Raw genomic sequence first — 63,769 nt, 5'->3', positions numbered from 1 at the left:
CCCGGCATGTGCCCCTGACCTGGAATGGAACCTGGGACCTTTCAGTTTGCAGGCCAACGCTCTGTCCACGGAGTCAAACCGGCTAAGATCTCTTAGTCTTGAGTTACGGGTTAAATGTGCACACCTTGCCTCCTCTTCTCCCGCCCTGAGCTGAAGTATACAATGTATGGCTCTCACCCTGGCTGGTCTGGCTCAGTGGCTAGAGCATCGGCCTGCAGACTGCATGGTCCTGGGTTGATTCTGGTAAAGGGCATGTGCCCAGTTGGACGGCATCCCCAGTAGGGGACGTGCAGGAGGCAGCCCACCCATGATTCTCATCATGGATGTTTCTCTCCCTCTCCCTTCCTCTCTGAAATCAATACAAATATATTTTTTAAAAAATAAAATAGCCCTAGCTGGTGTGGCTCAGTGGATAGAGCGTCGACGAGCGGACTCAAGGGTCCAGGGTTCAATTCCAGTCAAGGGCACATGCCCGGGTTGCAATCTCGATCCCCAGTGTGGGGCGTGCAGGAGGCAGCCGATCCATGATTCTCTTTCATCATTGATGTTTCTATCTCCCTCTCCCTTCCTCTCTGAAATCAATAAAAATATATTTTAAAAATAAAGAATAAATAAAATAAAACGTATGGCTCTCCCTTTTCAACATTGGCAACATCTCTGGGTGAGGTTGGGGTACTGGTAAGATGCACCCCTTTGCCCTGGCTCGCCTGGGCCCTCAGCCAGGCTGCACCCCCTCTCAGGCGCCCCTTCAGCCCGTTCCAGCAGCAGGGTGGATGGCCGCTGAGCTTCCTCTCAGCCTGTGGCCTTGCCCAGGGTAAGACCTGCCTCCTCCCCGCTGCGTGAGGCCCCGGGAGGGCTTGGCGGCGTTGGCAGCGGGAGTCTTTCTGGGGAGGAACATCTCGAAAGTTGCCCAACTGTGTCCCAGCTCTTGTCCAGGCCGTCCTTAGGACCGCCTGGGAATGGCCTCTGGGACCCCAGGGCTCCTGTCCCCCGGCCGCGGCTTCTTTAGAAACCATTGTTTCTCCATCGGAGGGGTTGGGAGGGGGCCTGGGAAGTTATCCAAGGATTGGGGGGGAGGGGGTGCAGAGGCGAAGGGCAGGGGCCGAGCACAGCTCCCACCTGCCGGGTCATCTGCAGGGTCCGAGGGAGCCCAGCCGGCCTGACCGCGGGTCAAGGAGGAGATGAGGAGGCTCAGGCGAAGGGTCCTGGAGGAGGAGGAAGTGGACTGGGAATCCCTAACACCCCGCCCTCCCCGCTGGGCCCCACGGCAAACAGTGCACCCCATGAAGTCGCCTCCCAAGGGTAAGGCGGCCCGGTCTCTCCAACGCCCCTCCCTGTCATCGGAGTGACTGCGCCGTGCTGCTCGGCTAGTCCCTGGCTCCCTGGCTCTCGGCGGCTCCTCTGCGGACTCCGTGCCCTCCCAATCCTGGGCGAGGCGCGCCCTGCAGGGAGGCTTTGCCTCAGCCCCCGCCCCGCCGGGCGCGCCCGTGCCCGCCGCAGAAGCTGCCTGGAGGTCCTCGCCCCGCTCCTGCAGCCCCAGCTCTCGGTTCCTTAAAGTCCTGCACCTGCCAGAGACCCGAAGGCCAGCCACGCCCGGCACGTGTGACCAGACGGGACACCGCCCGCCTCTGCTCGCGTCGGGCCCCCGCCCCAGCCCTGCTCAAACCCAGCCCTGCCCCCTTCGAGGGCAACCCAGGCGCCTGCCAGGGTGTGAGGGGAGGTGTTGCACAGACGGGGCCCTTGGGTGTCCCTCTGTGCATCCTGTGGAGCCCCACTGTCAACCCAGGCATCGGTGAACTCCGGCCCAGGACGCTCCGCTCCGGCCCGAGCTGCTCCCAGGTCCTTACACACGTGTGCGGGGCCCGGGAGACGCCGACCACCTCAGAAAGGCCGGCGTGGCGGTCGCTGCTGGGACTCTGGCCCCCACACTCCTTTGCTGTCCACGCGAGAATCCAGCCCCCCACCCTCAGAGGAAGGGTCCTGGGGGTCTCCCACTGAGAGCCCCGTGAGCCCTGCCTGCCTGCTAGGCTCCCCTGGCCACCCCAGTGCCCCTTTCAGCGCCCCCCCCCCCCCCCCCCCCCCGTCCCTGCCTCAGCTCACTGGTAGGCGCTGCCGGGTCATTCTGTGAGGACTATTTGCACTTCAGTCCTTGTCTCAGCCCTGCCTGGAGGGAGGGACCCACCCACAACGATGGGGCAGCAATGCCAGGCTTCTTCTCGTGCCCTGCAGGACAGACTCCCACTCCTCGGGTGGCGACCCTGTGCAGCGGGCGCTGTTGTTATCCCTCCCATTTCACACTAAAGAAACGGAGGCACAGAGAGGCCGGGACACTTGTAAAGGTCACACAGCAAACAGGTGGTAGAGTTAGGATCCACACCTAGGCTCCTGCCTGCAGAGCCACGACTTTTTTTCTTTTTAATCGATTTCAGAGAGAAGGGAGATGGAGAAGGAAAGGGAGAGAGAAGCATCAATGATGAGAGAGAATCATTGACCGGCTGCCTCCTGCACGCCCCACACTGGGGATGGAGCCCACAACCCGGCCATGTGCCCCGACCGGGAATTGAACCGCGACCTCCTGGTTCATAAGTCGACGCTCAACCACTGAGCCACACCGGGCGGGCTCTACTCCATGATTGGTTTCGTATCCGTGTGGCCCGACCCCGAGCCAATGGGAACCCTCGGCCTGGTCCCAGCCCCGCCCCCGGGGCCCTGAGCTGTGCGTTTTTCTGGAATCGCGTGTTGTCGCCTGCCCCCTGCGTGTTGTCTTGGCCTCTTTGGAGTCCCAGCTCTCTCCGTCCACATGAGCACCACCCCTGGGCGTGTGTGAGCAGCCCCTTCCGGGGCCTAGCAGCAGGCAGGCCCTGCGAGAACCTGCGGGTCACCGCCCAGTCTTATCGCGTGCACTGATCTGGAAGGTTCACCTTTCCTTCCTGCTCCCAGCGCTCAGGGGTCTCAGGTCCCACAGAGAGGGGCGCAGACCTCAGCACGGGCCTGGGTGAGCGTGAAGGTCCCCGCTGTCCAGGGCGTGGCCAGGGAGCAGGGAAGCTGGCGGTGGAGGGAGGCCTCGCTGGCAGCTGCGCACCTGCTGAGCCTCTCTCCTGACCCTCAGGGCAGCTGCAGGCTTTGCTGACACAGGAGGGGGCCAGGCCAGCTCCCCCCGCTCCCCTCCCCTGACAAGATCTCCCCCGTCCTGGGGCCTCCGAGGTCTCTGCTGCGTGTCCCCTGCTCAGACAGGCCAGGGAAGGGGTGGGGTGGGCCGAGGAGTGAATGTTCTTCATATATATATTTTTTTATTTCAGAGAGGAAGGGAGAGGGGGGAGAGAGAAATATCAATGATGAGAGAGAATCATGGATCGGCTGCCTCCTGCACGCCCGACCCTGGGAATCAAGCCCGCTACCCCAACATGTGCCCTGACTGGGAATTGAACCATGACCTCCAGTTCACAGGCCGATGCTCAACCACTGAGCCACGCGGCCGGGCAATAACCGTGTTTCCCAAACTTTGTTAAGCATCAGTCATTCGGAGAGCCTACTGAAACAGACTCCTGGGCCCCGCCCCAGTGCGGGCTCAGTGGGTGTGGCCTGGGGGTCCAGATGCTGCAGTGATGACCAGCACCAGCCCCTGGGGGATGCTGGCCCTCGGCCCACACCTGCAGGTGCCCACGCCGGGCAGCGGCCCAGCTCGCTCTCGATCATTTATCCACCAAATGTTTATCAGCTGTTTATCGGCTGAGAGGCCCTGGGAGCACAGCAGGGAACTGGGCGGTACTGGCCCCGCCTCGATGGCTCTGACGTTGTCTTGAAACAGTTACATGTCAAACTGTCCCTGGAGGACGGCTGAGCCGAGCGGGAATCACGTCCCGTTCTGCAGGCGGGCGGAGAGCACAGAGGCTGCCTGGCTTGCTGAGGGTCTTCTCCTGGGGCCTCAGGACCCGCCGGCTCCCCAGCTGCGGCCCACAAACGCCAAGGAGCACACGTGAACTCAGGACATTCCACCTTGAACTCTGCCGCCAGCCCCTGCCTGTGAGCAGCTCGGCTCCGGGGCGTGGGTTTAGATGGCAGAGCTAGGGCCCTGGACACAGGTCCGCGGTGACAGCTGGGGCTTCATCCTGGGGCCTGGAAGCAGCTCTTGACAGACAGGTCAGCAGGCACCGCCCCTCCGCCCACGTCCACACACAGCTTTCAGTTCCTAAGGTGGCAGTTGTGCGGCGAGTCACGCCCTCTCCCTTCCTCTCCGGCCGCTCCGCCCCGCCCTGCCCTGCCCCTGGCACCTGGCCCTTCACAGCCGGGGCCCCTCCAGGGGCAGGGTGGGCACCATCCTTCCTCTCCATGGCAGCCCCTGGAGACCTGCCTCTGTGAGCCGGAGCCGTGAGGAGGCCGCGGGTCCGGGGTAGCCTCTGCTGCCCTGGGGCAGGGCCCCTGTTCCCTCCGCCTCCATCGGGGGCTGGCCCCACCTCCCACTGAGCGCTGAGATGAGGTTGCCTCTGATTCAACGCGTTCTTTCTCGGTTCTCCGCGTGGGGCCTCGGGACCCTCAGCTCCCCAGCTGCAGGCCGAGCAGCCGCCGTCCCCACACCGGCCCGGCAGGGCCCTTCCTGCCGAGCTCACGCCCACGGCTGCTCCGGCGAAGGGGCTGGGGGCGCAGGCAGGCCGTTTCCCCTAGAGCAGCGGTCGGCAAACTCATTGGTCCACGGAGCCAAACATCAACAGGACAATGATTGACATTTCTCTTTAGAGCCAGATTTTTTAAACTTAAACTTCTTCTAACGCCACTTCTTCAACATAGACTCGCCCAGGCCGTGGTATTTTGTGGAAGAGCCACACTCAAGGGGCCAAAGAGCCGCATGTGGCTTGCGAGCCGCGGTGTGCCGACCACGGCCCTAAAGGGACCTGCGTGTGCGTCGAGTCCACAGGCAAGTGGCCCCGGTTCCCTGGAAGCTGAGATGCGGAGCTTCTGCCTGAGCGGCTGGCAGCACGGAGGGCGTCTGCGGGAGTCCTTTCACGATCACGCAGCCCGTGAGGAAGGGGGTCCTGCCCCCCCGTTTTTTAGGGACGAAGGAGCTTGTCAGGCGGAGAGGGGACCCTGAGCCCAGGACTCGGCCTCCACGGGAGCTCCTGCCCACCCTCCCGGCTCCGTGGGGCGCTCGGCCCACGTCAGGGTGAAGCCGCCCGACTGAACGGGAGGCACCAGGCGGGCGTTTCGGCCATCGGAGCGCCTCGTGCAGAGGGGCTGACCCAGCAACGGCTCCGTCTGCTGTCTGTGTTCTCAGCGAAACGCTGCACACGCTCCGATGGCAGCCCTCGCCCACGGCCCAGCCCCGAGGAGTGACGGGCAGACGGGCTGCCCGGGTTTGGGGAGCAGAGGCAGGTGTGGGGGCTGCATTCCGGAATGCACCCTCTCCTGTCCCTGTGCCTACAGCTCCCCACCCCCAGCCGGGTGGCCCGGCCTCGGCTGTAGCTGGAGGCGGAGGCGGTGGCTGAGGAACTCCCCCAGGAAATGCACGTTTGGCTGCGACCCTGACCCTCGGGGTGGATCCCGCAGGGAGAACTGCACAGGGAGGCGGGTTCCGGTCCCAGAGCCCCGGGGGCGGCCGGCCTCCCGTGACCCTCGTGCTGCCCTTTGCTGTCGGGGAAGGACGTGCCCCCGGGGGCAGCCGTGTCCTCCCAGTGTGGCCGCGGGTCAGGGCAGCAGGGCCTGGGGGCTCTGCAGAGCGTGTGGACCGAATCCCAGAAGCACCACCGGGACTCGCAGGCCCCGGGCCGTCCCCGCCCGGACCGCGGAGGGACACGTCGCCCGGGCACCCAAGTGCAGGCTGTGCGTGGGCCTGGGCGAGTCTCTAACAGTTCCCGGGTGGTGCCAGGCCCTGGTCCCGGGAGGGACCCTCTGGACTCGGAGAGGAAGGAGCTGAGGGGAGGGAGCCGCCTGCAGAGCCGCTGGGAGGGGCGGTCTGGTCGGCCCCAGGCCTGGGCCTCTGAGCGGGACGGGGCTCCGTGGCGGAGGCTGCATTTCTGGAGACGCTCTCCTCCTTCCTCCCTCTGAACCTGCTGGGCGGGCGTTTCTCCTTCCCTCCCGCCCCCCCAGGCGCTGGGCCCCCTCCCCCGCCCCACCTGCGCCCGCCCTCGGGCCTCCCCTCCTGCCTGGTGAGCACGGGGGTGAAGGAGGCCTTCCCCTCCCGCTCAGAACGGCTCTGCACCCCATTTGCAGACTTAACCTCTCCCCCAAGGGCCTAGGGCGGGAGCAGGTCCCCAAGTCTCTGTAGAGCACCCCCCCCCCGGGCCACCCCGGGTGAGGTCGCCAGGGGTCTCACACGCACTCCGCTGGGCCTCCTGCTCAGACCGCCGGCCCCTCCCGCCCTCGGCCCCGCGGCCCCGCTGACTCTGCGGCAGGAAGGGGGTCTCCTCCGGGCTGGGAGCCCCTGCACTGACGCCGACGCCCACCTCCGACCAAGTCAGCGGACATCCTGAGCCTCCGTTTCCTCCTCGCAAACGTGGCGGCTCTGCCCATGCCGAGGGCCGGCAGGGGGGCCGGGGTGGCTCAGGGGCAGGAGTCCGGGGCCCAGGCCCCGCGAGGAAGCCTGCGGCTGCAGCACCGCGAGGCGGGAGGCAGAGAGGACCAGGCGAGGCACGGAGGTGGGGCGTCCACTCCGCTTTATTTCCATCCGTTCACACCGTCCCGTGCTCAGCCTCCCGCTCACACCGTCCCGTGCTCAGCCTCCCGCTCACACCGTCCCGTGCTCAGCCTCCCGCTCACACCGTCCCGTGCTCAGCCTCCCGTTCACACTGCCCCGTGCTCAGCCTCCCGTTCACACCGTCCCGTGCTCAGCCTCCCGTTCACACCGCCCCGTGCTCAGCCTCCCGTTCACACTGTCCGTGCTCAGCCTCCCGTTCACACCGTCCCGTGCTCAGCCTCCCGTTCACACCGCCCCGTGCTCAGCCTCCCGTTCACACCGTCCCGTGCTCAGCCTCCCGTTCACACTGTCCGTGCTCAGCCTCCCGTTCACACTGTCCCGTGCTCAGCCTCCCGTTCACACTGTCCCGTGCTCAGCCTCCTGTTCACACTGTCCCGTGCTCAGCCTCTCATGGGATACAAAGTGCCCCTCACGTGATATCACAGGAGAAAAACTTGACGCCAGGACACGCCGAAGGCATGTTATCGGCCCACAAACAGGCATGGCGAAGGCCGCCCTGGGAGGTGGGGGGGGGGGCGGGAGAAAGGCGTCCCTCCCCCGCCTGCTCCTCAGCACCCGCAGCTGTGCAGTGGGGGGTGCGGAGGCTGCCGTCTCCCAGCGACCCAGCGGCCAGGACGCCACAGCATCCCTGCCCGGCTCCTGGCCTCAGAGCTGGGGGGGGCGGGGGGGGGTCTGCGCTCACGTCACCCGCCTGCCCCGCACGGAGGCCCAGGGAGGCAGAGGGACGCGTGGACGGTGGAGGGGAGAATCGGTCGTGGTTTCTGTGTTGCCCGGCACCCAGGGACGCAGAGCCGGACTCGCACAGGTTGAGTCCAGCCTCCCGTTCTGCCAGGCACCGTCTCTGGCTCCTCCGCAGCCCACGCGGGCCAGCCCCGCGCACCCGGCGATGGGGAAGGCGTCAGGGCGGGTGGGCGGTGCGGCGTGGGCCCCGGGGGCTGCAGGGCGGCTGGGGAGGGCCTGGCTGTGCCCTGACCAACCAGAGGCTGGGGTGCTGGAGGGGTTGGGGGCCCTTCTGTGCCCGAGGGGACGGGGCCACCAACCACCTTGGCCACCAGGACAGGCACCCAGTTCTCCAAACAGCACCGCTGGCCCCTGGCGGGGCGCCCTGGGGGAGGGACCCGGTGGATCTGCCGCTGCTGGGGGGGCCCAGGCCTCTTCACTGCCGCTCCGGCCCCTCCCGGGGGCCTCCTCCAGTCACGTCCTCATAGGATGGGGGCGGCTCCCGGAGCGCCATCGCCGCGGCCGGCACCAGGGGCCAGTCGTCGCTCTGCACAAGGAAGCCGCTGTCAGCACGCGCACGCGGGCGAGTGGCCCTGACCGAGCCCCTTCCCGCTGTTGGCAGTTCCCCGGGAAGAAGGGGAAGCGGAGGCCGGCGAGATAGAGGGACTTCCGTGGAGGTGGCGCATGGCTCTCTCTTCCCCCGTTCTTGAGAAGGGAGCGGGGAGAGGCCCCCGGGGGTCAGCCGACGGGGCCCTCGTCCTGGCCGGCTACCCGCGTGCAGGCCACTCCACGCAAGTCACACCCTGTCTGTCTGCTTCCCCAGCGGGCCGGGCCGGCGGACACCCCAAGGTCCCTCCCCGCGGCCATTCTGGGAGCATGTCTAACGCTAAGAGCGTCAGAAGGAAGGCCACCCTGCTTCTAGCCCCGGGAGACCCCTTCAAACTGCTGACGCCAGGCGTGTCGGGAAGCAGCTGTCCCTGGGTGCTGCGGGCTCCTGGCCGGGCCGGTACCGCAGCCGCCGGAGCCGGTGCGTGTCCGTGTGTCCGCGTGTCCGCAGCGCTCAGCACGGCGCCGGGCGCGGCGAGTGCCTTAAGTAGGACCGGTCCCCCTTAATCCCTGCGGCCACCCCGAAAAGCGGGCGGCCCGTGCTGCAGATGCCTGCCCGCCGATGCCCTGAGGAGCAGGCTCCCGCCAGGCACGGCAGTGACGGGGACACGCGTTTGCTTGGTGTCCACAGAGCCCGGCCACCTCCTGTCTGCGTTAGGAGAAAACCCAGGGGACGGTGGCACGGACAGGACACAGCCGGGGTTCCGTCTGCAGGACCACTGGGATCTAGGACACGCGTTTACCATGTTCTGAGCTCGGCTGATAACAGGGCGTTTTTTTCTCTCATAAAATGAGCCCAGGATGTCCTTCCGCTCAGGGCCGCGGGGGCGAGGGTAGGTCCCACCTCCCAGCCGGCCGCTCTGCCCTTCACACGTGTGCAAGGGGCTCGGCTGCGGGCTGCACACGCCTGGGGCTGAGGCCTGGATTTCCTCCCCAGCAGCTTGACCTTGGGGAGCCACCTGACCTCTAAGCCTCAGCTTACTCATCTGTAGGACGGGGGAGCAAGGACCCGCCTCAAAGGGTGGCTGAGGAATTCGGCTGAAGTTACGTTTATGTAAAGTGCTCCAGCCCATGTGCCCGTCCCACAGCCAAGCCCCCCACCCACTCCAGCTCTCCCAGCCCTCCCCCCTCCCCCACTGTGGCCAGGCCCTCGCACACGCTGTTCCACGCTGTTCCAGCTGCAGGTCCCTCTGGCATCGTGGCCGTCCTGCCCCCAGGCCTCCCCATGCGGCCTCCCGGCCGCCTGAGCGGCCTCCCGAGCGGGGAGCCCCTGGCTTTCCCTCCGGGTGGCCCCGCACTTTCACCTCCAGGTGGCATCCTCCGCCCCGTGCCTCCTTCTCCCTCCGGACTGTGGGTGCCTCTGCGGCCCCGCTGAGCGAATGCTCTCATGCCCCTCACCCCGGAAGGGCCTGATGCCCCCTCCTGAGCCCTCGGTCCCCATCTCGTGAGGCCCTCACCTCCGCAGACAGGGGGTCGTCCCTGCAGGGCCAGCTCCAGCCGCTGGATGTGCACCTGAGGGCGGGCGGGGGGGGGGGGGGGCAGGCCTCACTGGGTGCCTGCTCCAGCACGTGCAGGGCAAGGGTCACCAGCCAGCAGGGGGCAGGCCGGCGCCAGCAGGGTGCCCTGGGGAGGGGGTGCTGTGTGGCGGGCCGGCTGCGGGTCGGTGCCTGCTCTGCGCCCAATGCCTGGCTGCCTGGGGTCCCGGGTGGGATTTGCCTAACGTGTGTGAGCGGGAGAACCTCCTGGGCCTCCCCGGAGGACTGCGGGGGGCCTTGGGCATGACCTCATTGCACCCCACTTAGATGGGGAGCTCAGGCTGAGAGGAGCGTGTAGCTCACAGGGCCCCCGTCTGAATGGGGGGTGGCCGAGGTCCCGCACCTGCGCCCCGGCTCCCAGCGGCCAGAAACGTGCTCGCAGCCGCGCCCCAGGCAGCGCCTTCCTGGGAGTCTGAGGCCCCGGGCCGGGCACTCACCGTGCTGTTGGGGTACGGTCTCCAGATCGGGGTCTCAAACGGACTCTCCAGGAAGAGGTCCTTGGCCATGACGAAGAGGCCGGCCAGCACGCAGAGGAGGCTGAGGAGGTTGGCAGCCAGGCACAGCGCCTTCTACGGCGGAAGCACAGGACAGCGTGGCGAGGGGCCGGGCCGGGTGCGGGCGCTGTGGCCGCAGGAAAGACGCGCCGTCTCTGGGCTACAGACTCCCAGCCACCGCGGCTCCTCAGCCAGCCGCCCCCGCAGGCCCTGGCTCCCAGCTTCTCGGGGCCGGGCCTGGGCCGGGGCTGCCTGCAGGCCCAAAGGCTTAGGGGTAAAGGAGGTTCCGCTGGGTCTCCCTCGCACAGCCCAGCCCCCCAGCCCCCCAGCCTGGCCTCAGCTCTGCTCACTGATCAGGGACTCAACAGCCAGCGAGCGGCCTCACCCAGCCTCCTCCCCACAGGGAAGGGCTGGAGGGTCCTCATCCCCCCCCTCCCACCCCCACCCCGGCCCACATGGTCCCTGAGACCCGCCGATCATCACCGTCTTGGGCTAAGCATGTTCCCAGAGCCTCTAAGTGAGAGCAAACGCCTGTCACCAGGAAGCGAATGAACACGGGGACCCCAACCTCCTGTGCGGAATGGAGGCCTCCGGGCTCGGGGCGCCCTGGCTCAGGTATAGGAAGGGGCGGCGTTTGGTCCTGAGGTTCCCAGCCCAGGAGGAAGGGGCGGGGCTTGGGTCAGGTAAACTGCACCCCACCCTCTGCTCCCCGCACCCCGGGGGATGGGGCAGCCACAGGCCGGGCTGAGGGCTCACAGAGGACCAGCGGGCTGTGCGGGCTTGGGGTGGACTGCGGCCGTGGAGTAGGCGTGGGAGGGCCGGTCCTGCCGTCCTCCGCGTCCCTCGGCCAGGCCTGTGCTGGTGTCAGCTCTGTGCCTGTACTCCCCCCCCCCCCCGCCCCCCCTGCCCCGGGCTAGAAAGATGCTCAGGCACCTCAGTGGGGGGAGGCGGTGCGGGAGGCTTGTGCCTGCTCCTGGCAGATCCTGGCTGCCGCCCGGGGGCCCCTCACTCACAGGGCCCTGCCCAGGTGCCCAGGCTGGGGATGGAGGGAACGGCTCAGTGCCCCACTCACCAGAGAGGCTTTCGAAACCACCGCCACTGCCATCGCCAAGATCCCTGAAATGAGGAACTGCAGGCCAGATTTGAAACAGTCATAAGAGAAGCTGGGGTTCCTTGAAACCCACAAATTCCTTCCCTCCTCACTATTCTCCAGGAAACGCACTGGTGGCGGCCAGCGGTAGAGAGAGCACCATTTCTCCAACTAAGGCTCACCCTGCCGGCCACACGGCCCGGCCCAGGCCCGTCCAGCCAGCGGCTCCGCCCTCCGCACAGACCTCCACACGCCTCCCGCCTCTCCGCTCCCCAAACCTTCCCTGTGGGGGCAGCTACCCCACCCCCTCCCCACGGACCCTCTCCCCTTCCTGGGTCGTGCGGTGGGAGGAGTGCGCTCTCCCTTCACGGTCTCTGGTGTGTTTCTGCAATTATACTTCAAACGTTCGCTGAGCACCTACTGCATGCCCCCCGGGGCCCAGGGGTGAACGGGCACTGCGTGGGGACAGTCCCATCTCTGAAGCTCGGGGCCGAGCGGCACAGTGGCCCCAAGTGGCAGTGGGGGCTGGGACACCGCGCAGGACTCCACCCTGGACGGGGACGCCCTGGAGCCGGGGACGGTGTGCGCTGCTCTCCTCTCTCTCCGTCCTGCCCCAGGCCCTTGGGAGGGCAGGAGCCAGCTTACACCCTCGGGCTCCTGCAGGCCCACCCGACAGGGACTTGGGCTCCAGGGCCGCCGCCTGGGAGCCTGCGGGAGGTGGCGGGGCGCCCGGGGCATGCTCACCCCCTTCTCCGCTGGAGGCGCGACTTAACGGAGGGCAGAGGGCAGAGGGCAGAGGGCAGAGAGCCTCCCGGGAAGGGCTACTTCAGGAGTGACGAGGACAGAGCAGAGAGAGGGACCCCGAAGGCCCGGTGGATGCTTCCTCTCTGAGCTCTCAGCCCCACCCGCATCCCGTCCCAAATGCCAGAGCCGCCATGCTTGGGTCCTACTCACGGAGGCAGCCCCCCAGAACGGGTACCAAGACTTCAGCGCCACCAGGTGGAGGTTCTTGACTGCAAAGGCCAGGTAACCCCCGAGGACCGCGTGCAGCACCCCGATGGCAGCGTGGGAGGCCTGGGCCGGGACGGGAGCCACCGTTAGGGGCCGGGCCCTGGAGAGGCCATCGGTGCCTGGGCCAGCCGGCTCCCCTCCGTCTGAGGGCTCCTGGGTCTGCGAGGAAGGCCCACTCCTTGGGGAGGCGGGTGGGTGTGGGGAGCGGCTACAGCGTTTGGACAGGTTCAAGCCTCGGACTAATGAGAGGGCACAGTCCTCTCGTGGCCACGTGCAAGTCCCAGCTTGGAGGGCAGAGCCTCCCAGCACAATGATAGCCTACAGCTGTAGCTGTCAGCTTGACCTGATGGTCCGAACCTGTAGCCCTCGTGGGCTTGATAGAGATCAGGTGGATGTAATTGAGTAGATTCAAAACCCACGAGAATGCTGTAAACATCTTTCCCACGCCCTTCCTTTGCCTCGTGGCATCTGGCTATAAAATAAAGACACGGCTGGCAGGCCGTGGCGCTGTCGCTCGCTCTCCATCAGAGAGGACAGCGTCCCACCCAGACCCAGCGTTCTTCTCTTGTCTGTCTTTTCTCCATCCTTCACCGCCCCTCTCTCAGGCTCACCGAACCTGGCTGAGCTGGCGCGGCACATATGGCGCCCAGCGTGGGGCTGAGTATGCCATGGCCGTGCCAGCTCGGCACAGGTGGGGATCAAGTAGCTGTCCTCCCACCTGTGGCCACGCCGGTGCCCTCCCGCCTGGGCTCGGTGGGGGGTGGGGAGAGAAGGGAAGAGAGGAAACCTCCTGCTGGGGGCTTCCTGAGAGCCCCGAGCCAGGGCCGGTGGGTGTGACAGCCTCTCGCCACCCCGCGGCGTCTCCAATTGTAGGATGTCTGTTACGCCGCCACCGCCGGCCGGGAAGGGCCTTCCTCCACCCTCGGGGCTCCCCAGCTCCCTCCCCGTGTACCCCCCCTCCTCCGCCCCACCCCCAGGGCCCAGGAAACGGACACTCACGCCCAGCGCCTTGAGAAGGATGCTCCTCTCCCGGGGCCTCTCCTGGTGCCAGTCTGGAGGCAGGAGGCCGGGCTGGGTCGCCTTCGGGGGTGGGCTTGTCTGGCCGGGCTGGGCTGGGCCGAGGGCCGGCCACGGCTCCAAACCCCCAGCTCCAGATCTGGAAACAGCTGCGGCCGCTCGGCGGGCTTCTGCTGCCATGACTCCGGCGAGGATCCGGCTGCCGGCCAGGGAGACAGGCCGAGTCAGGGCCCGTCTGTGCCTGTCACCTCTGCCCTCCAGAACGGTGGCTGCCCCGCCCAGCAGCCCCTGGACTTGCTTTGGCCTGGAATAACCTGGCCCCTGGGGGCGGGGTTTGCAGGGACACAGCTACTTCTGGGGCAGACAGACCCCCCTCCACCCAAAGACAGGCCTCACCCGTCTGCCCGAGTGCCGTTTGGCAAGAGCCGCGGCAGGCGTGGGGGACTCTGTAAATCGTCCCTACCTGCTGGGCCCGATCAGGCGAAGGAGGGCGGTGGGGGTCGAATCCTTGTGCCTCCTGGATTGGGGAAGAGCCCGGACAGAAGGACCTGCTGTGAGCCGACACTGAGCTGGGGAGTCAATGTTTAACCCAGACAATAAGCCAACGTTTAAAAATGTGCCTTCTCTGCTGCCGGCAGTGTGATCAGCGTTTTACATTCATTATCGGATGTTGTCCTGGTCCCTGCTCCCCTTTTGCAGATGATGCTCAGAGAGGTTAAGCCACTTGCCTGAGGTCACACAGCGAGTAAACGACTAGGCTGGGACTTAAAGCCTGGCAGACCAGCTCCAGAGCTTGTGGGCTTAAATCCTTCATGTACTGTTGCCGCGATGAGTGAACATGGATGTTCTGGGCATTTCAGCGGCACGAGAAAGGGTGGGGGACTCCGCAGGAGGCTCGAAGCCACACTTGCTGGGGGGCCTGGTCATTACGTGGTATGTTTTTTGTTTGTTTATTTTTTGTTAATCCTCACCCGAGGATATTTTTCCATTGATTTTTAGAGAGAGTGGGAGAGAGAGGGAAAGACAGAGAGAGACACCGATGTGAGAGAAACACATCGATTGGTTGCCTCCTGCATGAGCCCCGACCAGGGCCCTGGCCGGGGAGGAGCCTGCAACCGAGGTACTTGCCCTTGACCGGAATCGAACCCGGGACCCTTCGGTCCGAAGGCCGACGCTCTATCCACTGAGCCACACTGGCCAGGGCTGTGTTGTATGTTGATGACAGGTGTGCATCAGAACGTGGGGCTGCCTGGTGACTGGGTAAGAAGCTGGACTCTCCCCGGAGAGTGGAGTGGGTGAGGGCGGGTGTGCATCAGAACGTGGGGGTGCCCGGTGACTGGGTAAGAAGCTGGACTCTCCCCGGAGAGTGGAGTGGGTGAGGGCGGGTGCGCATCAGAACATGAGGGTGCCCGGTGACTGGGTAAGAAGCTGGACTCTCCCGGGAGAGTGGAGTGGGTGAGGGCGGGTGCGCATCAGAACGTGGGGTGCCCGGTGACTGGGTAAGAAGCTGGACTCTCCCCGGAGAGTGGAGTGGGTGAGGGCGGGTGCGCATCAGAACGTGGGGCTGCCCGGTGAGCGGGTAAGAAGCTGGACTCTCCCCGGAGAGTGGAGTGGGTGAGGCGGGGGAAGGAGCGGGCTGGCTGTGGGGCTCCGGGCGGAGCTGATTCTCACGGGGCGGACTGAGGAGGAGACGCTGAAGGGAGCGGCTGCCTTATCTCGCCGATAAAGGGAAAGGAGCGGCACATTCCCCGGGGTTCCAGTCCCCACCGTGGGCGGCGGTCCTGTGTGAACAGCCAGCTTGGCCGCGCTCCTGCCGTGGAGGTGCCCGTGGGCGGGAAGGATGGCCGCCTGGAGGACCAAACCCTGAACAGGCTGGGAAGGAGGGGACCGCGGCCGAGAGCCAAAGCCGGGGGCCTGAGGGCCGGCGAGCACCGGCTCTCCGCTGGGCCCGGTGCCTGACCGCGGTGCTTGGCAATGTGTCCCCTCTCAAGCCCCGGCTCTCTGGGCCCTCGGACACGGCTGGGACCCAGGGAGGGAGCTGGTGGCGGAGACCTGCATCCGTTACCACGGCTACACCCAGACGTCAGGGCCCTGCGGGGGACAGAGCCGGCCCTCGCCTGGATGCGACCGGGGCGTAGAGAGGAGGAAGACTTCTGGGCAGAGGGGTCTCGGTGGCACAGAGTGTGCCCGGGCACTGGGGTGTGCCTCCACCTGCCATTGGCGTCCCGGCGTTGTGGCAGCAGGAATGGTTCAAATATCCACCAGGGAGTTAGAGCCAAGAAGCCCCAGTAACCTTTCTCAAAGTATGTTCCACGGAACACTGGCCCTGACAGATCAGCTGCCAAAGGGTTCCATGGTCAAATAAGTTTGGGAAACCCTGGCTATCCTCTTCCCCCTCGTTAGCATATTAAAGGCCCTGAGAGTCCCGCAGCGGAGCCCTGTGTCAATGGGGGGATTGTCCAGACTCCCGTAGCCACGGGCCCGTTTCCTCACTGTCCAGTGACTCTCCGCTCGGTGATCTGTGGAGATCCCTTGGGGCCGGAACTTACAGACGTCTGGTTGTGGGTTTTCATTGGGGCCGGAGTTGGAGCCCTTTTCGTTTTCTCTGTGCCTGTCACGGAGCGGGCAGGGACTGGACTGTGACCTCTAGGGTCACTTCCAAGTCTGCGTGATTCCCTCAGGGAGAGCGAGCTGCTCCAGGGAGCTGGTGCACCCGGGAGCAGGGGGGGGGGGGGGGGGGCGCGTGACAAGGGCAGGACCTAGATAAGCAGAGGGGAAAGTCTGCTGGCTGTGGAGGAGCCGCGAACTCCGAGTCCCGAGAAGGCTGATGCCTGCGGTGGGGCCCTGGGGCTCCGTGGGGGAAACCTTTAGCCTCGACCCTCGCCGGTCCCTTCAGCCAGCTCAGGACCCACAGGCCCAGCCCACCGGGCACCACCGGGAGCCACCGAGGAAGCCAGCCAGGGCCCACGGAGTGGACTCGGTCGTGAGCACTGGGCTGGGCAGGCCGGGCCAGACCCTGGCTCTGCCCCGTGGAGCCTGGCTCCTGGGCGATGACATCTCAGCATCGCAGTCTCCTCACTGTCCCCTGGGGAGCGCTGGTGCGGCGCTGGGTGGGGGCAGCGGCTGTGAGGACTGACTGGGATCGTGTCTGCCGCCTGGCAGGGCCGGGCACAGCGCCGATGCTCAGTAACCCTTAGCCAGTGCCGCCACCGCCTGCCTCAGGCCTGGAGTCCTGCCAGCCAGGCGCCACGGTCTTTGTCGGGTTGTCATCCTCCGGAGGGGTGACCACGGGGGAGGGGCATGGGGGCACCCCGAGAAAGCCTGGCAGAGGAGCCGTGACCTAGCCAGAGGCCGCGGAGGCCTGGAGGACAGGGAGACGGTGCCCACGCCTGCGTGAGAATGCCCGTGTGTGCACGCGTGTGCGTGCAGGTCAAGCAGAGAGAGGCAGGAGTTGAGAGGCACCAAGTCACACCGTGTGACAGAGGGACCCCCTCAGGGGGTTGGGGTTCAGGAGATGCTGGTTAGAGACTAGCTGTGAGTGCGCCAAAGCCAGCCTCCCCGGAGCTTCAGGACGGGGTGCTGGGTAAAGAGGGGTTCACCTGCAGACGCGGGGCCCTGCGGGAAACAAGGCCTCCCCTCGGGCGCGAGAGGCCCGGATGATCCGAATGCTGGGCAAGTCCCGGCCCCTCTCTGGGGCTCTGCTCCCTCAAACCTGTCTGTGTGTGGAGTGTGGGACTGGAATGGAATGGCTGAGGCCCTCCCCTCCCCACCCCACCCCCACCAGCTGCAAGGACTGGCTGCCAGCGGGGCAGGGCTCTGGGGCGGGAATCCGCGTGGGTACGTGCTGTCCCTGCCCCTCCGGTCCCGCCCCCCACCCCGGCTTCCCGGTCCTCTTCTGGGGTGGACACCCATTCCCGCTGCTGTGACTGCTGGTGCTAAGGGCTCACAGCTGCCCCCTCTGGGGAGTGTCAGTCATACCCTCCCAAGCCCTGCACCTTGGCCCACGGAACCCCGCCTCCTGGCTTCACGGTGGGCGGTGGGCGCGAGTCTGTGCTTCGGAGCAGCCCCCACCTCGAGGGGAGGGACCCGCCTGGAGCGCGGGGCGCTGGGACCACACCTGGCCCGGCTCATGTCACCGCCCGGCCTGTTTCTCTCGAGAGCGCTCCCTCTCACCCAGGCACAAAGTCCTTGTCGCAGGCTCGGCTTCTAGAAAGCTGGCCAAGGCCCCCCCCTTCCCGCTGCGGGGCCACTCACCGCCCGGGACGCCACTCACCCCCTGGGACACCCCTCACCGCCCGGGACGCCCCTCACCCCCCAGGACGCCACTCACCCCCCGGGACACCCCTCACCGCCCGGGACGCCCCTCACCCCCCGGCTGCCACTCACCCCCCGGGACGCCACTCACCCCCCGGCTGCCACTCACCCCCCGGGACGCCCCTCACCCCCCAGGACGCCCCTCACCCCCCGGGACACCCCTCACCGCCCGGGACGCCACTCACCGCCCGGCTGCCACTCCGCGCTCCCTGCCGCTCTGCGTGGGGCTCCACCTGGGCCCACGGAGCCGCGGAGGCTCGGCGTCTCTTTATAACCTTAGACTTTGGCTCTTTGCCCTCCGGCCGCACCTCCTGCTTCGAACCCAGCGGTGGGAGCTGCCCACGTTTCTGCTCCCCAAACGCAGGCGGGTGAAAATCCTAGCCCAGTGGTCGGCAAACTCATTAGTCAACAGAGCCAAATATCAACAGCACAGCGATTGAAATTTCTTTTGAGAGCCACATTTTTTAATTTCTTTATTGATTAAGGTATCACATATTTGTCCTCATCCCCCCATTCCCATCCCACACCCCTCCCCACAGATGCCCCCACCCCCCTGTTGTCCTTAACCACTGGTTAGATGAGAGCCACATTTTTTAAACTTAAACTTCTTCTAACGCCACTTCTTCAAAATAGACTCGCCCAGGCCGTGGTATTTTGTGGAAGAGCCACACTCAAGGGGCCAAAGAGCCGCATGTGGCTCGCGAGCCGCCGTTTGCTGATCACTGTCCTAGCAGGTTGCCTTTGGCAAGTCCAATGCTGGCAATTCAACCCGTTCACAGAGCGGCAGGCGGCGAAGGGCGGGTGAGATCCCGGAGCAGGGGAAGGGCCTTGGAAAAGACCTCTTTGGACAATTTCAAACACGCACCCAAGTGGGCCCAGCTCGGCGGTGCTCAGCTCTGGCCGATGGTGAAAATGGGGGTGGGGGTGGGGGTGGGAGTGATGGGCAGGTCACTCGGCAGGTGATTTTCCGAAAGGCAACCCCACGGCGACAGGCCGCGCGGGGTGGGGGTGGGGGACGGGGACGCCACAGGCCCCGCTTGGGTCTCGGTGCGAGAGCTAAGGCAGTTGTGCCACGTTCCCTTCCCAAAACCAGGCTCCCCGTTGCCGTCTCTCGGGAAGAAACGGGGAGCCCGGCAGGTCCTCTCGCTTCCTTTTCTTAGCCACCCGCTCAAACCCAGGTGCAGGATGCAAAGCTGGGCCCTCTGACTCCCACGCCGTTCGCCCCGGGGCGCGCCGGCCCGCTGACACCACCAGCCACCAGGGGGCAGCAGGGCTCCTGAGACCAGTCCTGGCCGCTCCCGCGCATCTGGCTGGGGGCTGGGGGCTGGGGGCTGGGGGCTGGGGGCTGTGACGGCCTCCCCCATATCCTAGGCCTCCCCAGGCCGGCGGGGCCACAGAGGAAGGTGTGTCTCCCCTGGGGCCCCTCCTTCCTGCCGGGAAGGCCTCAGGGTGGCCTGCTCCTCACCCAGGTCCCCTCAGGCCCCCTCCCACCCCCGGACACTGGTGCCCGCTCAGGCCCGCTGGGGCCTGTCCGGGGCCCCACACCCAGAGCCGCCCCTGCTGCCACGCCTGCCGCAGGGAGACCGCCGGCCTGAGGCCCAGGCTCGGCGAGTGGAGGGGACTCCCACCCCAAAGAAAGACCCGGATCCCACCCAAGCCCCCCACAGCCAGAGGCCCAGCACCCGGCCCCCGGCCCGCCTCACTGACCAGGCTCCCCTCGCCCCCTCGCCCATCCCCTCGCCCCAAACCGTTTGCCAACCAGCCCTGGCACAGCACCCAGTCCGTGCTGCTCAGGACCCGCTGAGGGGGGAGGACACTCCCTTTCTCACTGGCCGGGCCCTGATGGGCAGGTCGGCCCGCCCCGCCGGTGCCCCGCCCGGAGACATAAAGCCTGCCAGGCCACTCCGGAGGCACCTGTGCCGTCGCCATGAAGGGGAGCAGCACCCTCCTGCTGGCGGCCGCCACCCTGCTCTGCGCCTGCGGTGAGTCCGCTGCCGGGGCCTCGGCACGTTCCGGGGGGGGGGGGGGGGGGGGCTAGGAAGCTAGAAACCCAGGCGCTGGGCCCTCACCGTGGACGGCGCCCACCTTCCCAGGACCCCAACCCTCCTCCATCACAGAACAGACGTGGGCAACCACCCGGGCCCCTGCCAACTCCATACCCACCCCAGCCCAGCCTGGCCCTCCCCTCCCAGCCCCAGGCCGGCCAAGCTCGCACGGAGGGGGGTTCCCGTGTCTGGGGCTCAATCCCCCTCCTCCCCCCGGACCCAGAAGCCTGGAGTGAGGAAAGCTGAGGTTAGGGTGATGGGCGGTGTCCGCAGGCGGGTGGATCGGGGATGTTGTGGAGGAAGACCGGGGGGCAGGTGAGGCAGCGTCATTGTGGGGGACGCCTGGGGCAGGCGGGCGGGAGCCCGGAGGTGAGGGCCGGCACTGTCCCCCCCCCCCCCCCCCCCCCCGTGCAGGGCTGGCCGCAGGGGAGGATGACAACGAGTTCTTCATGGACTTCCTGCAAACGCTGCTGGTGGGGGACCCGGAGGAGCTCTACTCGGGGCCCCTGAGCAAGTACGAGGTCAACGCGGACTGCAGGGAGGCGCTGGCCGAGCTCAAGTCCTGCATAGACGGCCTGCAGCCCGCGCACAAGGCGGAGCTGATCAAGCTGCTGGTACTGGGCCGGGCGCCCTCCTCCCCAGGCCTGCAGCCCACCCCCCACCTGCCTCAGCATCAGGGCGACGCCCAGGCTCACTGCCCGGGGGCAGCCCCCAGCCCCCCCCACACACACACCCCCCACACCCCCCACACACACCCCACTTCCCCAGCGGGCAGCAGGGCCCCAGCTGCAGTGTGCCCGAGCCCACCGCCCCCACAGGGTGGCCTCGCCCGTTTTCCCAGCGGCTCTCCCGTGATTGGTCACCGGAGGGCACCCACCCGTGTCTGCCTTGCAGGTGGTTGTGCTGGGCTGAGGACGGCGCCTCGGGACCCGACGTGGCCACGAGCAGCCACAGGACCAGCTACACGAGCCGCCGTGGCCACGCCACCCACGGCCACTTCCCCAGAGTGATTTTATCCGCCCCGTTCAATCAATAAACCTCCTGCAGCCCAGGCTCGGCTCCTGTCTCTGCCCACACTCAGGTTCACACGCACACACGCGCACACACACACACGCGCGCACACACGTACACACACACATGCGCGCGCGCGCATACACGCAGGTGCCCATACATGGGTTGCACGCATGAAGCATGCACCTGTAAGTGCCCCACACAGACGGCGGACGCCCAAACTGGGGGAATCTAGTCTGAGGCCCGTGGAGGCCGAGAACCGAGCAAGATAGAAGGCAGGGAGGCCACGGGCAGGAGAAGGCGTGCAGCCGCGGTGGGCGGGAACAGGGGCTCGGAGCCGGGCCGGCGGGTGGCAAGGGGAGGTGGCCGGGCTGGGGGGCCGGCGGGCGGCGGGGGGTGGTGGCCGGGCTGGGGGGCCGGCGGGCGGCGGGGGGAGGTGGCCGGGCTGGGGGGCCGGCGGGGGGGGGGGAGGGGGCCGGGATGGGGGGCCAGTGGGCGGCAGGGGGGAGGTGGCCGGGCTGGGGGGCCGGCGGGCGGCAGGGGGGAGGTGGCCGGGCTCAGGGGCCGGCGGGCGGCGGTGGCCGGGCTGGGGGGCCGGCGGGGGGGGAGGGGGCCAGGCTGGGGGGCCGGCGGGCGGTGGGGGGAGGGGGCCGGGCTGGGGGGCCAGCTGGGGTCGCTCGTTCTGAGCCGATAAGCACACGGTGAGCGCAGGCCCGGGTCCCGGGGCTGAGAGCAATCAGTCCCCGAAGTCGCCCAGGGAGGGGCCTGGAAGACACCCCGCCGCAGCCCCAGGAGGAAGCTGAGGGTGAAGGCAGGCCCCGGGGGTGAGGACCCCGAGGGGCCGCTGGCCAGCAGGGCGCCGGCACAGAGCTCCCCCCAGCCCTTGTGCACCCGATGAGCACAGCCACCCTCACCGGGGACCCCGCCCCTCCTGCCTGCGCCCCGCTCAGTGGCTCCGCTGGGGCGCTCAGCAGGGGTGCTCCTGGCCGGGCGGGGTTCTTCTAACAGAAGCCATTGTCTGCATCACAGAGCCGGCCATCAGAACGCACCATCCCACAGAGCCACATTCTAGAGCTCGGGGGCCGGGCCCCCCGACTCTCAAAGCCCCCGGTGGGAGGTGGCAGCCTTCCTCTCCATGTCCCTCTGTCGGGACCTCCCTGACGCGGAGCGCGATGCAGCGGGACCGCCTCTGAGGAGGCGCGGCCCGTAGGTTCTCGGAGCGCCGCACCTGGACCAGGTCAGGGCCTCCCAGGGGCCCCGCGCTCCCCACAGCCCAGCCTCAGCGAGGAGCCCCCACCTCCACCCCGGCCGCACGCCCCGCACCCCTGAGCGGGAGGAGGCTGGCCAGACCCCCTGGAGCAGGGCGGGCGGCCGGGGGCCCAGAAGGGACAGCCAGCCTGGGCGTGTCCCGAGCTGCCGCTGCCGCCCTGGGCCTGGGGGGGCACAGCAAACCCCAGGAGCGTCCACTGCCCGAGGAGGCATGGGCCCAGCTCCCCCCTGCTGAGGAGTGGGGGGCCGGCAGCCCGCCCACCGTGGGGGCACAGGCAGGCACAGGGCGGGGCCCCCCAACCTGTGCTCACCCTCCTCCTGACAGAGCCGGCCATGACGGAAGAAGTATGGGTGGGAACCTGGCGGCCCCATCGGCCCCGGGGGCCCATCATGGCCCTCTACAGCAGCCCCGGCCCCAAGTACCTGATTCCACCCACCACAGGCAGGTGCCGGGGCCTGGAAGGGGTGGGAGGGCCAGCCAGGTGTGGGTGGGCCTGGGGAGGGATGGGGAAGGGCCTGGGGCTCCCCCCCCCCCCCCGACACCCAGCATCAACCCCTCTGGGTCGGTAGGGTGGGGAAGGGGCCGGCTCCGGGCACTCAGCGTCCCCGCCCACAGGCTTCGTGAAGCACACGCCCACCAAGCTGCGTGCACCCGCCTACAGCTTCCGCGGGGCCCCCCTGCTCCTGACCGAGAACTGCTCCCCGGGGCCTCGCTACAGCGTGAACCCCAAGGTACTGAGGACTGGCAAGGACCTCGGCCCCGCCTTCTCCATCCTAGGGCGCTACCACACCAAGACCACGATGACCCCTGGCCCCGGTGAGTGACAGTGGCCCAGCCCGGCCCTGCAGCAGCCACTGCCCCGGAGCCGGAGCGGAGCGGGGGCGGGAGGGAGCACCCCGTCCTGGCAGCCTGGGCGCCTTCTCCTCGGAGCTGCTGACCCCGGGGAGCCCTGACCGCCTGGCCCAGCGCTGACGGCCTCCTGGGCCCCTGCCCCACCCCAAGCTCCCTTTGCACTTGGGTCACCTCAGTCACCATCCGTGTGGGGGCCCGAGGGCCCGGCGCCTACAATGTCGGGGGTCATCCTGGCCCTCCCAGCACCCCCTGCTCCTGTCCTCCCGCAGGTGACTACTTTCCAGAGAAATCTACCAAGTATGTGTTCGACTCGGCGCCCAGCCACTCCATTTCTGCCCGGACCAAGACCTTCCGCGTGGACAGCACCCCAGGTCCGCGGCCGAGCGGGTGGGGACCCGGGTGGGGAGGGCGGTGGGCAGTCCAGGGCGGAGCCAGCGGAGACTCAGCACTGTGCCCCCCCCCCCCCCCCGCCCAGGCCCTGCCGCCTACATGCTGCCCATGGTGATGGGGCCCCACACGGTCGGCAAGGCCTCCCAGCCCTCCTACTCCATCAAGGGCCGCAGCAAGCTGGGCGGCTTCAGCGACGACCTGCATAAGGCAAGGGGCGCCCGGGGGCCGTCTGACCCCCCCGACCCCCCCTCCTGAGGCGCCTCATCTCCACCCCCTGGGTGTCAGCCACATGCCTGGGCCACCTTCGAGGGCAGAGGAGGGCTGAGCAGTGAGGGGTCCCCGGGGCCCTGTGGGGCGGGCGGCTGGCAGGAGGCGGGGAGGACACTGAGCGGTGAGGCACTGGGGGCGGGTTCTGGAGGGGCTTATGGGGAGCCGCTCCGAGGACCCTGCTTCCAGCCCGCCGCCAGGCCCAGGCCCCAGGACGGGTCCCAGCGGGAAGCGGCCTCAGGCGCTCACTCAGGGATGAGCTGGGGCTGCCACACACTGGGGTCACTGCCACCATGAGGCTGAAATCAGGGGGGGGGTGCGGGGGGACCCACAGCACTGGGGTTTCACCGCCACGGGAACGCTGTGGAGACAGGAGGGCCCTGACCCACGTGCACAGTGACTCGGGGCCGGAAGCCCCCCCCCCCCCCGGCCCTGGCCCTGGCCCCCCGGGTCGCTGCCCTGGCAGCCACGCCTGTCTGAGCCTCTCGCCTCCCAGACCCCAGGTCCTGCGGCCTACCACCAGACCGACGTGCAGGTGACCAAGCTCAAGGCTCCGCAGTACACCATTGCGGCCCGAGTGGAGCCCCCGGGGGACAAGACGCTCAAGCCAGGACCAGGAGCCCACAGCCCCGAGAAGGTCTGGGAGGCCGAGGGGTGCAGGGAAGAGGGTGGGGCCCGGGAGACCCGGCCCAGACTGGCCGGGGCGGGAGATGGGCCTGTGGGGTGGGGGCAGGGGTGCCGGCCCCTCACAGCTTCTCCTCCGCCAGGTGACAGTGACCAAGCCCTGCGCCCCCATCGTCACCTTCGGCATCAAACATTCCGACTACATGACCCCCCTGATCCTGCAGGTGGACTAGCCCGGGAGGGGCAGGGACCTGGGAGAACCCACCCACCCCGCCTGGCTGCGGGCCGAAGCACGCTTGTTTGGACAATTATGACATTTTTCTATGCATCCCCATTTGCTAATTGTGTGCCCACATATACAATAAATCATGGTTCCATTTGCCATGGACTTGTCTTGGGGTAGGGCAGGCTTTGCCAGCCTGGGGTCTGGGCAGACAGGAGGGCTGGGGGCGCGGCTGCCCTGACCCCATGGGCACACCTCGCCTCTCCCACGTGCTCTCCCTTCCCCATGGGCTCTCCCCACCTGGGGAGGGGCCTGTTCCGCCCCTCAAATCTGCAGTGACCGCCCCGAACTGCTGCTAGGTGACTTCTGGGCCAGGCCACACGGCACACGCCTGCCTGGACACCCCACCCCACCTGGCTCCCCTCAGCAACAGCACCACGTTGTCGGGGCACAGCCCCTGCAGCCGCTGGGCAGCTGGCCCATCCGACCCTCGGCTCGCCCAGCGCTGCCCTGAGCTGTGGGAGCACCCTCCGGTGACGCAGTCGGCCTGTGTCCAAGTGAGGCCCCGGCATCCTGGAGCAGACGGCCTGTCCTGTCCCAGCCACTGACTGGGGCAGAGGTCACTTGTGATTTTAAAAAATTATATTCTTATCGACTTCAGAGAGGGAGAGGAAGAGAGAGATATCAATGATGAGAATCACTGACCAGCGCCTTCTGCACGCCCCACTGGGGATCGAGCCCACAGCCCGGGCACGTGGCCGGACCAGGAATCCAACAACCTCCTGGCTCACAGGCTGACGCTCAGCCCCTGAGCCGTACAGCTGGGCTCAGTGCAATGAGTGACTGCGTTTCCGGGTTTTCCGTCCTCACAGGAGGATGCTATTAACTTCAGAGCGGGAGAAACATCAGCCAGCTGCCTTCTGGATGCATGCTGACCGGGAACCGAACCCGTGACCTCCTGGTGTATAGGATTACACTCCAGGCCACCGAGCAATCGGGCCACGGCTGAGTGACTTGGTAGGGCGCCATGACACCTCCCAGCCAGGCGGGAAGCACAGGACAGGGCAGGGGTCAGCCCACTGGCTCCTATGAGGCGAGGCAGCCACGTCCAGGCTGAGTTCCAGAACCCTGGGCAGAGCACGCGTCTGAGGGAACGAGGAGGCCAGGGACCTGGGAACCCCGAGGGGAAGCAGGCGGGTCCGGCCCCTAAGAGCCCACAGCGTCCAGGGACCGGGGTCAGTGCCACAGAGCCCCCTCAAGCCCAAGGAAACGAGGCCGTTTGCTCCACATTTTTATTGTCTTGTCCTGGAGTTGTGGGGGAGCCTGGCAGTCCGTCCTCACGGGACACCGGCAGCTCTCAGGGCTCAGTGTCGGCAGCCCCCCCCCCCGCCCCCAGCACAGCGTTAGGTGCTGTGTGCACAGCACACCCGTCTGAGCGGGGTGAGCAGGAGGGTGTCGGCCCGCACGCCCCCTTCGTGGAGCCCACCCTCACCCTCACCCCCACCCGAGAACAAGAGGCAGGAAGCCCAGGCCCCACGAGGGCTGAAGCTGCAGGGGCCCCGGAGAGGAGAGGTGGGCGCGCACAGCACGGAGTCAGACGGACGCACCCTGGAAGCCAGCCAAGCGCACAGCCGGCCGCCTCCTCTGCGTGGCGAGGGCACAGCCCTGGGGGAGGTCACCTGGCGCCCCGGCCGAGCTGCGTTCTCAGGGCGGGAGGTTAGCACCGCAGGCCCGCAGGCAGCGGCAGCAGCGTGGTGCCGTGCACAAGCCCCCACGAGGGTTCACTGGAGAGCAGCAGAGGCTGAGCCAGAGCCGAGGCGCCCGGGGTCACAGGCAGGACCATCACGGAGGGGAAGCAGCCCGAGACAGAGGGGGTTCGAGAGCTCGGCGACAAATGAGCATGCGCTGGAGGGTACGGCAGGCAGAGCAGAGCCTTGGGACCCCCTCCCTGGAGGCTGAGAGGCCCAGCCAGGTGCACTGGAGGAAAGGACACTACGGTGACCGGGAGGACAGGCGAGGCCTGCTGGGGGGAGGGGAGGAGCAGCGGAAGGCAGGTGTAAAGGGCCGGAGACCGGAGCAGGGCAGGAGCCAACAGGCCCGTGGGGTGACCGTGCAGGTAGGTGGACAGTGGGCCAACAGTCTGCCGGCAGTAATGGGAGGGACCGGGAAGGCAGAGGATGGGGGCAAAGGCGGGGGAGGACAGAGCCAATAACTGGTTGTGTGTGGAGACAGGGCGCTGGGATCTCCCTGGGTGAGAAGCCGCGGGCCGGGCCAGGTGGGGTCTGGTTTGTGTGGGCACAGGGCCGGCCAGGTGGGCAGTTAGGGCCCAGGGACAGGCCAGGCTGCAGAAGCTGGGGACGAGGCTGGCTCAGAGCTCCCTCACAGCATGGGGATGCCGTGGGAGGAAGGGCTGGCGTGGTGGCGAGGTAATTACCCAGGGACCCTCAAGAAGTGACCACGGGTCCTATGAACAGGGTTCTTGCAGGGAAGCCCGCCTTCAAGACCCATAGAAGCTCTCGCTCAGGTGTACACACACGTGTACGCACATGCACACGCTGCCCGACCCTGAATTGCCAAAGGGACCTGCTGCTAGAGCCCTGATCTCCAGGACACACATCTTGGGTGGATCCTCAATCCTGAGAAAATGGGGGTTTCTGCTCTTGGATACGTGGCCAAGGGATCCAGAAGGCTGGGGCCTGGGGCGCAGGGCCCCCAGCCAGGACTGCATTCCACTCCTTCATCCGCACCAACTGCTCTTCCCGGAGGTCTGGCTTCAGCCGCGGGACTGGAGGGCAGGCCGAGGTCGAGGTCCAGGCCGAGCGGGGGCCCTCGGCACCGCCCCCCGCCCGTGCTCGGCAGCCCTGGGCAGAAGGAAATGCCACCCTGGGCTGGAACCCGCGTGGGGAAGATGGTGCTGATCTGGGGTTCGCAGCCTCACCTGTTTCCCACGTCAGGTCCAGGCACCTGAGAGCAGACGCGGCCTCTCCCAGGCAAGGACGGGGCAGAGGAGCCTCGAGGTGTCGGAGCCGAGGGCTGGGGAGGGGCTGCGGGCCACAGGCGGCCACGTCCAGGGTTCCCGGCTGCTCTGCTCCGATGAGGCTGCCGGTGCCGCGAGCACCCAGGGCCCCTGCCCCAGCCACAGCTCAGATCGGAGGCAGCCGTCTCCCGGCCACACGGAGGAGACCGAAGCCACGGTCACCGTTTCAAAGCAGTATTTGGTAGCAGGTCCTCTGCAGCCACACGCCGGGCAGGAGACCCTGGCTGCCCGGGGCGCCCGCACAGCCAGCCCCACTGGCTCACGTCCTTGCTCTGGACAGGAGGTAGGAGAGGATGAAGAAAACCACGATCAGGCCCCCGGCCACGCCGCACAGCAGCTTCCGGTTGTCTCGCCCAGACCGCGCCATCGTGGAGAAGCGCTTCACGCTCCCCGTGAGCAGGCCTGTCGTGCTCATGAAGTCCGAGCCCTGAGGGAGGAACACGCCCGGTCACACGGGCAGAGCCCCCCGGTCCCCAGGGCTGCCCAGCGGGCAGAGGGCAGGGCTGACCCTTACCATGCCGTCCAGGTAGCGGTTCTGGTCCTCCGTGTCCCTATCGATGTCCAGGGCCAGCTGGTGCGGACACAGAGGGTCAGGGTCAGGCCGGGGCACAGGCCCTGACCCCCCTCCCCCCCGAGCCCCACAGGCCCTGCCACCACTAGGGTCGTCCAGGCGCCACCTGGGCCTCACCCAGCGGGAAGCCCATGAAACCCCTCGAGGCCTCTCCCCCTCTGGCCCCCGCTCCAGGGGGACCACACTGACCGCTTTGAGCCGGGTGACCTTGGAGGCCAGGCTGTCAGCCATCCGCATGTTCTCCTGGTCTAGAATCTCCTCCACGGCCCCGGAGCTCTGAGCTGCAGGAAGAGAGAGGCGGAGGGGGCACACCCCCGGCTCACCCGGGCCCCCTGCGCGCGGCCGTGTGGCCTCAGGGCTTCCCCACCTGGCCAGGTCTGACGACCGGGGGGGCCTGTGCCCGCCCGTGTGGGTTGAGCAGGTCCAGCCCTAACCCAGGGCCTGGTGCCTGGACTTCGCGCCCCGGGAAAGGCGGCGTGAGCACCTGTCCCACCTACACGTCAGGCCGGGGTGGGCAGGCACCCCCCAGTGCACAAGCCCAAACGGCTCGGTCACTGGCACTGTCGGACGCCCTGTCTGACAGGTCTGTGCCCCCTCCACGGCACCACCCTCCGGAGCGTGGGCCGTTCTGGCTGCGCAGTAAGGCCGTGCGGGGCCGGAAGGCAGGAGGAGCGCCAGGGCCAGCGGGAGGGCCTCTGCGGGGACCCCCTGAGAACTGAGTCCTGAAGCAGCGACAAGTAACAGGAGGAACCCACTCAGCAATGCTCCCCAACAACTAAGGGGGCGATGTCCACCCGAGGGCAGGGCCCTGGACGAGCACCAGGTGCCCAGACCCAGACGCCTCAACGTGACCCGGCTGCGGGGGCGCGGCCCTGGAACCGTCCGTGTGCCCACGCCCCAGGGAGGAGGGTGCGCGTCCGGCCGCCACTCACGGTCACGAAGCCCCTCTGGCCCAGGCAGCTCAGCGACACCCCACTGCGCAGGTGCGAACAGGGCTCCCGGAGGAAGTGGGGTGCCCGGACCCCATTCGCTACGAGGCCGGCGGCGGCCCTCCCAGCATGCCGCTCCGGACGGCGGCGTCCGTCTGGCCGACCCGCGCCCACGGCCCCGCTCCCCGCACTCACCGCGAGTCCAGTCCGCCATCGCGCCCCCGGCCCGCACCGGGCCCCGACCCGCCGCTGCCTCCCGCGACGTGGCACCGTCACGCGAGGGCGCTTCCGGCACGCCCCTTCCGCCCCGCCGTCAACTTCCGGCCGAGGGGTGGGGCGGCGCGGGGAAAGGAAGTGACGGGACCGGGGAGGGCGGTGCGCGCCTGCGCTCAGCGGGGGGTGTGCTCGGTGCGGGCCGCGGGGCCCGTGCTTGTGGCGTGTCCCCCACGCGCCGCGGTGGGCGCGGGCTGTGTCGTGCCTCCTCGGCCCCCCCGGAACGGGACGTTCTGTCGTGTCTGTCCTTCCAGAGCGGGGACTGCACGGCCTGTGCCCTCCCCCCCGCGCGGCCTTCTGCCTCCGCGCCCTCCCCGCCTCGGCCCGGCTGCCACGCCCGCCCGCCGACCCTCTGAGCCCGCGCGGGGCCGGGCCGCAACCCCGGCCGCACGCCCCGCCCGAGAGCGGAGGCGGTCACTGTCCAGCCCCAGGGCGACGCCGGCCCCGAGTCACGGTCACCAAGACCGACCCTGAAGCCCCGGGCGGACCCCGCGGCAAAGCTTCCAGGTCCCACGTCTCCCCACCTTGGGGTGCGCGCAGCTCAGGCCCCGCCCCCGCGCAGCCCAGGCCCCGCCCCGCCCGCCCCCGCGCAGCCCAGGCCCCGCCCCGCGCAGCCCAGGCCCCGCCCCGCCCGCCCGCCCCCGCGCAGCCCAGGCCCCGCCCCGCGCAGCCCAGGCCCCGCCCCGCCCGCCCGCCCCCGCGCAGCCCAGGCCCCGCCCCGCGCCGCGGCGCCGCGCACGCCGGACCTGGGCGGGGCGGGTGGACTGGGGCCCGGAACCGCGGAGCGAGCCCCTCCCGCCTTCCCGGCTCCGGGTGCCCGGCCGTCATGGAGCCCCGAGCGGTTGCGGATGCCGTGGAGACGGGGGAGGAGGACGTGGTCATGGAGGCTCTGCGCGCGTACAACCGCGAGGTGAGCGGGCCCGTGGACGTGGGACGTGCGAGGCGGAGCGGGCAGGGTGGGGCTCGCGCGTGGTCGGCGGAATGCGGGAGTGGGGCCGGGAGCGAGCGCGGCGGGCGGGGCGCCGAGGCTGCGGGGCGTTGCTGAGGCGAGGCCGGCCGCGCACCTGGGGGCAGGTGTGTGAGGTGGGGCCCCACCTCCGAGCGGTGCTGCGGCCTGTGCGCTGAGCCCGGTCCCTCCGCAGAACTCCCAGAGCTTCACGTTCGATGCAGCCCAGCAGGAGGACAGGCAGGTGTGTGCAGACCGCAGGGCCGGGCGGAGGCGGGGGGGGCAGGCCGGGGGCTCCCGGTGGGGGGCTTGGTGGAGCCGCTGTCCTCTCCCCGCAGAGACTGGCGGAGCTGCTGGTTTCGGTCCTGGAGCAGGGCTTGCCCCCCTCCCGCCGGGTCACCTGGCTGCAGAGCATCCGCATCCTGTCCAGGGACCGCAGCTGCCTGGACGCCTTCACCGGCCGCCGGAGCCTGCAGGCCCTCGCCTGCTATGCCGGCGTCTCCGAGGGGGCGGCCCCTGGGCCCCTGGACATGGACGTTGTGCTCGAATCCCTCAAGTGCCTGTGCAACCTTGTGCTCAGCAGCCCCCAGGCACAGGCGCTGGCCGCGGAGGCCCGCCTGGTGGTGAGGCTCGCCCAGCGCGTGGGGCGGCACGGGGAGAGCAGCTTCCCCCACGAGGTCCAGCTCTTTGACCTGCGCCTCCTGTTCTTGCTCACGGCCCTCCGCCCGGAGGTGCGCCAGCAGCTGTTCCAGGAGCTGCAGGGCGTGCCCCTGCTCACGGAGGCCCTGCAGCAGACGCTGGGGGTGACCCCGGGACAGAGCCCCCCAGAGCGCCTTCCTCCCCAGCAGACCGAGCGGGCCATGGAGGCCCTCAAGGTGCTCTTCAACATCACTTTCGACTCCGTCCGGAGGGAAGTGGACGAGGTGAGGGCTGCCCTGCACCCGTGGCTGGTGCCTCCTGGGCCTGCCTCGCCGAGGGGCACCCTAATGTGTCGGGCGTCAGCCCCGGACAGGACGCTCAGCCCGCAGCAAGGGGGTGTCCATTCTGGGCAGCGGCATCAAGGGAGGGTCCTGAGGGCAGTGGGGGCTGGGTGGCGAGAGGCTGAGGGCAGCTTCCCTACACGGTGATGTCATTCACGGGACCCGTTGCCGTTCCTAATGGGGGGGCGGGCATTGGAGGAGACAGGTAGTCGGCACGGGTGGCCCAGGCAGCAGGACCTCGCCGGCAGCAGGGGGACAGGTGTGGCTCTGCCACAGGAGCCCCTTCTCTCTGGTCAGGACGCCGCCGCTCTTTACCGGCGCCTGGGGACCCTGCTGCGGCACTGTGTGCTGGTGGCTGCTGCTGGGGACCGCACGGAGGAGTTCCACGGGTGAGGCGGGCCGGGCCCGTCGTGCTGGAGGGAGGTGCACCCGCCTGTCTGGATGGGGGTGGGGGGCGGCTCCACCTAGAGCACCACATCCGTCTGGGTGGGACCAGCACCAGGTGTTGTCAGAAACGCTGGGCCAGGAGCCGGGGCGGGTGGGGCAGGGGCAGCGTCGCTCCTTGGGCCCCTGGTTGCTGGCTCGTGTCACGTGTAGCCCCAGCAGGTGCACCGAGAGCTGTGCGGCAGAGGGGACCGGGCTTACCCAATCCCCTCCCTCTGTCCCCAGCCACGCAGTGAATCTCCTGGGGAACCTGCCCGTCAAGTGTCTGGACGTCCTGCTGGCCCTGGAGCCGCGCAGAGGCTCCCTGGAGTTCCTGGGCGTGAACATGGACGTGATGGGCGCCCTCCTCAGCTTCCTGGAGAAGCGCCTGCACCAGGTGGGCGGGGACCCGCCTGCGGGGCTGCCCGTGGCCTGCTTGCCCCTGGCTGGTGGAGGTCAGCTCAGGGTACTTGTGTTCTAGACAAGGTCTGAGGGGCCTGGCCTGGACTCAGTGTCGCTGTGCACAGGCATCCCTTGGGGACCAGCACCAGCTGTCCCCTGACCCACAGGAACCCCGAGCCAGAGGCTCCCGAGGCCTGCAGCTGCCTGACACCGGCCGGCGGGCTCTCACGGCCCCCGGGGAGCTACCAGGTGCTGTGGGGCCACAGAGCCAGACAGGGTCAGTGGGTCCCTCGGAATCCACGTCACCCACGTGCACGGAGAGCTGGGTCACACACCTGGCATTGGACGTGGCCGTGACCGTCTGTCCCTGTCGCTACCGCCGCTGGTGTTGGGGTCCAGGGAGGTACCCAGGCAGCGGTGCAGGGGCTGCAGGAGCTCCCTGCAGAGTAGGGGGTTGTTCTTGCTAGCTGGCCACCATCTTCTGAGGGCGACTTGGGGCCAGTGGTGTCCTAACAGCGTGAAATGCTGTTTCCCCACACCTGGCGTGTGGGCGAGGAAGTGGGACTCGGAGCAGCTGAGCCACAGAGCACACGGGAGGCCTGGGAGTTCCACCCGGGCCCTCGGAGCGGGCACCCTCCCGAGCGCCTCCTGCCAGGCCGCGTGGTGCGTGGCCCGGCCTGGCGTCGGGCAGCGCCTCACCGCCGGCTCCTCTGCAGACGCACCGGCTGAAGGAGGGCGTGGCCCCCGTGCTGAGCGTGCTGACCGAGTGTGCCCGCCTGCACCGCCCCGCCCGCAAGTTCCTGAAGGCCCAGGTATGGCAGGGGCCGGGCGGGCCCTGGTCACCCCGCCCTGCAGGCCAGGCTGACGGCTGTGCCCCCAGGTGCTGCCCCCGCTGAGGGACGTGAAGACCCGGCCCGAGGTGGGCGAGCTGCTGCGGAACAAGCTGGTTCGCCTCATGACGCACCTGGACACCGACGTGAAGAGGGTGGCCGCCGAGTTCCTGTTCGTCCTGTGCTCGGAGAGCGGTGAGTGTAGGCGGTGAGTGTGGGCGGGCGCCCTGCCCCCAGCCACGTGCGCACGCTGACCCCTGCCCGCCCCCGCCCCCGCAGTGCCCCGCTTCATCAAGTACACGGGCTACGGGAACGCCGCCGGCCTCCTGGCTGCCCGGGGCCTCATGGCAGGGGGCCGGCCTGAGGGCCAGTACTCGGAGGACGAGGACACGGACACCGAGGAGTACAAGGAGGCCAAGGCCAGGTGTGTCTGCGCACCCTCGGGCTCCCCACCATCTGGGCCCTGGGGTGGGGCGGGGGGGTGGACTCTGAGCCCGACCCTGTCGCTGAGAACAAAGGGGCCGGGCATCTGGGGGACCAGCCCGAGGGAGTTCCTCCGCCCGCAGCCCTCCAGGCCTGGGACTCAGTGCATCCCCCCCGCCCCTTCCCCGGAAGCAGCATCAACCCGGTGACCGGGCGGGTGGAGGAGAAGCCGCCCAACCCCATGGAGGGCATGACGGAGGAGCAGAAGGAGCACGAGGCCATGAAGCTGGTGACCATGTTCGACCGGCTCTCCAGGTGCGTGTCCGGCAGGAGGGCCACGTCCTGTCCCGAGCCCCGGAGGCGGGGCCAGAGGCGGCCTAGGGTCCTGGCGAGTCTGTGTTACTCATGTTTGGCATCACCTGTTCTGGATCGGTGATTAGAGTTGAGGTCAGCATTACGTCCTTTTTTTTTTTTTTTTTTTTTTTAATGTTTTTATTGACTTCAGGTAGGGAGAGAGAAACATCAATGATGAAAGAGAATCATCGATCGGCTGCCTCCTGCAGGCCCCACACTGGGGATGGATCCCACAGCCTGGGCACGTGCCCTTGACTGGAATCGAACCCGCGACCCTTCAGTCCGTAGACCGACGCTCTATCCACTGAGCCAGGCCGGCTAGGGCCGCATTATGTCCTTTTTACAGATGACGGGAACCGAGGCCCAGAAAAACTTAAGAGCCTGCCTCAGGCATCAAGGCCACTGGCAGCAGTTAGGGTTCGGGCCGGCTGACTGGGAGCGGGCAGCCTGGGGGGCGAAGGCACCACCGGAGCAGGGCGCCCGCCCACCACCCCTCTCCCTGCAGGCACCGCGTCATCCAGCCCATGGGGGTGAGTCCCCGGGGCCAGCTCACCTCCCTGCAGGACGCCGTGTGCGAGAGCATGGAGGGCCAGCTCTCCTCGGACGCAGACTCGGACCCCGACTGAGGGCGGCCGCCCTGCCCCGTCAGAACCGGTGCTGCTTCCAGCCGGGTCCTCGGGCCCCCCCCTCTTCACTCCCTCAGTCTTGTTCCCGACTCTGCTCGCTGGGACCGTGAGGCCTTGTCCTGTTACCATGGAAACCGGCTTCCTCAGGTGACGCCGTCTCGTGAGCCAGGAGGGTGTGCGCGGCGGCTGCTCCCGAGGGCGGCAGGAAGGAAGCCCAGAGCCAGGCGGTCGGGCAAGTGCTGCCTTTGAGAGGGGAAGAACCTGCTAGAACACGTTCTAATGTCAGGAACACTCCAAGGGCTGTGTGCTGTCCCGTCCCCACGGAGCGCGTCCCGGGTCCTGGCGCAGCTGCCTCGGCTGTCCACGGCGCCCGAGCTCCCACCGGTTTCACAGTTGACTCTCCATCGATCCCCCTGGCGTGGCTCATAAACACGAGGACCCTGCTCGTGAGCCGGTAATCTGTACCCTACCGAGTCCCACAAGCGTCACAGAAACGTCCCGGAGTTTCGGGCAAGTGTGTGTGTGTGTGTGTGAACATGTGTTAAATACCCAGTAAAGGCATGCTAAGGAGAAAGAAGCTAGTCTTGTTCTTTGCACAGTTGAACACTTTCCCCAGGTTGACATGCAAGTCTTTTTTTTTTAAATATGTTATTGATTTTAGAGAGGAAGGGAGAGGGAGAGAAACATCAATGATGAGAGAGAATCGTGGATCGGCTGCCTCCTGAATGCTCCGTACTGGGGACCAAGCCCACAACCCGGGCATGTGCCCTGACCGGAATCGAACCTGGGACCCTTGAGTCTGCAGGCCGACGCTCTTATCCACTGAGCCAAACCCGCTGGGTTGACACTCGTCTTTTCTTGTTGAGTGAGGCCACCAGATGCCCTTCTGAGGAGTCGAGTCCTTAAACCTGCTCCTGAGCTCCTGCCCAGGGTCCTACGGGCAGCATGCCGCAGGAAGGAGGGAGCAGGTGGGGCGGCGACCGGGGAGGGGTGGGGGCACCGTCTGCGTCTGAGGCTAATCCTAGTGGCGTGCCTGCCAGGGCAGCCGCAGGGTCTGGGACAGATGGGTTTCTGGGGGAGGCTAATGTCAAAGGCAGGCGTCGGGTGAACAGGACGTGAGGGGTGACGTGGGGATCAATGTTCCGTCCTTGGACCCCCCACATCCCCTTTCCACACTCACTGTCCCCTTTGAGGGGACGAGAAGGAAAGGATACCCAACGTCTACAGTAAAGTTTATTTCATGCCGGAAGTGAAGGACAGCACCCTCCTAAGGAGACCGACGTGCCAGCAGAGCCCAGGGCACGGCTTGGGAGCCAGGCCCCACTCGGGAGGCGGCTGGGCCCGCTCCGCCTGGGCCAGGCCTCTGACAGACAGACACGCTGAGCTGCCCTGCAGGCGGAGGAGGCCTGGACACGGCGGGTGCGGCCTGCGTGGGCCGGGGTCTCGGCCCGGGTCGGAAGGAAGGCTCGGCAGTACAGCCTCCACACGTGGAGAGGGACCTGCAGGCGGGCGGGCCATACCGCCGGCGGGAACAGGGCGGGCACGGCGCCAGCGGTCCAGGTTCTGGGTCAGCCAGTTTGTACACCTGCCCCAGCTGTCCTTCAGGCACGAGGTCTGCCCGGAAACGGGTGGTGACTCCAGGCACCCAGTGCTGGTGGGGGACAGCCGTGCCCTATCTGTCCCGGCCACTGAGCTGGAACAGAGGAGAGGGCAGTCGGTCACCTGGAAACACCTCGACGGGCAACGCCAGCGGCACAAACTCTTCCTAAAGCGAAGCTTTCTGTCCACAAACGCCGCTTGGAGCCAAATCAGCTGATGCGGGCAGGGCGGGGAAGCAGCCAGTCGCGGCGTACCCGGCACTTCCTCCCGGACAGCAACTCAACCCCTGAAGTCATAACCCGACTTACACCCCTTGGGAGACCAGGGGCACCGCGGGGCAGATCTTACAGGACCAGCTCCCAAGCCCACAGGCTCCCCGGCAGCCTTGCTGTGGTGGGCGAGGTCAGCCCGAGCGGGAGCCCCAGAAGCTGTGGGCGCCCGCGCCAGGCTGTGCCTCTGCCCCTCTGCCCGTGGGCGTCGGGACCTGGATGGTCTTTGCTCGCCTCCTCCTGACACCTGGCGCCAGCCTATGTCTCAGCTCAGAACCAGCCCGAACGAGAGGCCTGGAATGACGACGGAGACCTAAGGGCAGTCTGACCCTTAGCCTCAGCTCTTTCTGGTCCAAGTTGGCAGGAGATGAGGCTGCGGCCAGAGGGGGCTTCTGCCAGAGGGGGTGACAGCGCAGCCGGAGGGTGGGGTTCCCAGACGTCCGCCTGGGGCCACAGGAACCAGATCACACCCTGGTGACTCGCGCGGGGGAGGGGCGGGGGTCTCCCTCCTGGGGAAGTCACGCAGCACGGCGACAGGCGGGTCCCCGGAAACCCCACCTTCTGTAGCCGCTTGTCTGTGGGTTTGACCCCTGGAGCTTCATGGCTCTAAGGCCTCTTTCTACCCTGAGCGCGGCCACGGTCAGCATCGCCCGCGGGCTCCACCCCGCACTCGCACAGCACTTCACGTCTCGGGGTGCCGGCCCCCTCACTCAGCCTCACGCCTCAGCCTGGAGCTGCCGACGCTGCTTATTTCCGGGGACAAAAGGCCCTGGGTCCCTGCCTCCCTGGCCCGCAGGCTCCGCGGGTGCTTCTGGGGCCGACCCGAGGTGACCAGGACCACACCTCTGTGTGCAGACGCCCAGGCGGGCGGCCTGGACTGACAGCCGGTGTTAGCGGCCCTCAGCCTGTACCTGCCCCGTCCCCGCTGGACCAGGACTGACAGCCAGTGTTAGTGCCCCCAGCCTGTACCTGCCCCGTCCCCGCTGGGCCAGGACTGACAGCCAGTGTTAGAGCCGCTCAGCCTGTACCTGCCCCGTCCCCGCTGGGCCAGGACTGACAGCCAGTGTTGGTGCCCCCAGCCTGTACCTGCCCCGTCCCCGCTGGACCAGGACTGACAGCCCATGTTAGTGCCCCCAGCCTGTACCTGCCCCGTCCCCGCTGGGCCAGGACTGACAGCCGGTGTTAGAGCCGCTCAGCCTGTACCTGCCCCGTCCCCACTGGACCAGGACTGACAGCCAGTGTTAGTGCCCCCAGCCTGTACCTGCCCCGTCCCCGCTGGACCAGGACTGACAGCCGGTGTTAGAGCCGCTCAGCCTGTACCTGCCCCGTCCCCGCTGGGCCAGGACTGACAGCCCATGTTAGTGCCCCCAGCCTGTACCTGCCCCGTCCCCGCTGGACCAGGACTGACAGCCCATGTTAGTGCCCCCAGCCTGTACCTGCCCTGTCTCCCGCTGGACCAGGTCCTTCAGCTCCTCCGTCCAGCCCAGCAGCGCCACCAGCCTGTCCACGCTGTCCACCAGCTCCCCCAGCTGCAGCACGTCCCTGCTGCGAGGGTGCCAGGCCAGGGACCCCGCCGCCTCCTGGTTCATGAACACGCGGGGCACCGAGCTCCGCACGGCCTCCGACAGGCTGGCAAAAGGCTCCACCTGAAAAACGGCCAAACGTGAGGAGCGTGGCCAGCCTCGACCTCAGGGGACTGCGTGCGCCCCGGGAGAGGAGCCCGCCGCCCCGGCCCTCCTCCCGCTGCTCCCTCCCCCTCGTCCCAGGCAGTCCTGTCTCCCACTGCCCGCCTCTGCGGGTCTCCCCGGCCAGGCTCACCACTGTCCTCCCACCCCCAGGCTCACCCCCTCCGGCACAGCCTGGCAGTCTGCTCTGTCCTCGCTCCACTCGGCGGGCAAGGACCTGGTCCCGCACTGAGTGTGTGTGTGTGTGTGTGTGTGTGTGTGTGAGAGAGTGTGTGTGTGTGAGTGTGTGTGTGTGTGAGTGTGTGTGTATGTGTGTGTGTATGTGTGTGTGAGTGTGTGTGTGAGTGAGTGTATGTGTGTGTGTGTGAGTGTGTGTATGTGTGTGTGAGTGTGTGTGTGTGAGTGAGTGTGTGTATGTGTGTGTGTGTGTGTGAGTGTGTGTGAGTGTGTGTATGTGTGTGTGTGTGTGAGTGTGTGTATGTGTGTGTGTGTGTGAGTGAGTGTGTGTATGTGTGTGTGTGTGTGTGTGTGTGTGAGTGTGTGTGTGTGGTGTGATGTGGCCTTTCCCATGACCAGTGGAACTCATCCCAGCCCCGCACGCCAGGGGGCAGCCCCTCCACGCCCTCCCTGTGCAGACCCCCATAGGCCTGACTCATTCAAGAGTCAGTGTGAAAGCCCCAGCCGGTGTGGCTCAGTGGATAGAGCACCAGCCTGTGGACTGAAGGGTCTCGGGTTCGATTCCAGTCAAGGGCATGTACCTTCCTGGCCCCAGTCAAGGGCGCGTGCAGCAGGCAACCAATCAATGTGTCTCTCTCACATTGATGTTTCTTTTTTTCTGTCCTCCCTCCCTCCCACTCCCTCAAAATCAATGGGAAACACATCCCCGGGTGAGGACTAACGAACAACAGTGCCAGAGCTCCACACCCTTCTCTCAGCTCCTGGGGCTGGATGTGCTCTCTCCCCACACTCTCCCTGCACCATTGCACCCCTGTACTCCCTGCTCCCCACTATAATCCCCCTGCACCCCCACACTCCCTGCTCCCCCACACTTCCTGCTCCCCCCTATAATCTCCCTCACCCCCACACTCCCTGCTCCCCCCTATAATCTCCCTCACCCCCACACTCCCTGCTCCCCCCTATAATCTCCCTCCCCCCCACACTCCCTGCTCCCCCCCACTCTCCCTGGACCCCTGCCCTGGGCCCAACCTGCAGGGAGGTCCCCAGGATGAGCAGCAGGTCCGCGGTGGGGAAGTCCACCACGTGCAGCAGGAACCTCTGGGGCAGCGCCTCCCCGAAGAACACGATGTCGGGCTTCACGACGCCGGTGCAGACTGCGCAGCGGGGGACCCTGTCCCCCATCACCGCGGCCTGGGGACACGCGGGAAGGGGCCGAGGAACAGGCAAAGGCAAAGCGAGCGGTCCTTCCCGCGCTGAGCAGCGTGGCAGCCCACGTGCCAGGAGCGCTGCTCCGCACCGTCACCATTCCCCCTCCGTCTGAGCCCCCGGCTGCGGGCGGCTCCACACTGTGACTCCCACTCCGGGCACGGTGGCGGGATGGGGGGGGTTGGCGGGACGGGGCTCCTGATGTGGACCCGGCTCCCTTTTGGGGTGAAGCAGTGCTTTCCACTAGAAGGGGTGGCGGCACACCGCGGTGAGTGTAGGGATGCCTGTACCACAGGTCACCTTAGGTCGGGGACCTTCACCTCCGCACAGGTGAAAGGCAGGGTCCCGGACATCGGACATCGCCAAGATGCCGGCTCCGCCCACTCCGCCTGAAGGAGCCACCCCAGAACCCCGCGAGGCGAGGCGGGGAGTGGCCGGGGCCTCACTGCTCCGCCACAGTAAGCACTGCCGCCTCCCCGCAGCGGGCGGGCAGGCCCTCCTACTGACACCCGCCAGGCGCTGTGCTCCGCGAGGGAGCAGGTGCCGTGTTAAGCACATGGTCCACCACTGCAGGCACAGGCGCGTGTGGGAGGAGGTGCGTGTGCGTGTGTGCGTGTGATGCGCACAGATCTTCTCTTAAAGGCACCAACACGCTACACCGAACTGACAGGTGGTTGAAGGAGTCACCTTCCCTATGTACTTCTGTGCTGCCTTCATTCTGTGCAGGCACGTATCAGCTCTACCTTTCAATAAAGAGACGGTCCCAACTACCACCGCTCCGTCCTCAGGACACAGTTCATAGACAACCCCGCCTGCAGGTCTGCCCGCCCGACGGGAGGGGGGGCGGGCGGGGAGGGGGGCACTCACCCAGAAGCCCTCCGCCGGGGCGGCTCTGCGGCACACGGTGCAGGTGGCAGAGGCGAAGGAGCCGTGCGCTTCGACCAGCCTCGAGTCAGGGATGCCCGCCGCTGGAAGGGAAAGCTCAGCTCAGTGCAGCTGCGGGGAGGGGGGGGGGACGGGGGCACAGGGCGGGGGGGGGGGGGCCCGGCCCCAGAGCACAGCTTGCGAGGCCCAGGAGTCCTCCCTCAGAGGGGGGCTCCCAGAGCAGCCAGCCTCAGGGAAGACAGCCTATGAGCAGCACAAACACATCTGATGCTCCTTCACATCCCTCTGCTCCACACACGCCAAGGGAAGGTGAGAGGGACAGAGGTGCAGCCCGTCTCCAGAGCTGGAGAGACAGACAGACACAGCTGTTCCGGCAGCGGCTCTGAGCGCTGTGGTGGACAGACGGTCCAGCTGCAGGCGGCCTCCCGCGGTCCCGTGCTCGTCCTGACACCACACCCAGGAGAGGCCACAGCCACGGAGCACACGGTCCCTCCGTGTGTCCACTGCTGGACGACCACTAGCAAGGAAGCATTTCTCGGAGTCGAGGTGCCGCCTGGCTGCGTGGTGGGCGGCCGGCAGTGTCTCGGTCAGCACCGGTCAGCACCGGTCGGCGCCACTGCGGGAGGGAAAGGGCCCAGCTCCCGCAGGTGACGGCCAGCGCGGTGCTCAGCACCAGCCGGGAACCGCTGCCATCCACTCCGCACACGAGGAACCGCCGTCACACGGAGTCTGCGGACAGAGGAATCTCCAGGCCTCCGAATGATGGGTTAGAAGTCCTCATCTGCTAGGGATACCCAGTGGGTTTGTAGGTTAAATCTGTAACGCCAGGAATTTGCTTCCAAAGGGTCTGGAGGTGACAGAGGCGGGAGAGCACGCCCGAGGACGGGACCGAGGGCGCACACCCTTTCTCCTGGTGCTCGACAGGCCCCATCACAGCACTGAAAAGGCCGACGAGCAGATCTAGGAGCCCGGGGTCGGCGTCCGGTCCCCAGAAACCAGCAGCAGGTGCTGGCGGTCGGGTCCCTGTGAGGATGTGGGACAGCTGCCGGGAGGGCCGCACCTCGCTCCAGCCCGTCGATGTTCTGGGTGTAGAGGCGCAGGAGCAGCCCCTTGTCCTGGAGCAGCCGCAGGAAGTAGTGGATCACGTTGGGCCGGTAGCTCCCCGGGTGCATCTTCTTGGCCCACGTGAAGAAGGGCCTGGGGTTGTGGAGGAAGAAGGTGAGTTCGAATATGGCCTCGGGGTACGGGACGTCGCAGTGCTGGAAGCTGCTGTAGAAGCCGGTCCCTGGAGACCTGAAGAGGAGCCAGAGCCTCAGAAGAAGGGGAGTGGGGCGCCGGGGGAGGGGGTGTAGGCCGGGGGGGGGGGAGTGGGGCACAGGCAGGGGGAGTGGGGCGCAGGGTGTGGGCCATAGGTGGGGGAGTTGGGTGGGGGGAGGAGTGGGGGGAAAGCGTGGGGGGGAGGGGCACGGGCAGGGCGGCACCTGAAGTCGGGGATGCCGCTGGGCGTGCTGATGCCAGCCCCCACCATGACCACCACCCTCTGGCAGGCCCTGGCTCGAATCAGCTGGGCCACGTCCTGCAGGGAGAGCTTCTCCTTCGCACTGTCGCCTCCGTTTCCAGAGACACTGGAGACTCCCGCAGCAAGACGGGTGGGCGGCCTTCCGCCTGCAGAACTGACAGCAAAGGGAGAGGCCGGCCGCCATCAAGTCCAGGCAGGTGGTCCAGAGCGAGCCGCCTGCCCCCCCACCCCCCCGCTGAGCTGGCCACGCGACCCTCCTGCCCCCAGTGCCCACCTTTCCCAGCAGGAACGAGTCCTGGGCTCACGCTGAAAGCCGTCCTACTCAGGGCGAAACCATTCCCGCGAGTGGGAGCCGTGCGCGAGGAATGTCACAGGCCAGGCTGGGGGGGCCCCGCCCCAGGGCCCCCCCCTTTGTGGGCTGCGGCTCGCTCTGCAGAGCCGTCACACTAACACGGATGTGCCACACACGCAGCGGCGCGTAAACAAAGGTAAACTTCTTAGACTCCACACCAAATATGCCGGGATGGGAAGTGGGCTGTGGAGACCCTTCCAGAAGGAAGCATCGCCCCCTGACAGCCAGGGGTTCTAACTGCCGCCGCCAACATCCCCCGCCATGCAGAGGCGGCGCGCAGCCCGACGGGCGGCTCCCTGTGGGGGAGCGAGAGGGTCTGCCACGGGGACAGGGCCAGACACGCAGCGAACAAGCCCCGGCTCGGCGAGGCCTCGGGAAAGCCCCGGAGACACAGAAGCCGCCAAGGAGCACGAGGCCGGAGCCTCGCCGGCACCCCACCACGGCGCTGGCCACTCGCCCGGGTCCAGGCCTGCCAGCCGCCCGGGCCCTCCCACACGCCAGGGCTGGACAGCCGTGACCTGGGTGTAGACCCCTCCCCCCTGACGGGAAAAGAGAGGCAGCCATGGAAAGGACAGCCCTCCCAGACGATGACTCAAAACCGGAAAGGGAGTATTGACTCACTGTGACCCCGAAAGGAAGAAGCCCCCAGTGCAGCGGTCGGCAAACTCATTAGCCAACAGAGCCAAATATCAACAGCACAACGACTGACATTTCTTTTGAGAGTCTAGTTTTTTAAACTTAAACTTCTTCTAACGACACTTCTTCAGAATAGACTCGCCCAGGCCGTGGTATTTTGTGGAAGAGCCACACTCAAGGGCCAAAGAGCCGCATGTGGCTCGCGAGCCGCAGTTTGCCGACCACAGCCCTAGTGCACGTCTTCAGACTCGGGCAGGACAGTTAGGGCTCATCTTCCAGGAGAAAGACCCCCTCCCGCTCCGTTTGCTCCCCACCAAGCCGGGACCGAGTCCCTGGGGCGGCCTGCTGCTCAGGGCTGAGGGCTCGCAGCCCTGCGCCCACGGGACCCCGTGTCAGCCACAGTCCCACTCCAGGGACAAGCCTCACACACCCTCCTTTCAGCCCAAGGGGGCTCCCTGCTTCTCCCGCGCCTCCACCCGGCCACCCGGCTCTGCAGCTCCTAATGAAGCCCCTGCTGAGCCCGGGGAGAAGCCCCTTCCTCCTCTGAAAGGTGACAGTCCTGGTTCCCAGCTCCCTTAGGGCCACCCCTGCCCCTCAGCAGCGACCCTCAGGTGGCCTCACTCCGCTCTGGGGTCAGTGGCATGCAGTTCAGGGACTGCCACTCAGTCCACACCACCTCCTGTGTCGCCACCTCTCGGGCCACACAAAGCATCACCCGGTGACCCTGGCCCGACGGGTGTGGATGAGAAAGCGGGACAGGTGCACAGGCAAGGCCGAGGGCACCGCGAGGGTCCGGCCCGCGCTCGCCGCCTGGCTCATCGTCACCCACACCCCGAGCCTCAGCTGCCCAAGCCAAGCAAGGCCGCGACAACTGTCTCCTTAGAAACCCCAGAGCTGGCCGCCTCCCAGCCCCAGGCGCTCCCTCCCCAGCTCCTGCAGATCCCCATTCCCGAGCGGGGCTACCGCACCCCAGACCGCAGCTCTGCCTGCAAGTCAAGCCCCCTCCCAAGGGGTTTGCTGAGAGCTGGTCAGATGTCAGGCAGGAAAACCCAACCCTCCTGAGCTCCTCCTAAAGCTCACGGGAACTGCAGGAGGGACAGAGGGGAGGGGCGGGCCTGGGATGGGCTCACAGCCCCACGCGTGGCGTTTCCGAAGTGACAGGAGCAATGGGAGCGTCTTTTGTCGCAGCATTTGGTCTCTCACCCTCAGTTCCAGACGCACTCGGAGCCATAAAGGTGAAATGGGGTCCTGTCGTTCAAAGCAAGCCCTTTCCAACCCCGCCCGCGCTGAGGTTAGGGAGGGACTTTGGAAATGCCCTAGGGATGGGGGTTGGTTCCCCGGGTTGGAGCCTCCCTAAAAAACAAAAGGAAGGGGTTCCGCTTTCACGTTGGGAACCAGAAGCGCCAGCCGCACACGCGGCCTGAAGCCATGTGTTGGGGCCTTCCAGACCGGGCCGTACCTCTCCACTGGTGTACGCCTGCCCTTGAACACAAGAAGCCGGGGATCTGGTCCCTAGACTGGTTTCCCGAGGCCCGTGAGCTGCTCTAGCAAATGAATCAAAGCTGAGGAGGGGATCACGGGACCCTCCGACCGACAGCCAGCGGGTCAGAAGCACGGATGACCACCTGGACTGGCCCCTGTGGCGGGGAGCAGGCTTGTGAGACGGAGCCCTTAACTGTGGGGTCTGGCGCCATCCCAGGTGCTGGCGTCAGAACTGAGCCAAGTGTGTGGAAAACCGGACAACTGCTGGGTGGGGTTGCAAATAAGCATGTACCGGAGAGCTGTCACCCCTGCTGAGCGTGGCTGAGGCTAAGGCATCACTCAGGGACCCCCATGTGCACTGCTCACCTGGAAAACACACGGCCAGAATCTTACCAAATGTCTAGAACAGGGGTCCTCAAACTTTTTAAACAGGGGGCCAGTTCACTGTCCCTCAGACCGTTGGAGGGCCGGACTTTTAGTTTAAAAAAAAAAAACTATGAACAAATTCCTATGCACACTGCTAAGTTGGCTGCTAAGCAGGACAGGCAGCGGCGGCAAAAACACCCGGCGGGCCGGATAAATGTCCTCGGCGGGCCGCATGTGGCCCGCGGGCCGTAGTTTGAGGACCCCTGCTCTAGAATATACTTAAGATGTGTGACAAAGTGTACACGGCACATGGAGTAAGATTTACTGGATGTAGGGGACCCTGAGGAGCAAGCATGGGTGCTGCCTGGGAGAAGGAAACAAAGGATGATGTCATACAAGAGCCCCAAAATCAAAACTCAAAGGACAGCCGGCAGGTGTGGCTCGGTGGCTGAGCATCGACCTGTGAGCCAGGAGGTCACAGTTGGATTCCTGGCCAGGCACATGCTCGGGTTGTGGGCTCTATTCCCAATGTGGGGCGTGCAGGAGGCACCGATCAATGATTCTCTTAAATTATTGTATTTTTATTGAAATCAATAAAAATACAATAATTTAAACACACACACACACACACACACACACACCTCAAAGGGCAGAAATTCCACAGCAGAAAGCCGGTGCAAACGCACTGCTCCTCACAGCCCGTGCCTCCTGCTCTGGGACAGGGGCAGCGAGGCCTTTAATGGCAGTCCGAGTCCTTACGCGGCCCCTGGTAGGTCAGGTCACTCTCCAGCTACGACCCCTCACAAGCGCCTGCAGAGCCTGGCGGGGAGCAGGCTGCAGGGAGCGAGGTCTGCCCAGCGCCGGCTGTGCGCTCGCAGCCCCAGAGTTTACAGGTTGCTCGGGTGAACAGACGAGTCCTCGGTATCACTTTTCACCACGATGTTAGGAGCTGTGTGAGATGGCATCACGGGAATGCGTCACCATCTCCTTAATACTCGTCCAGTACCGGCAGTTAAATTAGTTTCCTAACAACCACGGGCCTTACGGGTTTTCCATGCGCAGCTCAGCTCCCACACAGGACTCCCCAGTCCTCAGGGACCCTAGGAGGACTCTGCACACGCAGGGAGGAGGGGAGGCGCTACCTGCACGGCCTCTCAGGGGACGAGAGCAGTGCGCTCGGCTTTACACCAGGAGTGGCGCGGCCAGGAATTGACCCAAAAGGTGAGCTCCAGAGCTCCTGCCTGGCCGCGGCGGTCAGTGCTGACCGCTGACCAGGAGGTCAGGGTCGATTACAGGTCGGGCACATGCGGGGGTGGGGAGGTGGGGAGCTGCGGGCCAGTCCTGCAGGAGGCTGTGGGAGGATGATCCTCTCTCGTCACTGATGTTTCTCTCTCCCTCTCCCTTCCTGAGACCAATAAAAAATACATTTTTTTAAAAGGTGAGCTACCAACTAGGTAATTCACCGCAGCGTTGTCTGTAATAACTAAAGATTAGGAACTGCTTCCATAAGAGAGTTATAAAGTCAGGAAACGTGGGTTCTGAAATGGCAGTAAGTCCCGGTCAGACCGTTAAGCGGAAGGGCAGGTGCAGACTAGACTGAGGGCGGCGATGTCAACAACCGGCACGTGGGTGTCGCCGTTCGCGCCCGGGAACCGCGAGAAGAACCGAGAACTGAGCGGGGAACGCGCCGGACAGGGCAAGTTCCGCTGCCGCCCCGCCCACCACGCGAGGGGCGCCCGAGGGTCGCCTCGCCGGGCACTGAACCCCCTGCGGGCCTTCACCCGGCCACCGGCCACCGCGGCAGCCCCGAGGCACCCGTCTCCCCCTGCCCGCCCCGCGGCTGCTACCCGGACGAACCGAAGCCGGCGGGCCCAGGCCAGCTCACCGCTCGGGCCCCAGAGCCTGAGGGCGCGGATAGCAGGCCGAGCCCACTGCGCCATGTCGCCAGAGCCCGCTCGCGTCGTCGTCCCCTCGCCGGGTCACGGCCCCGCCCCCGCGCGCTCGCCCCGCCCCCGCGCGCTCGCCCCGCCCCGCGCGCTCGCCCCGCCCCCTAGTCTCCCCACCCCAGCCCCGCCCTGCGCGTCCCGGGGGCGGCAGACGCCGGGTGAAGGCGGTTCCCAGCCCGCAAAGCTCCGCCCACAGCGGGAGTGTCACGGCTCCCTCCCGCGCGCCCACCTCTGTCAGCCGGGGGGCGGGCGCGCTTCGTGAGCGCTCACTGAGAGCAGGCCGCGCCCGCACGCTGCGTCCTCAGGGACTCCACGAGGAACGTACTGTCGCCGCTGCACTGGAGATAGGAGCGCAGGCGCGTACTCCTCACCCTTCAGGGCACCAGGGGCGCGGTTACCCTGACAACCCGCGGACGCCCAGGGCCGCCGACGGCGCTCCCGGCGTGCCCCGCGCGGCGCGGCGCCGGAAGTGAGTGAGCATTTCCGGCAGCCGTCCCCGCGGCGCGGACTTCTCGGTGGCAGCGCCGTTCTGGCTTCTTTTGCCGACATGAAGGATGTGCCAGGCTTCCTCCAGCAGAGCCAGAGCTCGGGGCCCGGCGAGGCCGCCGTGTGGCACCGTCTGGAGGAGCTCTACACGAAGAAGTGAGGCCGGGGCGGGCGCCGCGGAGGGAGCGGGCGGGGGGCCGGGGAGGGCGGGCGCCGCGGAGGGGCCGGGCCTGGCGGGCCGGGGGCGCCCCGACCTGCGGGGGAGGTCACGGCGAGGGGCGGGGTGGCGGCCACGCGGACGGGGGATTGGGGGCCCAGGGCTCACTGCCTTCGCCCTCCTGAGCGAGGGGCTGTGCGGAGGTTCTGAATTTGCTGATCTTAGAAGAGGGTTCTGGGCTGGCGGGTGACGTTGTCCTCGTTCCACTCCAACAAGCCAGCGCCTGGTCTTGGTCAGCAGGTCCTGGCGTCCTGCGCTCGGCCTAGTCCTACTGACTGCCCACGGCCCTCGCCCTCTGGAACGGGGAACCAGAGGCCGGCGCAGGTCTGCCTTTTCCGCGTTGAGTCTGCATTTGGTTACACGCTGCCTTTCCCTTCCTCTCTGAAATCAGTAAGAATATACTTAAATAAATATGTTTTTACTGAAGAAAGGAAGGGAGAGGTATACAAACTTCAATGATGGGAGAGAACCATGCCTCCTGCACACCCCACCCTGGGGGTGGAGTCCCCAACCCGGGCTTGTGCCCTGACCAGGAGTCAACCATGATCTCATGGTTCACAGGTGGATGCTCAACCACGGAGCCACACAGGGCAGCACTTTGTATTTTTCAAGGCATTTTATTTGCATCCTTACAAACTAGCCTTTGGTTTCAAATGTGCTGTCATTCCAGAGATTTCCCTGTACTCGCTCTCAGTCACCCCGTCACTGAGAGGAAATGAGCTCAGTGGAAGCTCCTTCCCTGAGGCCCTCGGCTGCCAGGCGGAAGAGCTAGGGTTTCGACTTGAATGTGTCGAAAAGAGTCCAAAGTTCTTGTCTCCAGCCGCGCCTCACAGGAGCCCTGGGAGGTGGTCTGGAGGGATGTTCTCCGTGTATCGCTGGGTCTCGGAGAGGAGAGGAGCGCAGCCAGGGAAGAACGCGGGCTCGGTGGCACCCTCCCTGCACACAGTGGACAGGTTCCTGCTCCCACACGAGGGCCGGCCGTGCCTGTGACTGGGCGTTACTTTCTAGGTCTTACGTTTTTCAGGTTGTGGCATCAGCTGACACTGCAGGTGCTGGACTTTGTGCAGGACCCGTGCTTTGCCCAAGGAGATGGTCTTATTAAGGTAACTGACTTGTCATGCTGGGTCAGGTTGCCTGAATGTGCTCCAGGACTCGGAGATCGTGGGTGGGGTTTGCAATGACAACACGCTGCGCTGAGTCCGCAGTCACTGTGTGTCAGGCACTGTTCACACATGTACTCACTCACTCTTCACAGCAACACTGGGAGGCAGGCGTGCTGTGGCCCGACTGTGCCATAGAAGCAGAGCCCAGAGGTTTAGGGACTTGCCACAGATCGCAGCGAATAAGTGACATGTTCTGTCTCCTAAATTCCTAAGGTGCAGTCGTATGGCATGCTCCTGTATCTTACTGTCAAAACAGGCGTGTGATCACGTGTCACCAGAGGCTCAGCCCTGAGCGGGACAGAGACCCGCCCCCCACCTCCCGCTCAATGTCTGTCCTTCAGAAATACTCCCGCACCACAGGGAGGTTTCTCCAGTGCTGCTGCGCACGCTCCCTCCTGCCGGGCACGTCTGGACTTCTCCAGCTGCCCCTCCCGCACCAAACTTGCCACCTCGTTGCTCTGCATTCCCTAGAACTCGTCACCATTTCTGGAATAACCTTTGGAACCTCTCCCTTTGTTTTTGTTTGTTTGTTTTAATACATATATATACTTTTTAAAAATTGATTTCAGAGAGGAAGGGAGAGGGGAGAGAAATAGAAACATCAATGATGAGCAGGAATCATCGATAGGCTGCCTCCTGCACACCTCCCACTGGGGATGGAGCCTGCAACCCTGGCATGTGCCCTTGATGGGACTCGAACCCGGGACCTTTCAGTGCGCGGTCCGATGCTCTATCCACTGAGCCGCACGAGCCGGGGGAACCTCTCCCAGTGGCTGCTCCACCTGTGTGCTTCGATTTCCCTTGCTCCTGAGTTCCTGACGATGCCGTTTATTTCACGAGTCCCCACGAGGCCAGGCCCCCCGCGGAGCCTGGGGCAGCGCCCGGTGCTTGCTGAGTGGCTGGGGATCGGAGATGGGACTAATGAGCCTGCAGTCTTCTAACCTGCTGGTCCTGGGCCTCGCGCGCTGCTGGCCTGTTTCACTCAGTGCTTTGGAGGAGAACTAGGACTTGGTCTTCAGGAGATCCTTCTAGGGCTGGTACAATGCCCCAAGCCAGAAACAGCCCAGCTTGCTGGCGTATCCATTGGTGACCATCTGTGTGACCCTAATAACCACATGCGGGTCTCCTGGGAAACGTGCCCGCTGTGCGCGGTCCCGGCTGGTTTTGCGGATGCACGGCGTCTGACTTGTCCATGTTTTGCTCCACAGCTTTACGAAAACTTCATCAGTGACTTCGAGCACAGGTAAGGCCCTCTGCTTGTCGGCTGTGGAAAGGAAGCGCCGAGGCCTGGCGCTCACGGCTCTGCTTGTGTTTCAGGGTGAACCCCCTGTCCCTGGTGGAGATCATCCTCCACGTGGTCAGACAGATGACGGGTGAGTGGCCTGCTGCTGACGGCGCCGGTCCCGGCGGCAGCTGCTCCGTGGCCTCGAAGCCGACGGATTGGAACTTGTTTGCATTTTGATAGAAAGCACCCGGTTCTAACATTTTTATCTTTTACGTCCAAACCTCAAGGTTACCCACGTAAAAGCGTGCTGGTTGGTAGAGACCAGTCTGCAAAGAGGCCGTTGGTGGTTCTGAGCTGGTTCTGCTTCCTTTTCCAGATCCTAACGTGGCTCTTACTTTTCTGGAGAAGACGCGTGAGAAGGTACGCGTGAAGTTCTAAAACACGCTTTGTGTCTGTGCTCGCTCACTGTCCGCAGCCCTGGAGACCAGGCTCTGCCCGTGCGAGCCCGCAGGGTGCAGGGGCCTTGCTCTGTGGGTCCGCTGCCCACACGTCTGAGGCTCCTTTTCCGGCATCTGTAGGTGAAGAGCAGCGACGAGGCCGTGATCCTGTGTAAAACTGCCATCGGAGCCCTGAAGTTGAACATCGGGGACCTACAGGTCACAAAGGTGAGGTCGCCGTCACACAGGTGTGTCTTTGGTTTAAAAGGTTGTTTGAGCCCTGGCCAGTTTCTCAGTGGTTAGAGCGCTGGCCTGCGCATCTAAGCGCCATGGGATTGAATCCTGTTCAAGGGCACCTGCTGTGGTGCAGGTTCCAGCTCGGCCCCGGTCGGTGTGTGGGAGAGACAGCCAATCTGTGTGTGTCTCTCACATCGATCTTCCCTCCCTCCCTCCCTTCCACTTTCTAAAAATCAGTGGAGAAAACATCCTTAGCTGAGGGTTAGCAACAATGACAAAAAAAAACAAAAAACTATAGGAGGAAATCGTATTTTTCCTCTTTTAACTATTTACTTTAAAATAAGTTACAGGAAAGTTGCAAAGTCGCACAAAGTACTCCCCTGTGCCCTTACCTCCGATCGCTCCCATTCCCCCTGCCCGTCGTTCTGTGTGCCTGGCTTTTCCTCAAAAACCACTTAAGGGTAAGTTGCTGGTTGTCGCCGTTACCTGCAAACGGGACCCGGCGTGTTGGCTCCGCAGGGGCCACAGCCTCAGCCAGGCACAGCCTGAGGGCCCTTGTGGACCAGGGTCCGCCATTCAGGTCCCATGCTGCTGCCCCACCTCCTCTGCATCCTCATCACGTCAGAGGTTCCTATCCCGGAGCCTTTTGATCTGTTTTTTAATGATTTTAGAGAGAGAGGAAGGGAGAGGGAGAATCATCGATCGGCTGCCTCCTGCACACTCGCTACTGGGGGTCGAGCCTCGAGCCCACAAGCTGGGCATGTGCCCTGACCGCGATTCGAACCGGCAGCTTCTTGGTGCACGGTGGACGCCCCAGCCGGCCCCACTGGCTGGGCTGAGGTTTCTGTTCTAACACGCCAAGTTTTGCGTGCTTTTCATCTTGTCACATGTTACTTTACAACGCTGTGAGCTACAGAGGAGGCCATCTCGCTCCTGTGAACAGGAAACCATCGAAGATGTCGAAGAAATGCTCAACAACCTGCCGGGCGTGACGTCGGTTCACAGCCGCTTCTACGACCTCTCCAGCAAGTACTACCAGACGATCGGCAGCCACGCGTCCTACTACAAGGACGCTCTGCGCTTCCTGGGCTGCGTCGACATCAAGGACCTGCCAGGTGAGACCCGCTCGCGGTGCCGCTCGAGAAGCCCGCCTGCGGACGCCACAGCCGGGGGGGCGGGGGCTGAGGCAGCAGGTCTCAAAGCCCTCGGGTGCCGCTCCCCTGGCTAGAGCGGGAAGGGTGGCTGAAGCTGTAGCTGCCACACTGGACGGGTCTTTGGTGTCTCATTCGGGGGAAGGAGCCTGAGCGCCCCCCCCCCCCCCGGGGCTCTGTCAGAGCCTGCACCTCCGGCCCTGCCCGGGGACCCCTCTGCAAGCTGAGGTGCTAGACCCGGGGGACGAGCGACAGAAACCTCTCAGGGGTCTGAGGGGGGAAAGAGCAGTGACACTGAGCCTGGGGGGAGGGCGGTGAGTGTGTCCACAAAGGAAACTTCGGCCGATTTTAGAGGCTCCTCACAGGTCACTGTTGCAGCCACCGAGACCTGCAACTCCTGGGAATGTGAGTGTAACCGCTGCGTCTCCGGGAGGGCCCGGGGCAGGGCAGCCCATGTGCCAGGGACCGCTGTGGGGAAAGGAGGCTCATTCCAGCTGTAGAGAGGCTGAGCGAGGTCAATAGGGCAGGCTCCCACCCGAGGGCTCCCACCCGAGGGCTCCCACCCGAGGGCTCCCACCCGAGGGCTCGGGGAGCACCGGCGGGAAGGATAGGCAGCCACGTGGCTTAAGGGAGTGAGGGAGTGGGTGCTTCCCACAGAGCCCGGGGAGGCGGGCCCGCCGGATCTGAACCCAGCGCTGTCACCAGGGCGCCTGTTCGCGCTCTGCTGTGACCCCCCGGCGTGCTGCCGCGCTTTTCCCCGTGAGGCCTTGAAGGCCGAGCGGGACGGGGCTCCTGCGTGTGTGACGAGGGGTGTTGTCGTCCTAGTGCCGGAGCAGCAGGAGAGAGCCTTCACGCTGGGCCTGGCGGGACTTCTCGGCGAGGGAGTGTTTAACTTCGGAGAACTCGTAAGTGGGCCCGGGGCACAGACGCGTCGCCGCGGGCAGTGCGCGCTGCCAGCTAACCGTCTCTGTCCCGCAGCTCATGCACCCCGTGCTGGAGTCGCTGAGGGGCACTGACCGGCAGTGGCTGATCGACACCCTGTATGCCTTCAACAGCGGCAACGTGGAGCAGTTCCAGACGCTGAAGGCCGCCTGGGGCCAGCAGGTCAGTCCAGGCGCCCCGGCTGCGCCTGCCTCTCCCGCAGGCGCCGGGGAGACAGGCAGGCAGGCACCCCGGGTAGCTCAGGTGTAGCCGGCCTGCTCTGCCCTGCAGACAGCGCTGGGGGAGGGTGACACGGGCCTCCAACAGAATGTGACCTCCGCGTGCGCAGAGAGGAGTGGGGTTGGGGTCATGAACCCGTCTCGAGTGTGGCTCTGAGCTCAGCAGATAACTGTCCGCCGGGGCTGCCTCCAGGGAAGCTGGTACCCTGCTCTTCCCTCAGGACAAGGCCCCGGAACTGAGGCCCGCCCCCCGCTGTCTCTGCCGGTCGGTTCTTGTCTGGGGAACAGCCTGCAGCTGGGCGCTGCTCTCGTCGTTTCCTACGAAAGCGAAGCCCCGGGCCCTGATGCTGGTCGGGAGCCTCGGGCCAGTGCCTGTCTCACCCACCTGCTGGTCAGGTGACGTGTCTTTCTCCTTCACAGCCTGATCTCGCCGCCAACGAAGCCCAACTTCTGAGGAAAATCCAGCTGCTCTGCCTCATGGAGGTAAGCGAGCGCCGGGACCCTCTGTGCCGGGAGGCCGGCAGGTGGCGCGGGTCCTGCCGACCTCAAGCCCTGGGTGCAGCTGAAGCTAGTGAATCAGCTAGAACAACAGTGCTGCCCCGCCCGCCCCTCCCCCCCCCCCCCCCCCCCCCGCCCCGTTCCTCTCCCACTTGCTCTTCTGTTTGTATTTGGGTCTCAGCGCCCACGGCCTCCTCAGAGAGGCCCGGCCGGACCCTCGGCCTAACGTAGCTGCCGCCTGCTGGCACTCGCCGCTCCTTGTCTACAGCCCATCTGACTTTCCCGCTAGAGTTTGAGCCTTTTGATACCTTTTTCTTTTTAAAGATATTTTTATTGTTTTCAGAGAGGCAGGGAGAGGGAGGGAGGGAGGGAGGGAGGGAGGGAGGGAGGGAGGGAGGGAGGGAGAGAGAGAGAGAGAGAGAGAGAGAGAGAGAGAGAGAGAGAGAGAGAGAGAGAAACATCCATGGTAGAGAATCATGGATCGGCTGCCTCCTGCACAACCCACACTGGGGAACGAGCCCACAACCCGGGCATGTGCCCTGACCGGGAATCGAACTGTGACCTCCTGGTTCCTAGGTCAACGCTCAGCCACTGAGCCACGGTGGTCGGTGAGTTTGAGCCTTTTGAGCAAAGGGCTCTGTGTTGCGGCTCAGCGCAGTGTCCCCAGCTCTGAGCTCGGGGCGAACAGTGACTGGCAGAAAGCTGCCGTGCGGCCAATCTTACCGGCTCCCCTCAGCACTGAGAGCTGGTGTTAATGAGATAGGGCTAATGTTAAGAAAGCTGTAGTGTAGAGGTACTAATACCTGCATTTTCAGAGCAAGTATTGACAAAAGTATCCTTATTCAGTTTTCTGACATTCCTTATTGGGAAAACTTTTTCCAGATGACTTTCACACGACCTGCCAATCACAGACAACTCACTTTTGAAGAAATTGCCAAAAGTTCTAAGATCAGCGTGAACGAGGTATAGTGTTTGGGCTGGGGCTGTCCCCGAGGGGCCGGGCTCCTGGTGGGGGCACCCTGCTCCCCGACTCAAACCACAGAGGAGCGGCGTCCTTCCCGGCATTGGGCCGCGCTGGCGCCCGCCTGACCCCGCCCTCTGCGCAGGTGGAGCTGCTGGTGATGAAGGCGCTGTCGGTGGGGCTGGTGAAAGGCAGCATCGACGAGGTGGACGAGCGGGTCCACATGACCTGGGTGCAGCCCCGCGTGCTGGACCTGCAGCAGGTGACGCGGGCCGTCGGAAGGAGGCGGGCTCCGGGGCGGGCTCCTGCCGCGGGACAGGGTTTCAGGGAACCTCGTTCAGTGCCACCTGGGACCTGAACCCTGTGTTTAAAAGCGATTGTGGTAACAGTGCTGGTCACGCTGGTGATGCCTTTTAATCCTAAAATTGGTCCTCTGATCAGGTACCTTCCTGCTTATGTGATTTGAGCTTAAATCCATCCTGCTCACATTTGCTGGAACTTAATCCTGTGGATTTCCCCTGTTCTTGCCTGCTTGCTTCCTGCCAGCGTGTGAAATGTGCTTGTGGGGAGATGCCTGTGCGGTGCCGTGTCCTCCCCGCCAGCTCGGGTCCCTCCGTTAGGGCCCTGCTGCGCCTCACTCTGCTCTCCGCCCTCAGATCCAGGGCATGAAGGACCGCCTGGAGTCCTGGTGCACGGACGTCAAGAGCATGGAGATGCTGGTGGAGCACCAGGCGCACGACGTCCTCACCTAGAGTCCTCCCGCAGCGCCCGCGCCCCGCCCCCCAGGGCTCCCCACCGAGGGCTCCCCGCCGAGGCGGGTTCTGTTGGCAGGACTGTTCTTCCTGGGAAAGGGGGCCCCGTGGCGTCTCCTGACCTGCAGTGAGGGTGGGGCCCGCGGGTCGGAGGATGGGCCCTGCGTGTGGGCTCCGCTCCGGTTGATCTGCCCCACCCCCACCCCCACCCGTGTGAGCACGTTCCCAGGCGGCCCGAGGGCCCTGCAATAAACGCCTTTGCCGTGTCCTCTCTGGTTTCTCGTGGCTCACCCTCCAGGCCAAGCCTGTGTCTGCAGAGACTGGAGGCAGCAGAGGGAATGGGGGGGTTGGGGGGCGTGGCCTTGGCCTTCCCTCTGAGGAGAGCGTTCCTGCACGTGCGGGACGGGCGGGGCAGGGGCCGAGGGCCGGGATGCCCTCTGACAGGTCGGCCCCCTGCCCCAAGCCAGCGGCTCCTGTGACCCGAGTGCCCTGTGCTGAGTCCGGGGAGGCGGCGCACATGCATGAACACAGGCGAGCGTTCGGTGGGGGAGGGTTTAATGAGGGCTCCCTCCCGTGCCCGTGGCGGCGGCTGCGGCTGCCCGCCTCACTCGCCGGGCCGTTTCTTGTAGCTCTCCAGGTGGGACAGCACCCAGCCCGCGGGGATCATGAAGCTGAGGAAGGTCACCCCGAGCGCCGCGGCCTGCTCCTGCGTGGGAGAGCACACGTGAGGCGCCAGGCCCGGGTCACGGGGCGGCGTCTGCCCGCCCGGCCCCCTCGCCCGCCTGGCCCCCTCGCCCTTGCCTCCTTCCCAGGGCACAGGTGCTGCGGGTCAGGGCCTGCAGGCGGCAGACAGCCCAGGTTCTAAGTTGCTTGCAAACACGGACGGCCTTGGAGTGGGGGGCCTGTTCCGGAGCCCGGGTCGTGGGGCTCCTTGGCTGCGTGCGTGTGCGTGGGGCCCGCCTGGATCCCTGTGTTCTCCCGTCGGCGGGTTCTGAAGAGGCAGCTCTGCTTCTCCCTGGTTTCCGCCGGAACAGCCTGGGCCCTCGAGTTTCTAGATCAGGTGCCTGATTGGGGGGGGAACTAACCCTCCTTTTAGCTTCAACCCCCAGAGGCCTCAGGCGGAGCTCCGGGCTTCCCTTCCTAGCACATGACCTTGGGCCGGTGACCTTCCTAACCTTGGTTACTTAGGCTTGACCCAGGTCAGTTTCCCCTGTGCTCTCCCCGGCCCTCAGAGAGCCCACCCCCCCTCCCACGGGTGACGCTGCAGGACCCCGCGGCCCCTCCCAGTTCGGCCTCGGCACCTGCCTTGGCACCTGCCTTGGCAGAGGCAGCGGGAGCCTGAGACTAGGCCCGACGGACAGCTGGCTGCAGTTGGGACAAAGCCCCGCCCGCCCTGGGACAGGCCCCTTGCCGGGTCCCCGCTAGCAGCGCCAGGCCTGGGAGGACGTCCCCTCGCCCTTGACCAGCCTGGCTTCCTGGGACCCAGCCTGAAACCCGCCGCCTCCTGGGGATTCTGGGACTGCCAGCCCTCCCTGGCCGGCCCCGCTGCCTCCCAGGTACTCACGGAGGCAGAAGTGGGTGACTTGGCCGGCTTGGCGGAGATGTGCGCCTTGGGGACCACACAGGCCCTCAGCGGGGCTTGCAGCAGCCTGATGGCGGGGCCCAACCTCATGTTGCCGGGCCGAGCTCCGAGTCCCGTGCGTCCTGTCCCTCGCTCTGTCCTCTGCTCGCTGGGCTGGGCTGGGCTTTTTATAGCTCGAGGGGAAGCGCAGCTGCCCCTCCTGGCCCAGGGCTTGGCAGGAAGGTCGCCTGCGTGGACCGAGCCAGCCTCAGGCCGCAGCCCGAGCGCGTCCCCTGCAGTGGCTCCGAGGGTGCCAGCTCCTCGCAGGGCAGGCCTGGCCCTCCAGCACGGCTTGCACTCCTCGCCGGGGCCTGAGCGCTGGGGGGGGAGCGGCACCGTTTAAGAGGGACTCGGCCGGCGGCCGTGATGCCCGGGAGCTCTGGCGTTGGCATTTCTGGCTGAGCTGCCGGCTTCTCTTTCTTTCTTTCTTTTTTTAAAATATATTTTATTGATTTTAGAGAGGAAGGGAGAGGGAGAGAGAGATAGAAACATCAATGATGAGAGAGAATCATTGATTGGCTGCCTCTTGCACGCCCCCCATTGGGGATTGAGCCCACAACCCAGGCATGTGCCCTTGGCCGGAATCGAACCCGGGACCCTTCAGTCCGCAGGCTGACGCTCTAGCCACTGAGCAACACCAGCTAGGGCATCGGCTTCTCTTTCTTGACGGGCTGCCAGGTGTCCCCAGAGCCCCGCTGCCCCCCGGGCACAGCGCGTGCATGGCAAGGAGCTTCCCGGTTGCTGACCTGGGCGACCCCTGCCTCCGGGCCCACGTGCAGGCTGGGCATCGGCTCAGGCCCCGGCCCCCAGCAGGGCGGCGCTCTCTGCGGGAACAGTTATTCGGAAGCTTGTTTCCTGCTCCGGGAGACGCACCTTCTCTGTGCAGACATCGCCCGCCCAGCAGGGTCCTCGGGGAGGGCAGGGGGCCCTGCGGGATGCGGAGCCCTGGTCGTCCTCCCGCCTCGTCCAGGCCTGTGTGACCTCTAACAGCCTCCACCCTCTGCAGACCTCAGCCTCGACCCCCAGCTGCGCCTGTCCACCATCAGGATGCCCGGGCGCCAACCCTTGTCCCCAGGGGGTCGAGTCCCCGAGGCCAGGCGTCTTACCCGTCTGATGCTCACACGCACACCCAGGCCACCGCCGTGACCACACCCACTGACTGCACTCCCCACCCCGGTCCCGCCCTGAAGGGTCCCCACAACCCCACACAGCAGCCGGGACAGTCCAGAGCAAGCAGGCCCGCCCCCCCCGCCTGAGGGTCCAGCCCCCACAGGCCACGCTGAGCATCTGCCCTTCTGCCCCCGGCTCCCGCGTGTTCACCCGTGTTCACGTCCAGGCCTGGGTCCCAAGGCATCGCTCAGGCATGTGCTCGTGTAGCTGGACACGAGGCCTGTGAGGACCCGCACTCGCGGCTGAGTTTGGGGCTCGGCCTGTCTGGCTCAGCCGACTTCAGCCCTTGTTGGCCGAACAGATTGGAGTAGGAGAGGGCGGGGGGCCATTGGATCACATCACCTCCCGGGACCTGAGCCTTCGTGCGGACTGTGCTGGAGGCCGCAGCCCCGAGACCCGGTCAGACAGCCGTGTCACTAGGGACAGTCGTGCCCCAGCCAGTTGGCGTGGCTCCGTGGTTGAGCGTCAAGCTATGAACCAGGAGGTCACGGTTCGGTTTCCGGTCGGGGCACAGGCCCAGGTTGTGGGCTCGGTCCCTAGACGGGGGGTGCAGGAGGCAGCGGATCAATGATTCTCTCTCATCATTGATGTTTCTCTCTCCCTCTCCCTTCCTCTCTGAAATCAATAAAAATACATTTATTTTTTAAGAAAGAGCCTGAAAAAGGAAAAGAAATGGCGAGTTGTTGACGCGACGCCATCACCTGAGAACGCGTTAACTTTGTTCTTCCCTGGAAGCCACACGTGTTCCCAAGGAGGGCGGTTCCCGGGCTGCCCCCGCCTCCCATGCCTGTGACCGGAGCAGGAGCCGCGGGGGGCCGAGGAGGGAGCGGGCTCCGAGGGTCACCTCCACGGAGCGGGGTCCCTGCCAGCTCAGGCGGGGCTCTGCCCCCTCCGAATAATCCTTCCGCCCAAAACTGTAATTACCCCTTGGGGAGCCGCTGGGGGCGGCTGGGGATTAGACAGCGGGTCCCCAGCCAGGTGGCTCTTGCCCAGGTAAGACCTGCTGCCCCGCCCCGGCCCCCCCCCCCCCCGGCTGCTGAGGGGCCTCCCCCTCTTCCCCGCGGGTGGGATGGGGTGCCCCGGAGACAGAGCCACTCCCTCAGGCCTGGGTGGCCCGCCAGCCTCGGCCTCGCCCCCCCCCACACACCCCCACCCCCACCCGCACGGCCTTGGGGCCTTTCCTACCTTTCCCAGCGCAAACCTGCCCCCTCCCCATGGACCGGCCTCCGGCCACAGCAGCCGGAGCTTGTCTTCCCCAGAACCACTTGTTCACCCCCAACCCTAGAGCCCTGCTGCCCGCACCCCACCCCGCAGCCGCGTTAGTCCCCACAGAGCAGGGCCCTGTCCGCTCCCTCCCCCGGGGTCTGCCTACGGGAGGAAGCGCGGTGACCCCGAGAGGAGAGGGTGGCCACAGGGTTCACACTGGACAAGGGAGTGAAAGGCTCTGTGGGTGCCGGGCTGGGGGCCCCGTAACACCGGGGGAAACCGAGGCTTGGGGAGGGGGCCGGGCCCTGGGCCGGAGCAGGAAGAGCTGGGGAGGCACCAGAATCCTGCACTCACCTCCACCCTCCACCCTCACGCAGCGTCTGTCTCACCTCCACTCACCTCCACCTTCCACCCTCACGCAGCGTCTGTCTGCCGGACCTGGCCCTCCTGCCCCCGGTGTGTGTGTGTGCGGGGGCGGGGGGCGGGGGGGGCGGCCACCGTGGACTCTCCCTCACTGGGAAGCCCAAGCCCCTGGGAAGGCCAGTGCTTCGTGTCGCCCTTGGCACCGCCCGGAGTCTGGAATCTGCCACAGACGATGCTGGGGGAGCAGAGAGGGGACGGGGCAGAGCCCCCAGCAGACCCAGGGACCCCGACACGGCCCTGCGTGCTGACGTTCACGCAGACTTCCCTGCGCTGGAATCCACTTCCGTCGCACAGCAGGGTCCTCAGCGTGTCCTCCGGGCCCGGGGGACCGGAACCTCGGGGTGTCCCTATCTGTTACAACCGCGCCTCCCCGGGAATCCGGTCCCATGAGCAGGTCCTGAGATGAATCTGCTTGCACTCGTGCATCCACATGATGCCCACATGCGTCCTGCGGGTTCTGCCCTGGAGAATACGCGCCAATACGCGTGCTGGGATGCGTTTGTCACAGTTAGTGAACCAACGTGGACACGCCATCGTGACCTCAATAAAGCCCATCCTGTGCTCAGACGCCCTCCGTTTCCCCCACGGCCCTCTCCTGCCCCAGGCCCCGCCGAGGACACCACCTGACGTCGCCGGCACCTCCCCAGCCCCTCCTCGGCGCTGGCTCCTCGGGCCTTGGCCGGTGTGCTGAGGGCGCCCTCTGCCGTTCTTGTGGGGATTAGGCTGAGGTGGGGTTGGGAGGATGACCAGGGCGGGGAGGGGGTCAAGCGCCCTCGTCACACCATCCATGGCACCACCGACAGGCCGACCTGAGCACCTGGCCGAGGCGATGTTCGTCGTGTCTCTCTCTCTTCTCCTCTTCCCAGCCTGTCCCCTCTGGGAGGACATCCGGGGCTCAGCCCGCGCTGCAGGACCACGGGCTGGGGCTCCCCCTTGTGACGGGGCGGCGGCGGGGGGGGGGGGCACCTCCCCAGGAATTACGTGGAATTCTTCTGCATGGGAGATATTCTCCCATTTATTATTTTTAATACATATGTATTTAAGGTACATATTTATATTTTTTATTTATCGATTTCAGAGAGGAAGGGAGAGGGAAAGAGAGAGAGAGACATCATGATGCGAGAGAACCATTGATTGGCTGCCTCCTGCACGCCGCCCACTGGGGATGGAGCCCGCAGCCTGGGCATGTGCCCTCGACCGGGAATCGGCCGGTGACCTCCTGGTTCATAGGTCGACACTCAACCACTGAGAAACACCAGCTGGGCCATATATATTTTATTGTTGATAGTATTACAGATGTCTCCCATTCCCCCTGCTTTATCCCCCTCCTCCCAGCCCCTACCCACCCCCCAGGTCTTCACTACCCTATTGCCCGTGTCCATGGGCTGTGCATATAAGTACACTAGAGGCCTAGTGCATGGATTCGTGCACCCGTGGGGTCCCTCGGCCTGGCCTGCAATCCATCCAGGAGGGACCGCGGGAGGTTGGCTGGCCAGGAAGGGACCACGGGAGGGCTCCAGACCATGTCCGGCCTGTCTCACCCGGTCCCAATTGGCCGGACCCCAGCAGGAAGCTAATCTACCGGTTGGAGCGTCTGCCCCTTGGGGGTCAATGCACATCATAGCAACTGGTGGAATGGTCGAACGAACTGTCAGACAGTTAGCATATTACGCTGTTATCATATAGGATAAGTTCTTTGGTTTATCTCTTCTCATCCCCTCAACCTCACATTGAGGTATGTCAGTCTGTTCCATGCCTCCCTGCTTCAGGTTTTATTTTGTTGGTCCGTTTATTATTACTTACTAGAGGCCCGGTGCACGAATTTGTGCTCAGGTGGGGTCCCTCGACCTGGCCCCCCGATCAGGGCCCATTGAGGGGGGGGGGCCGGACAGGAAGAGGGACTGTGGGAGGTTGGCTGGCAGCCTCCCCATCGGGCCGACGGGGGCCCGGCTGGCTGTGGGGAGGGACCAGGGGACTTTGGTCAACCGTGGGAGGTTGGCTGTGGGAGCACACTGACCACCAGGGGGCAGCTCCTGCATTGAGCGTCTGCCCCCTGGTGGTCAGTGTGCGTCATAGCGACTGGTCCACCGGTCGTTCTGGTCGTTCGGTTGTAAGGGCTGCTTAGGCTTTTATATATATAGACTATTTGTGTGCATTAGTTACGTGTCACATGCTGGATTCTAATCAGTACGACTTAAGTTTGTTGCTCACATTTTCCATGTTTGGCATTGGAACTATTTTTCCTTTCTTTTTTGGGGGGGTTGCTGTGTCCATCTGGTATACCCTTACCATTAGGGAGTTTTTTCTCTTTTATTTGTTTGAGCGCTTCCTTACTTACTGGCCTATACAATGCTCCAGACTCATCTTTTTTGTTTTGTTAATCCTCACATGAGAATATTTTTCCCATTTCTTTTCAGAGAGGATGGAAAGGAGGGAGGGAGGGAGAAGGGGGTGGAGAGAGAGAGAGAGAGAGAGAGAGAGAGAGAGGGTTGCCTCCCACACGTGCCCGACCGGGGCCGGGAACAAACCTGCAGTCCAGGAACGTGCCCTTGACCGGAATCGAGCCCCAAACCCTTAGGTGCTCGGCGATGCTCTAGTCACTCAGCACACCAGCCAGGCCTCCATCTTGCGTGCTTTCTGCTCGGTCCCAAGATAAGCCAAAGAGCCCTGGTCCCTTTACCGAGCAGAGAAGGGGGTGCCCAGAGGTAGGTTCACAAGACCCTCTGGCTGAAGGGGCCCTGGGGGGGGGGGGGTCCTGGGCGTGTGAGGACGGAATGAAAGGAGGCAGGAGGCCATAGCAGGTGCATTCGGAGGGAGGGAGTCCCAGGTGACCTCCTGGAAGCAGAGTCAGCCGCCTGCATCTCAGACGGGCAAGGCCACGGGGGGGGGGGGGGGGGGCCCTGCAGAGCCGCAGGGTGCCGTGTCTCGGGAGAGAGAGGAGGAGGCTCACAGGGTGGCAGCCAGGTGCGGGGGGAGCCAGGCAGCAGGCGGAGTGCAGCCTGGGGCGGGGTGGGGCCTGGGGCAGACCGGGCACAAGGTGAGGGCAAGGACCCCTGCTGGTCCGAGGTGGGAGGAGGCTGCAGGGACACCCCCTCCCCCCCCCAGGAAGGGCTGCGTGCGGCTGTGAGCGGGTGCCACCTGCTGTGCTTCTGCCAGGCCTCTGTCCCCTTGGCCTGGGCCCCCTGCGAAGGTGGGCGCCCCCTTATCCATGCGATGAGGCCACGAGGTGGGTCCATCCCCTGAAGCTGGGGCGGCCACCTTTCAGAGGACCCCACCGTCCCGCTCCCCGCGGGGCCCAGGCCAGGCGGGCGGCCTCCCTCCCCGCGGGCGCGGCCCGCTGCCACCAAGGCCGCAGATGCAGCCCGAGGGGTGGCAGGGGTCCGAGCGGCCCAGGCTCCGGAAGCAGGCGGCACGCCTGGGCCGCTCTCCCCGGCGCAGGGGCTGATGGGATGCGGCTGATAAGGCTTTATGGCCTGGCTCTGGGTGCGACACAGCATCGCTGTTCTCAAGGTCCCGGGTCGGTGGGCTGTTTCCCACCTGCCGGGTCCGGAGCCCCGGAGCTAATGATTAACCGGCGGCGGGGACGCTGCCGCTCCGTCTCCTGTGCACGTGGAGCTGAACGTGCATCTCGGAACTCACGGCCTCACCCGCTCCCGGCGCTCAGCGCGGGCAGGAAGCGGTCACAGAGGTGCGGCCGTCCCCACTCCAGAACTTTCCATCCTCCCAGACTAAGCTCTGTCCCCACTGAACACTCCCTCCCCCCCCCCCCCCCAGCACCACCACCTGCTTCCTTGGGGGCCTCGGGTGAGGGGGTCACACGGGCTGTGGATCTGGGTCTGGCTCAGGTTGCTCAGCAGCACGCCTGTCCCTGCTTTCCAAGGTGAAGGGCCGTTCTGTCTCCTCTAAAGCCCGGTACAAACCCTTCTCTCTTTTCCACCGATTCCCCCCACGCTCACCCAGCAGCCCTCCGGTCCCTGTCCCTGCCCCTGTCCCTGCCAAGGCCGGCAAGCTGACCCCGGGCGCTGCTGGGAGCGGAGCAGGGGGAGTGGGAAGCGGCCGGGAGCCCCGGAGGCTCGGGGCCCATCGTGCGGAGCAAGAGCCTAGAGGGGCTGTTGCCAGGGCCTTGGTGCTGCTCCCCAAGAGCCACAGACGTGGGGACGCGGGGACGCGGGCCAGCTAGCAGGACGGCGGTGTGGGGGTGGGAATGCTGGGGAGCAGAGGCGGGGAGGGAGTGGATGGGAGCAGGCGCGTTGCTGGGGTCTGCGGACAGGGCTGGGGGAGGGGAGGAGGGGAGGGGAGGTCTCAGCCCCTGCCCGGGGCTTGGAGCTTCAGCCCCGGAGAAACCCGTTTCTCCCGGGAAAGTGCGGCTCTGCGAGGCAGACACGGAGGCCCCGAGTGCCGTGGCTTCATGACGTGGCTGTGGGGCCCCGGGGCGACCACAAGAGCACAGCACTATGTGTGCGAGGTCTCAGAGCCACACCTTCGGAAGTGGCCCAGAACTCCGGGGCTGGCCTGCGTGCCACTCCGGCCCACCCACCCCTCCTCCCCTCTTCCGCTCCTCTGCTCCCCCCTCTCCTCCCACAGGCCCCAGCCCTGCCGCCCCAGCCTCCCCCCCATGCCCAGTGCTCTCAGCCCACTCCTGCCAGGTGCTGGCAATGCTGGCCCGTTATCAGAGCCGTTCCCAGCGCTGTTATCAGCAGCTGCTGAGCGTTCATAGGGCACAGAGTCCACTCCGGAGGGTCCACCTCAGGAGATGGGGACGACCTTGGCACCCACATGCCAGGCCCCGGGACCCTTCCCCAGGCCGCTCAGGGCACCTCTCCTCGCCGCGCCACCCGCCCGGCTGTCCCTGACCCCCGCCCCTCGGTCCCTTTGACAAAAGGAAAAGGTCACGGTCAGCAGGGCTGAGTGAGGCGCAGGCAGACTGAAGTGGGCCCAGCAATGGGGACGCTCTAGGGGACCCCGGAAGACACAGTGAGGGGCTGCCCA

General features: G+C 65.9%; 8 protein-coding genes across 11 annotated transcripts; 4 read left to right on the top strand and 4 right to left on the bottom strand.

Annotated features, from left to right (window-relative positions):
- Nucleotides 1–7,360: 7,360 nt before the first annotated feature.
- On the bottom strand, nt 7,361–13,691 carry MS4A10 (membrane spanning 4-domains A10). Its single transcript, XM_079789353.1, has 6 exons — nt 13,625–13,691; nt 13,144–13,360; nt 12,088–12,207; nt 11,116–11,172; nt 9,987–10,118; nt 7,361–7,955 (listed from the first exon to the last, which is right to left on the bottom strand). Exons 2-6 carry the CDS (start codon nt 13,339–13,341, stop codon nt 7,845–7,847), a joined length of 618 nt encoding a protein of 205 aa, XP_079645479.1. The 5' UTR covers nt 13,342–13,360; nt 13,625–13,691; the 3' UTR covers nt 7,361–7,844.
- Nucleotides 13,692–19,367: 5,676 nt separating this feature from the next.
- Nucleotides 19,368–20,564, top strand: SCGB1C1 (secretoglobin family 1C member 1). Its single transcript, XM_079788929.1, has 3 exons — nt 19,368–19,457; nt 19,935–20,134; nt 20,415–20,564. The coding sequence occupies exons 1-3, from the start codon at nt 19,403–19,405 to the stop codon at nt 20,430–20,432; spliced, it is 273 nt and encodes a 90-aa protein (XP_079645055.1). The 5' UTR covers nt 19,368–19,402; the 3' UTR covers nt 20,433–20,564.
- Nucleotides 20,565–21,187: 623 nt separating this feature from the next.
- Nucleotides 21,188–24,173, top strand: CIMAP1A (ciliary microtubule associated protein 1A). The gene is made up of 6 exons (XM_079789442.1): nt 21,188–22,242; nt 22,417–22,617; nt 22,923–23,024; nt 23,129–23,250; nt 23,807–23,947; nt 24,078–24,173. Exons 1-6 carry the CDS (start codon nt 22,134–22,136, stop codon nt 24,165–24,167), a joined length of 765 nt encoding a protein of 254 aa, XP_079645568.1. The 5' UTR covers nt 21,188–22,133; the 3' UTR covers nt 24,168–24,173.
- A 1,483-nt stretch (nt 24,174–25,656) lies between these two features.
- Nucleotides 25,657–29,499, bottom strand: BET1L (Bet1 golgi vesicular membrane trafficking protein like). The gene is made up of 4 exons (XM_079789443.1): nt 28,890–29,499; nt 27,955–28,046; nt 27,709–27,765; nt 25,657–27,621 (listed from the first exon to the last, which is right to left on the bottom strand). Exons 1-4 carry the CDS (start codon nt 28,906–28,908, stop codon nt 27,454–27,456), a joined length of 336 nt encoding a protein of 111 aa, XP_079645569.1. The 5' UTR covers nt 28,909–29,499; the 3' UTR covers nt 25,657–27,453.
- Nucleotides 29,500–29,708: 209 nt separating this feature from the next.
- RIC8A (RIC8 guanine nucleotide exchange factor A) lies at nt 29,709–34,528 on the top strand. Its single transcript, XM_079787903.1, has 10 exons — nt 29,709–29,877; nt 30,110–30,157; nt 30,252–30,836; nt 31,191–31,282; nt 31,563–31,713; nt 32,435–32,530; nt 32,599–32,743; nt 32,828–32,972; nt 33,167–33,286; nt 33,831–34,528. Exons 1-10 carry the CDS (start codon nt 29,794–29,796, stop codon nt 33,949–33,951), a joined length of 1,587 nt encoding a protein of 528 aa, XP_079644029.1. The 5' UTR covers nt 29,709–29,793; the 3' UTR covers nt 33,952–34,528.
- Nucleotides 34,529–34,677: 149 nt separating this feature from the next.
- SIRT3 (sirtuin 3) lies at nt 34,678–46,435 on the bottom strand. 4 transcript variants are annotated; one of them, XM_079787907.1, is made up of 7 exons: nt 46,303–46,435; nt 41,254–41,445; nt 40,833–41,065; nt 39,755–39,855; nt 38,711–38,872; nt 37,256–37,465; nt 34,678–35,644 (listed from the first exon to the last, which is right to left on the bottom strand). In XM_079787907.1, the coding sequence occupies exons 2-7, from the start codon at nt 41,298–41,300 to the stop codon at nt 35,624–35,626; spliced, it is 774 nt and encodes a 257-aa protein (XP_079644033.1). In that variant the 5' UTR covers nt 41,301–41,445; nt 46,303–46,435; the 3' UTR covers nt 34,678–35,623. The 4 variants fall into 4 exon arrangements, with proteins under 4 accessions (XP_079644033.1, XP_079644032.1, XP_079644035.1 ...); XM_079787906.1 differs by lacking the exon at nt 46,303–46,435 and adding an exon at nt 45,985–46,120; XM_079787909.1 differs by lacking the exon at nt 46,303–46,435 and adding an exon at nt 46,013–46,114.
- Nucleotides 46,436–46,580: 145 nt separating this feature from the next.
- Nucleotides 46,581–54,628, top strand: PSMD13 (proteasome 26S subunit, non-ATPase 13). Its single transcript, XM_079787905.1, has 13 exons — nt 46,581–46,715; nt 47,801–47,879; nt 49,148–49,182; nt 49,257–49,312; nt 49,541–49,584; nt 49,743–49,829; nt 50,782–50,953; nt 51,815–51,894; nt 51,968–52,093; nt 52,570–52,632; nt 53,530–53,610; nt 53,754–53,870; nt 54,265–54,628. Exons 1-13 carry the CDS (start codon nt 46,621–46,623, stop codon nt 54,358–54,360), a joined length of 1,131 nt encoding a protein of 376 aa, XP_079644031.1. The 5' UTR covers nt 46,581–46,620; the 3' UTR covers nt 54,361–54,628.
- Nucleotides 54,629–54,964: 336 nt separating this feature from the next.
- On the bottom strand, nt 54,965–57,441 carry LOC307109288 (uncharacterized protein; the record flags this gene model as incomplete). Its single annotated transcript, XM_079787982.1, has 2 exons — nt 55,598–57,441; nt 54,965–55,066 (listed from the first exon to the last, which is right to left on the bottom strand). The coding sequence occupies exons 1-2, from the start codon at nt 56,030–56,032 to the stop codon at nt 54,965–54,967; spliced, it is 537 nt and encodes a 178-aa protein (XP_079644108.1). The 5' UTR covers nt 56,033–57,441.
- Nucleotides 57,442–63,769: the final 6,328 nt, after the last annotated feature.

Source organism: Cnephaeus nilssonii (assembly GCF_951640355.1).
Source record: "Cnephaeus nilssonii genome assembly, chromosome: 13".
NCBI lineage: Eukaryota > Metazoa > Chordata > Mammalia > Chiroptera > Vespertilionidae > Cnephaeus > Cnephaeus nilssonii.
This window is presented reverse-complemented; position numbering and strand designations above follow the sequence as displayed.

Bases quoted from the DNA above. Each gene is read 5' to 3' on its own strand.
- MS4A10 (XM_079789353.1), bottom strand. From the start codon at position 13,341: ATGGCAGCAGAAGCCCGCCGAGCGGCCGCAGCTGTTTCCAGATCTGGA. The intron at 10,119-11,115 runs GTGAGTGGGGCA...CTTCCGCCGTAG, and splicing joins TGGTTTCGAAAGCCTCTCTG to AAGGCGCTGTGCCTGGCTGC. The intron at 7,956-9,986 runs GTGAGTGCCCGG...TTCCTTGTGCAG, and splicing joins GACCGTACCCCAACAGCACG to AGCGACGACTGGCCCCTGGT.
- SCGB1C1 (XM_079788929.1), top strand. From the start codon at position 19,403: ATGAAGGGGAGCAGCACCCTCCTGCTGGCGGCCGCCACCCTGCTCTGC. The intron at 19,458-19,934 runs GTGAGTCCGCTG...CCCCCCGTGCAG, and splicing joins CACCCTGCTCTGCGCCTGCG to GGCTGGCCGCAGGGGAGGAT.
- CIMAP1A (XM_079789442.1), top strand. From the start codon at position 22,134: ATGACGGAAGAAGTATGGGTGGGAACCTGGCGGCCCCATCGGCCCCGG. The intron at 23,251-23,806 runs GCAAGGGGCGCC...CTCGCCTCCCAG, and splicing joins TCAGCGACGACCTGCATAAG to ACCCCAGGTCCTGCGGCCTA. The intron at 23,948-24,077 runs GTCTGGGAGGCC...CTCCTCCGCCAG, and splicing joins GAGCCCACAGCCCCGAGAAG to GTGACAGTGACCAAGCCCTG.
- BET1L (XM_079789443.1), bottom strand. The intron at 27,766-27,954 runs GTCAGTGTGGTC...TGTCCGCACCAG, and splicing joins AGGTCACCCGGCTCAAAGCG to CTGGCCCTGGACATCGATAG. The intron at 27,622-27,708 runs GTAAGGGTCAGC...TTCCTCCCTCAG, and splicing joins ACCGCTACCTGGACGGCATG to GGCTCGGACTTCATGAGCAC.
- RIC8A (XM_079787903.1), top strand. From the start codon at position 29,794: ATGGAGCCCCGAGCGGTTGCGGATGCCGTGGAGACGGGGGAGGAGGAC. The intron at 31,283-31,562 runs GTGAGGCGGGCC...CTCTGTCCCCAG, and splicing joins CGCACGGAGGAGTTCCACGG to CCACGCAGTGAATCTCCTGG. The intron at 32,744-32,827 runs GTGAGTGTAGGC...CCGCCCCCGCAG, and splicing joins CGTCCTGTGCTCGGAGAGCG to TGCCCCGCTTCATCAAGTAC.
- SIRT3 (XM_079787906.1), bottom strand. From the start codon at position 46,067: ATGGCGCAGTGGGCTCGGCCTGCTATCCGCGCCCTCAGGCTCTGGGGC. The intron at 41,066-41,253 runs GTGCCGCCCTGC...GCTCCTCTTCAG, and splicing joins AGCGGCATCCCCGACTTCAG to GTCTCCAGGGACCGGCTTCT. The intron at 37,466-38,710 runs GTTGGGCCCAGG...GCCGTTTTTCAG, and splicing joins TCCTGGGGACCTCCCTGCAG to GTGGAGCCTTTTGCCAGCCT.
- PSMD13 (XM_079787905.1), top strand. From the start codon at position 46,621: ATGAAGGATGTGCCAGGCTTCCTCCAGCAGAGCCAGAGCTCGGGGCCC. The intron at 49,830-50,781 runs GTGAGGTCGCCG...TCCTGTGAACAG, and splicing joins GGGACCTACAGGTCACAAAG to GAAACCATCGAAGATGTCGA. The intron at 51,895-51,967 runs GTAAGTGGGCCC...TCTGTCCCGCAG, and splicing joins TGTTTAACTTCGGAGAACTC to CTCATGCACCCCGTGCTGGA.